Here is a 71,821-nt window from a genome sequence, read left to right as displayed (position 1 = left end):
GATTTATTAGAAAGACTGCAACAAATAACCCGGATCAATATTTTTCAGGTCGGATTTTTCGCGGCTGTAAGAAAAATTAATATATTTCTTTATGTGTTATTGAAAAAAATAAAAATGCTTAGATTCCGAGTTATTGATCCCGGTTCAAAAGTCACTTCTATGTAATCTAGAAAATATTATGATATTTCTAGTACATTTAATTTATTAAGTTATATCTATTTTGAAAAAAAAACAAAAACTTTAATTTATTTAATGATTATTATTCAAAAATAATTCTCAAAATAGATAAAACTTTTAATAAATTAAATGTACTAGAAATATCATAATATTTTCTAGATTACATAGAAGTGACTTTTGAACCGGGATCAATAACTCGGAATCTAAGCATTTTTATTTTTTTCCAGTAACACATAAAGAAATATATTAATTTTTCTTACAGCCGCGAAAAATCCGACCTGAAAAATATTGATCCGGGTTATTTGTTGCAGTCTTTCTAATAAATCAAATTATATTCTATTCCATCTATTTTCAAAGAAATATATCCAATATTTCTAATATTTCAATACAAAAAATAAAAAATAAATACAAATTTCTGTTTTAAAAAAAAAAAAAAAAAAGTTGGGCCCGTGGAATTTTTCCACGGGTGGGAATTAAAATTCCAACCTGTGGAAAAATTCCACGGGTTGGGTATTTTTAAATTTTTTGATAAACCTTGGTTATTATTATTAAAATAATTTTCTAATTGGGTAAAAATAAAAATGTCGGGAAAATAACATAACAAGTTCAAAGTACATGACCATTTTATAGTATAATATACGAGTCTGGCTAGTATAATATCAGTGTCATTTCAGCTTATATAACACTAACTCCAAAACATATCGAATCAACTTCAAACAGTGAATCCAAACCGTTCAAACCGATATACTTCATTAGTTGTGCGTTTCATGCAAAATTTATAATTTTTCAAATTTATTTAGTATCAAGTCAAACAGTCAAATGTGTGAGTTTTTAAGTTAATTTTAATACATTTATTTTTCAACATTTTTACCACTTGATTTGAGACTAAACAAAAATATAAAAAAATTGTATGTAAACACATCACTCATAAAGTAAATTAGTTTGATCGGTTTGAATTAAAGTGCATTTGGATGGAGCAAGAATAGTACTAACTCACTATTCTTTGTTTGTCTTATATGGATTAACTCACTATTCTACTAACCCAGCTAAAAATTAGATTAGCTCTATTCTTGCTCTATTCCTTATTTCATTCAAATGTATCCTTAAAATCTATTCAATCAATTTTAAAAATTAGATTAGCTCTATTCTTGCTCTCCTGTCCTGGCACTGTTAGCAGGAATTCGCAACCTCTGAGATATCTCATATTTTGCGTGACTTTTTGGAAAATCTCAACCGTTCAAAGACGTTCTGCACGAATCTCAAAGCTCAAACAATACTGACCCCCGCGCTATTCCCGAATAGGCACCCGACACGTAGGTCACGCAAGATATGAGATATCTCAGGGGATGCGCACTTAACAGGGAGACCTCCAGTTATTCCCTCCTCATGTCCTTACGGACGGCTCTTCAAAAACCCTTTTATTGAAAACGATAAACCCTCCTCTTTCGCTGAGGGGAACAAAAATGACATTGTCGCGCCTCCTCTTCTCAGAGGCTGAGCTCCACTTAACAAAAGAAGGTACATCTTAATTTTCCACCTCTCTTTGGATTTTTAATTTTCGATCACTCTCCGTCTCTCTAAATGAATTTCAAAAAATGGGTTTAGGTTTCTCTGGATCGCGACGATGGCTCAGTGCATCTCTTCCTGCTCCTCCTCCTCCTCAAAAGAAGGCTTTGAAGAAAAGTGAGTCCACAAAAGAGAAGAGGACAGAGGATGTTTTATCGTTCGTTGAAAGGTATTGCCTTTCCCTCCGTTTGATTTTGTTGTGTTCTTTTTGTCTAGACCCTTGTAAGCGCTAGCATTTACTTGTAGATTATGCTTCAGAATTTGGTAATGTGAGGGGAAGGTTAACCTAGGGGTTGTAAGGTTGAATGAAGAGAAATGGTGTTCGTAAGTGTAAACTATTTTGCTTTCCCTTTTTTATGTCTGTAATAGAGAGGGGTTCGGATCTGATCCAGTGAGATACCGCACGTAGTAGAGTGAGATCTGAACCATCCATTTTAACTGGCATTAATCTTAAAGGGACCTGAGAATCTAACAAGTCTGTATAAAATTTTGATTGGCATTAATCTTAAATGGCCCCAGTGCAATACCGCAGGGTATATGCACTTGACAGAGCGTGTGCTGGAGGGGAGGGGTAGCTGAGTGTCTATCCTCTGGGGTAACTTGAATTTTAGAGTTTGTCCAATACCAGGCTTTTTTAACTCAATTCGGTCTGATTTAGAATTCACGGGGTAGATTAACAGGAACGGGCAGGCTTTAATATTCGCACTTTAAGAAACCAGATGGTCTGGATTTTTCCCGAGCAAACTCAAAATTTGAGTTACCTCAGTGGATGTCAATTCGGTGGGAAGAGGGTTGAGTTTCTGGTAGCATGAGTATTTTAGGAAGATTATTTTTTTATCCCTCTTACCTCTTTAGCGGAGGCTCCTGTGACCTAAGGGATGAACAAAAATCATATCAATCTCAATAGCATAATGGTCATCTAACCTAACATGATGCATAACAATTGCTTCCAAGACTATTCGAAAAGTATTTTCTTTCTGTAACTTCCTATCTTAGATCATGGCCATCTCTTATTTAAAGAGAGATGAAAATTGCAGTACTAGCCTTTGAAAAATTTAAATTGTCAACCCAGGTACAGGGAAGAGCATTCCGGGCTTTTCCCTAAGATTTCTGAGGACCACAAAGCAGTTGGAGGGTCTTACAAAATTTTTAGGGGCATTTTTCCCAAATTTCAAGAAAAATATATCCTCCATCCTCCGAGGTAACTCAAATTTTGAGTTTGCCCAACACTGGGCTTTATTAACTCAATTTGGACCGATTTAGAATTCAGGAGGGCAGATTAATAGGGAACGTGCAGGCTGTATGTTCGTGCTTTAAGAATCCGTATGGTATGGTTTTGTCATGAGCAAACTCAATATTTTAAGTTACCTCAGTGGATGTGAATTTGGGGGAGGGGGGGGGGGGGGGGTGTTAATTTTTTTTTTCTCTCTTACCACTTTAGAGGAGACTCCTCTGACCTGAGGGATGGAGAGCAAATTATATCCCTTCATTAGTTTAGAACATAATGGTCATCTAACCTAACACGATGCATAACAATTGCTTTCTTTCTATAACTTCCTGTCTTAGATATTAGCCATCTCTTATATAAAGACTAAAGAGAGATGAAAATTGCATTACTAGCAGAACTAGCCTTTGAAAATTTTAAATTGTCAATCCAGGTACAGGGAAGAGCATTCCGGGCTTTTCCCTAAGATTTCAGAGGTCTACAAAGCAGTTGGAGGGTCTTACAAAATTTTAAAGGGCATTTTTTCCGAATTTCAAGAAAAATATCTCCATTGTGACCCAACACCGCGAGGAGAAGAAACAGCATTTACAAAACCCTGTCCTAAGGAAAACTTGAATGAATCAATGAATGAGATGTCTTCTTCATCCGGACAAACCAAGCAGTGTGTTAAGGTGTTCAATGAAACTACTTCTAGTAGTACTACTAATATTAAGGTGTTAACTGAAAGTAGTTTAGTCCCTCCAGTTGATGAGAAACCTCCAATTCAGGATCAGGATTCTTTGAAAATTGAAGTTGTAATGGCTGATATGAAAAACATAGAATCTGAATTAAATACCAGAAAGATGGATTTTAAACAAAGGAAACATTTGAGTGGCTCCAAGACCAGGCACACCAATAATGTGGATATACAACAATGTGAAGATTCAAGGGTAAAAATGAGCCACAATACTAGTAGTCTACATAACCTTATTAAAGGGCTCCAAAATGGACCAAAGAGCACTGTGGAAACCACTTCAGTTGTTTCAAAACAGACATCTTTAGGCACTGGTAACAGTGAGGGGCTGGGTTCAGTGAAGGAGGAATTGTTAGAACGGAGAGATATGAGTGGTACAAAAGGGAGCTCTGTATTAGAAAAGGAGAATAACAGATCCCAATTGTTCGATGTATTGAACCAGATAAAAACCAAACCTGGAAATAGTGTGGATGATGTGACGAAAACCAATGATTCAAACATAAGTATGCACAACAACATGATAAGAGAGGAAAATGGAGCAAGAAATAGGGATCCTTATGCTGAACTCAGTAACATTTTTAGCCCAATTATCACCAAATCAGAAAAACGGCCTTGTCCAAATACTGGTTCATGGGCTGACACACTGCCTAACAAGAAGAACTCAAGTTTCAAAGCCTTAGATTTCCTAAGTGAGACGATCAAGGATGTTAGAGGTGTCGCAGATGTGTTAAGCAAAGGGGGCATAAATGAAAAGGTAATAGCAGATGAGGATAGTGATTCAGATACTGCGGCTTTTGAGTACCTTGATTCGAAATCTGCTGCTGTGGCCCCAATACCTATTTCCAAAGAGAAAAGCAAATATGGGCTGTTTGTGAGTTTCTTGGATAAAACAATAAGCGTGAGTGATGTTTGTCGTGCATTTGATGGATGTGGGACCCAACATGAGGTATCTTTTACTTCAAAGAAGCTTGCTCAGTTCAATTGTGCAAATGTCTTCTTTAAGGTAGGCCCTTAACCAGGTACCATTATGTACAGGTTCAGTGCAAGTATTTTTTATTCTTCTTTTGCATGCATACACATGCGAGTGAGCATGTGTAAATTGTGGTAGTTGTGCTGGCCAGAACTTAATGTTTAAGAAACAGAAAGGAAAAAAAAATTGAGAAGAACTCCAAAACAAGGGGAGACATGCTAACTAGATTTTAATTTGGATACAGGCAGAGCAGGGTTTGAAAAATGCTCTTAACAACACAGACCCAGTTATATGCAACACTGATGTAGTTGCACGACCGATGGCATCACTCCTATCAAAGAGGCTGATAGTACATGCTGACTTGGTGGTACAAGATCCTGACTTCCCTGCAAATTTATTAAAATACCCTTCTCGATCAGTTGCTATCAAGGGGTTGACGGAGAACCTCCCTTTTAACCATTTGAGATCTGCTCTTGGGTTGTGGGGCCCAATCTCTGGAGTCGCCATTGGCAAATCCAATTCAAGTCTTTATGTTGAGTTTGAGGTGATTGTTTTCTTTTTTATAAATCCAGGCATTCTTTGTTGACTAGAACTAGGGTGTTCCTAAGTTCACCAAGGCTCTTTGTGAACTCAACTCTAAAACCTATCGAATTGGCTTCAAACGACGAATCCAAATTGCTAAAATGTTTCTATTTTACGAGTGATGCGTCTACATGTGAAAATTTTAAACTTTCAAATTAATTTAGTATGAAGTCAAATTAATGCATTAATTTTTTGGACACCTTTTGACCACTTGACTCTATACAAAATTAATTTCAAATTTTAAAATTTTTGCTTGTAAACGCATCACTTGTAAGGGAGAAGGATTTCAACGGTTTGGATTCATCGTTTGAAGCAAAACCGATAGGTTTTAGAGTTGAGTTCACAAAGGAGTTTGGTGCTAGTTCTACTTTTCTTTGTTCACTGCAATTCAAATTGTTTTAATGTTACCAGTAGGCAGTACTTACTCTACAGTATTTTTTTGTAATTGCCTTCTCCTTTTGATGTTTGATGTTTCTGTCTCAATATGCACGAGTCTATTTCTATTGCTTGTTTTGTTCTAATTAGATTTGTGTTTTCAATTTGTATGTATGAGCTCATTTCCTTTCTTCCTAATATGAGCTTAGGTTGCAGGATTTCTGTGAACTAAAGTGCACATGGTCATTGATTCGAAAGCAGTCTAAATGAAAAATATGTCAATTAATCTTGTTCAATGTAACAAACAATTCTTGCACGTCAAAGATCTTAAAATTTGGTGAAAAACTTGTAGAGATGACTATGGGGCTGAAAAATCAACAGTTTCAATCATTGTAATAAATTTGTTGTGTTGATCATTGACCTCTTGATCTTTTCTCAAAATGAAAAGCAAAATTTTCACCTTTAGGCAGACATTCATAAATTGCTTTTAATGTATAAAAGATCAATGATCCGGATTTGTTGTTTGGAAGTTGAAGTTTGATTTTTTAACGCACGAATGGTGGATATCATTTTGATCAGGCCCTTGATATGATATTCCATCTTTTCATATTTTTCATTTCTTTGGTTCATTTGTCTGTTTCTGTAATTCATTAATCTATCCATTTATTTCTTGTAGACTGAGGAATCAAAAGAAAGAGTCCTTGAGGCAGCGAGTGTTACTGTACTTGGCAAGAAGCTACAAATTTACCGTGTACATGCACCCAAAACCACTGTGGTAAGGGTCTTCAAAGTCAACAGTCAAACTGATGAAAGAAAGATACAAGAAATTTCAAACAAGTTTTCTGATGGCAAAGTCAAAAGGGTAGTACAGCGAGGTACCGATATTTTTGATGTTCATTTCAAGCTTTCTGAGCTGCCTAAAATGCTCAAGATCCTCAACAGGTACATTTAATGAATAATAGATGCAACAAAAAAACTTTGTAAATTACTAATTTCTAATGTATAATGATATGATGCAAAGACTAGCGTCTCAGAGAGGCACCTGGGATAAGGCACGTGCCCAATATTTGTCCAGTCTGAATTTAATCAATTTTGCATCAATTGGCCCTCAATTTTGAATTACTGTTGTTCACTTCGTGGGGTCTGGTTGTTCTGGATTTAACCCAAACTTATTGTGGTTGAAATTGGCTGGTCTGGAACTAAAGTAACTTGTTCGATTTTGGCTTGTTAGGTTCGGTTTGCTGGATGTTATTATTTTCATTTTTTGGTTTCCATTAATATTTGATATTTGAAGGTCAAATAAATTGAATCTCCTAAATACTTGTACACATTGTTTTATATTTGCAACATTATGTTTAACATCATAAAAATTAGTAAAATTTGCTATGCATTCTGCTAGTCAGTGTATAAAAGTTATTTGGCCAAGTCAAATACATCAATGTGAAATGGTTTGTCAATCTGGTTTTGTTCACAGCTTTTGCAAACTGAAGAATGGTAGATTTGACAAATTCGGCTCAGTTTGAACCAAGCTTACCATGAACACCCTCATACAGCTTGACCTCTGTTTGTTAAGCCAAGAAAAGGGAAATTATAATGAAAATGTGATCGAACAATTGTTATTGTAGTTCCGACACAAGCAAATATCAATACTGAGTTACTCCATGCCTGTACCATCCCTCACTTACAGCGTTGTTGGTTTCTTTTTATTGGGAGATGAAATGAACAATAGAATCAGAGCTAAAGCTTTTCGTGTTTTCTTTTCTTTTGTTTGTTACAGCTTGAATGGTTTAGTTGTTGATCAAAGCCAATGGGTTGTGCAGCCAGCAACATTTTTTCCTGTGGGAATTATTCAATCCCTATGGGATGATCCACACGGACGCAAACAGGTGCAGGATATTTTTAATAATCTCTGCATGAAAGTAAACGGAGATAGCTCTAGAAACTCCTTTGGTTTATGGAGCACAGTGAAAACAGCAGTTGAATAGAGCAGTAAAGGTGGTGATGGCTCCTCTGATGTGCAGAGGTAATGTGAAGTTTGGTAATAGGTATTGAGCAAGTTTTGCTCTTTAGACTTACCTCAAAGCTGAATTTAAGCTCTTGGTATCAACTTTCTAAATTTTGAGAAAAGGTGCGGAAACAAGGTCACAGATATGTTTAGAAATTTAGGATTTAATCAAGTTTCTTATTGCTGCCTTCGCACAATAGAAAGAAAATACAACTATGTTGCTATAGTTGACATTAAAACTAATATCCCATTATCAATTATAACCTTTTAGCGGTCTGTTGTGCTACATGAATCACTTTGTCATTCCTTTTTTTTTTCCTGGAATTTTGAAAGCATGATTCGTATTTTGTCATATTCTTCATATCTTCAAGATGTTTATATTTTTCTGAGAAAAGAGGGATCAAAGTCCACCAATTTCATTAGAAATCATAAATGCTCACAGAGATTGGTACTGAAATAGTACCAAATCACCTGTAAGGAGTTTACAAAATCGTTTTTACAACTAGAAATACCAGGAAAACAAAATACCACAGTTTTAAGTTTTAACATCGCAGCCTACTACATGGATCACTCCAATTGCTTTTTAAAAAAAAGAAGCTTATCAACTAAACTGCATCTGGTTTCGACCAAGTGTAAAGAGAGGGGAAGGGTCCTCTTGCACCTCTTCCTCTGTACCAGTTTGCATTCATGTGCCAGAATCAAAGTAAGTTTGAAATAGGAGCTACCGCTATTTGATTTTTTTTTTTTTTTTTTTTTTTTTTTGACAAAGTTCGCTATTTGATTTACACCAAAGTTGGAGCTATCGCTATATATCTAACTGACTTTGCCACCTAATTTATTAAAGCATAAAGAATTCCTCTCAAACTATATGGACCACAACACAAGTACACAAGAGCCCTAATGAGACCTTCAAGATGTTTATACTTTTACTCGATCAATTTAGGAAAAATTTCTAGTGTACCCATGCAAACTTTCAAAATAGCCAATTTCTCCATGAAAACACTAATATCCAATATCCCCATACAAACTTAAAATTCTTTCATCTATTCCCATTAATTTATTTAACATTCTATTTAATTATCTTAGAAATGAAATTGACAAATATATCCTTCTCCCTTTCTCTCTCTTTCACTGTATACAAACTTTTTTACCCCTTGTATTTTTTAGAGCCCGGACCAAATACTAGATTTGGCCTTGCATTCTCTTCTGTAGTGCAAGATGAGAATTCACCGTACCTGGTTGCTCTTGAAGAGGGGATGCCCTCTCTGTTGCGATCATATTTAAATGCTTCTTGGGATCAATCAACACCTAATGAAGATGCAATATTTTGGAGAACTTGTTTAAAATGATTAATTGAATGTAAATAAACCAAGTTTAATTAATGTGGGAGTAGCATATTATTTTTTTTGAGCTGCTCTGTTATGAAAATAGTCTGACTGGTATCAAATTATTCGATCAAATTGACGTCTCATGGTCTTCAGAGAATTTCTTTATTTTTGTAATATAATTTTGTACTACAATAAATTACATCGATTATGCCTTGTCTACTAAAAGGAGCATTTCAATGCTAAAAGTGATAACTTGTTTGGGAAAAATTCAAAACGCAAAGCAAGGTATAATCTTTAAAAAATATGGTAAATTCATATGAGATTTATAATTGCTGTAAAAAAAGGAAAAAAAAAAAAAGAATGAGAAGACCGACTTGAGCCTTTAGAATCAAAGCAATGACTGAGATTAAGTATTTATAATTTGTACACAGTGAAGGAGAAGGAGAGAGAGAGAGGAGGAAGGAGGGTATATTTATCAATTTTATTTATACAATAATTAAATTAAAGATTAAATAAATTAAAGGGGATAGAAAAAAGAATTTTAAATTTTTATGGGGATATTGAATATTATGGTGTTTTATGGAGAAACTTGGCTATTTAGAAAATTTTCCCTTAACTTAGCACATAAAAATAATTGAATATAAATTAGATTCTAAACCATAACTTTAATTCTGTTTTGCACCTTGCGCAAAACTTGTCTCGGTGAGGAATTCAGTTGGCGTTTAGCGAATAGCGATTAGCACAGACTGAATTAGGGATAAAACACAATATCAACATGTCTCTTATACTAATTTTTCCATGTTTTTAACCCTATGAATTATTAATATACTATCAATACAATGAAAAATATTATATATCAATTATACTTCTGAATTCAAACAAGAACAACGTTAGGAAAGAAACTCTTAATAATTTGCTATTATTTAATATTATAAGATGAAATAAAAGATATATCTTTTCACTAGATAGAGCAATATCAATAAATACAAATTCATATACTTTAACTAAATGACAAGAGAAGATGATAGTTGTAATCCTAATACAACACTCAAATTGAATGTCTTTGTAACACACTAGTAGTAACCCCATATGGCAAGAAAAGAAGGAGGTTACAACCCTAATACAACACTTCAATTGAAGGTCTTTGCAGCACACTAGTAGTGTTTCTAGATAGCTAGAGAACAGTGTGGTTGCAACCCTAATGCAACACTCCAATTGAAAATATTTGCAACACTATAGTAGTGTCTCCATATGACAAGAGAAGATGGTAGTAGCAACCCTACTACAACACTCAAATTGAAAGTATTTGTAACACTCTAGTATTGTCTCCATATGACAAGAGAAGATGATAGTTGCAATCCAACACTCCAATTGAAGGTATTTGCAGCACTTTAGTAGTGTCTCCAGATGATAAGAGAAGAAAGTGGTTGAAACCGTAATACAACACTCCAATTGAAGGTCTTTGCAACTCACTAGTAGTGTTTTCTGATGACAAGAGAAGAGGATGGTTGCAACCCAAATACAACACTCAAATTAAAGGTCTTTGCAGTACACCAGTAGTCTTCAAATGGCAAGAGAAGTGGGTTATCTAATTTACGTGTTTCCTAATTAATTCTACGTCGAGCAATTTGTTATTTTATAGCTAGTCTAATCCTACGCATAATTTGTCATTTCGAATCCAAGTCAAATAAATATTTTTCGTTGCTAATTAATTGTCCTTTATTAATTAGCCATGAGTTTTAATACAAGTTCGAAAATGTTTTAAATTAAAAACTTATTATGAAACTTCTATTTTATTTTAAATGTGTTGGGGTGTTTTAGTTTGGGTTTGTTTCGGAATCATACAGGTGTCCAATCGGGTTATTTTAGTATCTGCTCAAATTATGTTATGAGCTATCATCGAGGCATCAAGACCCTGGACGGTATAATTATTTTCCTAATTAAATTTAAGTTTACATAAGCATTCGGTTTTATTCAGTTACATTATTAAAACCTAAATTTTTAAAAGCCATCATTTAATCCGTCAATTCCTTTATACCTTCCGGCCCATTTGACTTATCAATTATTTTTAATCTAACTCCATTTGATTTAAAGGCCCGTAATTCACATAAATACATACATATGGCCGGCCATATATATAAATTTTGCCAATTTACACTTTGCCCCCTTGACTTAAATTATTTACACCATCTAGGGATAATTTGCATAACAACCCCTAAACTTTTAATATTTCGCAAAATGGTCCCTGTCAATTCAAAGGCTGGTATACACACAAAATCAACACAATACCAGTAGTATACTGGGCTGGTACCGCTGGTACCAGCACTTCGCAAGTCAACACAACAGCAACACAGCTAAGCACAAGCAAGACCAGCAAAACAGAAAACAAGGCAACAGGTCAGAGGCAAAGCACACAGCCAGCAAAACAGCGCAAGGCACAGGTTAAGGCAAACAGAACCAGAACAGAGCAAGGAGCACAGCCAAAGCACAAGTCAGAGAGCACAGCAACACCATCACGTGCATTGGCTTGCCGGGAAAATCAACAACCCGAGCAAGCCGCAAAATTTCAATCTTTCACAGCACCATCACAGAAAAAGGCAGGTGCTATAGCTTACCCGATTAGAGCAAGCACAGAGGGAGGATAATAGAACGGCCGTCAGAAAATCAAGCACCCGAACGGCACCAAGCAAGCACCAAGACAGCACAAAGCCAGCACTAGAACGGCACCACGCAAGCACCAGGATAGTAAGCACACCTCAACCCTTAATTTCTAGGGTTTTCGAACTCTCAACTCAAAACAGAAAATCAAAGGCAATGAGAGAGAGAGAGGAGATTTTCTCAATAAATGAGCGGTGTAACAAGAACAAACCAGAGCCAAAAATGAGAGAGAGAGAGAGAGAGAGAGAAAGAGAGAGAGGTCTTATATACCCGGGGAGAGGAAAACCAAATGAGCACCTACCATACCGAGCAGGTGGCGAGGCCATCTCGCCTCACCCATTGTCTGACAACGGAAATGACAGCGACGACCAAGGAAAAAGGGGCGGGATCTCTCTCCGTCTCCTCTCCATTATCGCACGAATAGGGACCAAGTAGGGTCGAGGCGCAGGGACAAAGAGAGAGCAAGGCGAGCACGGGAGATAAATGGGAAACAGAGAGAAAGATGGGGAAGGGTTTTTAAAACAAAACCGCATCAAGATTCATGTAGATGGATTCCAATCAACAGTTCAATTAATTCGGTGATTTAAATAACTGGATCAGTGATTCTAATACTCGTTTATATTCTAAATTTGAATCGAATTCTCAGATCACTATAAAAATTGGACTACGGTCTTACTTGAATTTTACAAGTGTTTAATTTCCGAAAGACTCGATATCATCTAATATATATACGTATTTATATCTAATTAATTCGTTATACCTTTAATTAGATCTCAAAATTATTTATTTATTTACATGAATCGATTTAATTTCGTTTATTTTCTTTCTTAAGTTTCACGATTGTAACGAATTTTTGATTTACTAGTTTACTGAATAATTATAATTTTCTTTATAGTGTTATATTTTATTTTATTTTATTTTTAAATCTCTAAATTTTAAAGTACATAATTTCATAATTCATTTATATTTCAAAATTTTAGTTTCGTTTTAAATAATCAGATTAATCAGATCGATCATTAATTTAGTTAGAGATTTTTATTTAGTGCAAAGATCAATTTAGCAATTAATCGCGTTTTAAAATTTCAGAATATAACAAGAGTACTCCAAACAACTCCAATTGGAGTACTATATTAGGATTGTTAATGCCCAATTATTTTGTCATATGGATACACTAGTAGAGTGCTCCAAACAACTTCAATTGGAGTGTTGTATTAGGGTTGTAAACACCTTATTATATTTTCATATAGAAACACTACTAGAGAGCTCCAAACACCTTCAATTGGAGAGTTGTATTAGAGTTGTAAATGCTCTATTATCGTACCATATGGATACACTAGTAGAGTGCTCCAAACACCGTCGATTGGAGTGTTGTATTAGGGTTGTAAACGCCCTATTATCTTGCCATATAGGGAGACTACTACAGTGCTCCAAACACCTTCAATTAGAGTGTTGTATTATGTTTGTAAACGCCCTTTTATCTTGCCATATAGAATTACTACTAGAGTGCTCCAAACACCTTCAATTGGAGTGTTGTATTAGGGTTGTTAATGCACTATTATCTTGTCATATGAATACAATAGTAGAGTGCTCCAAACACCTTCAATTGGAGTGTTGTAATAGGGTTCTAAATACCCTATTATCTTACCATATAGAAACACTACTAGAGAGCTCCAAACACCTTCAATTAGAGGGTTGTATTAGAGTTGTAAATGCTATATTATCGTACCATATGGATACACTAGTAGAGTGCTCCAAACACCTTCAATTGGAGTGTTTGTATTAGGGTTGTAAACGCCCTATTATCTTGCCATACAGGGACACTACTAGAGTGCTCCAAACACATTCAATTGGAGTGTTGTATTTGGATTGTAAACGCCCTATTATCTTGCCTTATGGAAACACTACTATAGTGCTCCAAACACCATCAATTGGAGTTCTTTATTAGGGTTGAAAATATCCTATATTTTTGCCATTTGGAGACAGTACTAGAGTGCTCCAAACACCTTCAATTGGAGTGTTGTATTAAGGTTGTTCATGCCCTACTATCTTGTCATATGGATAAACTACTAGAGTGCTCCAACCACCTTCAATTGGAGTGTTCTATTAGATTTGTAAATGGCCTATTATCATGCCATATGGATACACTAGTAGAGTGCTCCAAACACCGTCGATTGGAGTGTTGTATTACGGTTGTAAACGCCCTATTATCTTGCCATATAGGGAGACTACTACAGTGCTCCAAACACCTTCAATTAGAGTGTTGTATTATGTTTGTAAACGCCCTTTTATCTTGCCATATAGAATCACTACTAGAGTGCTCCAAACACCTTCAATTGGAGTATTGTATTAGGGTTGTTAATGTACTATTATCTTGTCATATGGATACAATAGTAGAGTGCTCCAAACACCTTCAATTGGAGTGTTGTAATAGGATTCTAAACACCATATTATCTAACCATATAAAAACTCTACTAGAGTGCTCCAAACACCTTCAATTGGAGTGTTGTATTTGGGTTGTAAATGCCCTATTATGTTGCCATTTGGAAACACTAATAGAGTGCTCCAAACACCTTCAATTGGGGTGTTGTATTAGGGTTGTAAACACCCTATTATCTTGCCATATAGGAACCCTACTAGAGTGCTCCAAACACCTTCAAGTGGAGAGGTGTATAAGGGTTGTAAATGCCCTATTATCTTACCATATAGAGAAACAACTAGAGTGCTTCAAACACCTTTAATTGGAGTGTTGTATTAGGGTTGAAAATTCCCTATTATATTGCCATATGGAGACACAACAAGAGCGATCCAAACACCATCAATTGGAGTATTGTATTAGGGTTGTAAATGTCCTATTATATTTCCATATGGAGACACTACTAAAGTGCTCCAACCACCTTCAATGGGAGTGCTTTATTAGGGTTACAAATACCCTCCTCTCTTGCCATATAGGGACATTTCTAGAGTGCTCCAAACAACTTCAATTGGAGTGTTGTATTCGGGTTGTAATTGCCTTATTATCTTGCCATATTGCGACACTACTAGAGTGCTCCAAACACCTTCAATTGGTGTGTTATATTAGGATTGTAAACGCCCAATTATCTTGCCATATAGGGACACTACTAGATTGCTGAAAACACCTTCAATTGAAGGGTTGTAAATGCCCTTTTATTTTGTCATATAGAAACACTCCTAGACTCCTCCGAACACCTTCAATTGGAGTGTTGTATTTGGGTTATAAATGCTCAATTATCTTGGCATTTGGCGTCACTATTGGAGTATACCAAACAAATTCAATTGGAGTGTTGTATTTGGGATGTAAATGCCCTATTGTCTTGCTTTATAGAAAACATACTAGAGTGCTCCAAACACCTTCAGTTGGAGTGTTGTATTAAGGTTGTTAAGGCCCTATTATCTCATCATATGGATAAACTATTAGAGTGCTCCCAAACACCTTCAATTGGAGTGTTGTATTAGAGTTGTAAACGCCCTATTATCGTCCTATATAGATACACTAGTAGAGTGTTCCAAACACCTTTTATTGGAGTGTGTTCATAGGGTTGTAAACGCCCTATTATCTTGCCATATAGGGAGACTACTACAGTGCTCCAAACACATTCTATTGGAGTGTTGTATTAAGGTTGTAAATGCCCTACTACCTTGCCATTTGGAGACACTAATAGAGTGCTCCAATCTCCATCAATTGGAGTGTTGTAGTATGGTTGTTAATGCCATATTATCCTGTCAGATGGATACACTAGTATAGTACACAAAACACCTTCAATTGGAGTGTTGTATTATGGTTGTAAACGCCCTTTTATCTTGCCATATAGAATCACTACTAGAGTACTCCAAACACATTCAATTGGAGTGTTGTGTTAGGGTTGTTAATGCCCTATTATCTTGTCATATAGATACAATAGTAGACTGCTCCAAACACATTCAATTTGAGTGTTGTAATAGGGTTGTAAGGGCCCTATTATCTTACCATATAGAAACACTACTAGAGTGCTCCAAACACCTTCAATTGGAGTGTTGTATTTGGGTTGTAAATGCCCTATTATGTTGCCATTTGGAAGCACTACTAGAGTGCTCCAAACACCTTCAATTGGAGTGTTGTATTGGTAATGCCCAATTATCTTGTCATATGGATACACAACTAGAGTGCTCCAAACACCTTCAATTGGAGTGTTGTATTAGAGTTGTAAACGCTCTATTATCTCGCCATATAGGAACACTACTATAGTGCTCCAAACACCTTCAAGTGGAGTGTTGTATTAGGGATATAAATGTCCTATTATCTTGTCATAGTGAAAAGACAAGAGTGCTGCAAACACATTCAATTGGAGTGTTGTATTTGCGTAGTAAATGCCCTATTATCTTGCCTTATAGAAACACTACTAGAGTGCTCCAAACTTTTTCAATTGGACTGTCGTATTAGGGTTGTAAATGTCCTATAATATTCACATTTGGAGGCACTGCTAGAGTGTTCCAACCACCTTCAATTTGAGTGTTGTATTAGGGGTGTTAATGCCCTATTATCTTGTCATATGGATACTGTTAGAGTGCTCCCAAACACCTTCAATTGGAGTGTTGTATTAGAGCTGTAAACGCCCTATTATCGTGCCATATGGATAAACTAGTAGAGTGCTCCCAACACTTTTAATTGGAGTGTTTTATTAGAGTTGTAAACGCCCTATTATCTTGCCATATAGGGAGACTACGACAGTGCTCCAAACACATTCAATTGGAGTTTTGTATTAAGGTTGTAAATGCCCTATTATCTTGCCATTTGGAGACTACTAGAGTGCTCCAATCTCCTTCAATTGGAGTGTCGTAGTATGGTTGTTAATGCCATATTATCCTGTCAAATGGATACACTAGTAGAGTGCTCCAAACAAATTCAATTGGAGTGTTGTATTATGGTTGGAAACGTCCTTTTATCTTGCTATATAGAATCACTATTAGAGTGCTCCAATTATTTTCAATTGGAGTGTTGTATTTGGGTTGTAAATGCCCTATTATGTTGCCATTTTTTAAGCACTACTAGAGTGCTCCAAACACCTTCAATTGGAGTGTTGTATTAGAGTTGTAAACGCTCTATTATGTTGCCATTTTTTAAGCACTACTAGAGTGCTCCAAACACCTTCAATTGGAGTGTTGTATTAGAGTTGTAAACTGTCTATTATCTCCCCATATAGGAACACTACTATAGTGCTCCAAACACCTTCAAGTGGAGTGTTGTATTAGGGATATAAATGTCCTATTATCTTGCCATAGTGAAACGACAAGAGTGCTACAAACACATTCAATTGGAGTGTTGTATTTGGGTAGTAAATGCCCTATTATCTTGCCTTATAGAAACACTACTAGAGTGCTCCAAACTCCTTCAATTGGAGTGTCGTATTAGGGTTGTAAATGTCCTATAATATTCACATTTGGAGGCACTGCTAGAGTGCTCCAACCACCTTCAATTTGAGTGTTATATTGGGGGTGTTAATGCCCTATTGTCATATGGATACTGTTAGAGTGCTCCCAAACACCTTCAATTGGAGTGTTGTATTAGAGTTGTAAACGCCCTATTATCGTGCCATATGGATAAACTAGTAGAGTGCTCCCAACACTTTTAATTGGAGTGTTGTATTAGAGTTGTAAACGCCCTATTATCTTGCCATATAGGGAGACCACTACAGTGCTCCAAACACATTCAATTGGAGTGTTGTATTTAGGTTGTAAATGCTATATTATCTTGCAATTTGGAGACTACTAGAGTGCTCCAATCTCCTTCAATTGGAGTGTTGTAGTATGGTTGTTAATGCAATATTATCCTATCAAATGGATACACTAGTAGAGTGCTCCAAACACATTCAATTGGAGTGTTGTATTATGGTTGGAAACGTCCTTTTATCTTGCCATATAGAATCACTATTAGAGTGCTCCAAATACTTTCAATTGGAGTGTTGTATTAGGGTTGTAAACGACCTATTATCTTACCATATAGAAACACTACTAGAGTGCTCCAAACACCTTCAATTGGAGTGTTGTATTTGGGTTGTAAATGCCCTATTATATTGCCATTTTTTAAGCACTACTAGAGTGCTCCAAACACCTTCAATTGGAGTGTTGTATTTGGGTTGCTAATGCCCAATTATCTTGTCATATGGATACAATAGTAGACCGCTCCAAACACATTGAATCGGAGTGTTGTACTAGGGTTGTAAACGACCTATTATCTTACCATATAGAAACACTACTAGAGTGCTCCAAACACCTTCAATTGGAGTGTTGTATTTGGGTAGTATATGCCCTATTATGTTGCCATTTCGCACTACTAGAGTGCTCCAAAACACCTTCAATTGGAGTGTTGTATTATAGTTGTAAACGCCCTATTATCTTGTCATATAGGGAGACTACTACAGTGCTCCAAACACATTCAATTGGAGTGTTGTATTATGGTTGTAAACGCCTTATTATCTTGCCATATAGAATCACTACTAGAGTTCTCCAAACACTTTCAATTGGTGTTTTGTATTAGAGTTGTTAATGACCTATTATTTTGTCATATGGATACAATAGTAGAGTGCTCCAAACACATTCAATTAGAGTGTTGTAATAGGGTTGTAAACGCCCTATTATCTTACCATATAGAAACAATACTAGAGTGCTCCAAACACCTTCAATTGGAGTGTTGTATTTGGACTGTAAATGCCCCATTATCTTGTCATATGGATACACTATTAGAGTGCTCCAAGCACCTTCAATTAGAGTATTGTATTAGGGTTTTAAACGACATATTATCTAGCCATATAGGAACACTACTAGAGTGCTCCAAGCATCATCAAGTGGAGAGCTGTATTTGGGTTGTAAATACTCTATTATGTTGCCATTTGAATACAATAGTAGACTGCTCCAAACACATTCAATTGGAGTGTTGTACTAGGGTTGTAAAGGACCTATTATCTTACCATATAGAAACACTACTAGAGTGCTCCAAACACCTTCAGTTGGAGTGTTGTATTTGGGTTGTATATGCCCTATTATGTTGCCATTTGGAAGCACTACTAGAGTGCTACAAACACCTTCAAGTGGAGTGTTGTATTAGGGTTGTAAATGTCCTATTATCTTGCCATATAGTGAAACGACTAGATAGCTACAAACACATTCAATTGGAGTGTTGTATTTGGGTTGTAAATGTCCTATAATATTCCCATTTGGAGGCACTGCTAGAGTGCTCCAACCACCTTCAATTTGAGTGTTGTATTGGGGGTGTTAATGCCCTATTATCTTGTCATATGGATACTGTTAGAGTGCTCCCAAACACCTTCAACTGGAGTGTTGTATTAGAGTTGTAAATGCCCTATTATCGTGCCATATGGATAAACTAGTAGAGTGCTCCCAACACCTTTAATTGTAGTGTTGTATTAGAGTTGTAAACGCCCTATTATCTTCCCATATAGGGAGATTACTACAGTGCTCCAAACACATTCAACTGGAGTGTTGTATTAAGGTTGTAAATGCCCTATTATCTTGCCATTTGGAGACTACTAGAGTGCTCCAATCTCCTTCAATTGGAGTGTTGTAGTATGGTTGTTAATGCCATATTATCCTGTCAAATGGATACATTAGTAGAGTGCTCCAAACACATTCAATTGGAGTGTTGTATTATGGTTGGAAACGTCCTTTTATCTTGCCATATAGAATCACTATTAGAGTGCTCCAATTACTTTCAATTGGAGTGTTGTATTTGGGTTGTAAATGCCCTATTATGTTGCCATTTTTTAAGCACTACTAGAGTGCTCCAAACACCTTCAATTGGAGTGTTGTATTAGGGTTGCTGATGCCCAATTATCTTGTCATATGGGTACAATAGTAGACCGCTCCAAACACATTTAATCAGAGTGTTGTACTAGTGTTGTAAAAGACCTATTATCTTACCATATAGAAACACTACTAGCGTGCTCCAAACACCTTCAGTTGGAGTGTTGTATTTGGGTTGTATATGCCCTATTATGTTGCCATTTGGAAGCACTACTAGAGTGCTCCAAACACCTTCAAGTGGAGTGTTGTATTACGGTTGTAAATGTCCTATTATCTTGCCATATAGTGAAATGACTGGAGTGCTGCAAACACATTCAATTGGAGTGTTGTATTTGGGTTGTAAATGTCCTATAATATTCCCATTGGGAGGCACTGCTAGAGTGATCCAACCACCTTCAATTTGAGTGTTGTATTAGGGGTGTTAATGCCCTATTATCTTGTCATATGCATACTGTTAGAGTGCTCCCAAACACCTTCAACTGGAGTGTTGTATTAGAGTTGTAAATGCCCTATTATCGTGCCATATGGATAAACTAGTAGAGTGCTCCCAACACCTTTAATTGTAGTGTTGTATTAGAGTTGTAAACGCCCTATTATCTTCCCATATAGGGAGATTACTACAGTGCTCCAAACACATTCAACTGGAGTGTTGTATTAAGGTTGTAAATGCCCTATTATCTTGCCATTTGGAGACTACTAGAGTGCTCCAATCTCCTTCAATTGGAGTGTTGTAGTATGGTTGTTAATGCCATATTATCCTGTCAAATGGATACACTAGTAGAGTGCTCCAAACACATTCAATTGGAGTGTTGTATTATGGTTGGAAACGTCCTTTTATCTTGCCATATAGAATCACTATTAGAGTGCTCCAATTACTTTCAATTGGAGTGTTGTATTTGGGTTGTAAATGCCCTATTATGTTGCCATTTTTTAAGCACTACTATAGTGCTCCAAACACCTTCAATTGGAGTGTTGTATTAGGGTTGCTGATGCCCAATTATCTTGTCATATGGATACAATAGTAGACCGCTCCAAACACATTGAATCAGAGTGTTGTACTAGTGTTGTAAAAGACCTATTATCTTACCATATAGAAACACTACTAGAGTACTCCAAACACCTTCAGTTGGAGTGTTGTATTTGGGTTGTATATGCCCTATTATGTTGCCATTTGGAAGCACTACTAGAGTGCTCCAAACACCTTCAAGTGGAGTGTTGTATTACGGTTGTAAATGTCCTATTATCTTGCCATATAGTGAAATGACTGGAGTGCTGCAAACACATTCAATTGGAGTGTTGTATTTGCGTTGTAAATGCCCTATTATCTTGCCTTATAGAAACACTACTAGAGTGCTCCAAACGTCTACAATTGGAGTGTTGTATTAAGGTTGTAAATGTCCTATTATATTCCCATTTGGAGACACTGCTAGAGTGCTCCAAACACCTTCAATTTGAGTGTTGTATTAGGGGTGTTAATGCCCTATTATCTTGTCATATGGATACACTATTAGAGTACTCCCAAACACCTTCAGTTGGAGTGTTGTATTAGAGTTGTAAACGCCTTATTATCGTGCCATATGAATACAATAGTAGAGTGCTCCAAGCACCTTTAATTGGAGTGTTGTATTAGAGTTGTAAACGCCCTATTATGTTGCCATATAGGCTACTACAGTGCTCCAAACACATTCAATTGGAGTGTTGTATTAAGGTTGTAAATGCCATATAATCTTGCCATTTGGAGACACTACTAGAGTGCTCCAATCTCCTTCAATTGGAGTGTTGTAGTATGGTTGTTAATGCCATATTATCCTGTCAGATGGATACACTAGTAGAGTGCTCCAAACACATTCAATTGGAGTGTTGTATTGTTGTTGTAAACGCCCTTTTATCTTGCCATATAGAATCACTACTAGAGTGCTCCAAACTCTTTCAATGGGAGTGTTGTATTAGGGTTGTTAATGGCCTATTATCTTGTCAAATGGATACACTTGTAGATTGCTCCAAACACCTTCAATTGGAGTGTTGTATTAGGGTTGTAATTGCTTTATTATCTTGCCAAATTGGGACACTACTAGAGTGCTGCAAACACTCGCCATTGGTGTGTTGTATTGAGGTTGTAAACACCCTATTATCTTGCCAGACAGGGACACTACTAGAGTGTTCCAAACACCTTCAATTTGAGGGTTGTTTTAGGATTGTAAACGCCCTTTTTTTGTCATATAGAAACACTCTTAGACTGCTCCAGACACCTTCAATTGGAGGGTTGTACTAGGGTTGTAAACGCCCTATTATGTTGCCATATAGGGAGACTACTACAGTGCTCCAAACACATTCAATTGGAGTGTTGTATTAAGGTTGTAAATGTCCGATTATCTTGCCATTTGGAGACACTACTACAGTGCTCCTAACACCTTGAATTGGAGTGTTATAGTATGGTTATTAATGCCATATTATCCTGTCAGATGGATACACTAGTAGGGTACACCAAACACCTTCAATTGGAGTGTTGTATTATGGTTGTAAACGCTCTTTTATCTTGCCATATAGAATCACTACTAGAGTGCTCCAAATACTTTCAATTGGAGTGTTGTTTTTGAGTTGTTAATGCCCTATTATTTTATCATATGGATACAATAGTAGATTGCTCCAAACACATTCAATTGGAGTGTTGTAATAGGGTTGCAAACGCCCTATTATCTTACCATATAGAAACACTACTAGAGTGCTCCAAATATCTTCAATTGGAGTGTTGTATTAGGGTTCTAAACGGCCTATTATCTTGCCATATAGGAACACTACTAGAGTGCTGTAAACACCATCAAGTGGAGAGCTGTATTTGGGTTGTAAATGCCCTATTATCTTGCCATTTGGAAACACTATTAGAATGCTCCAAACACCTTCAATTGGAGTGTTGTATTAGGATTGTTAATGCCCAATTATCTTGTCATATGGATACACTAGTAGAGTGATCCAAACACCTTCAATTGGAGTGTTGTATTAGGGTTGTAAATGGCATATTATCTTGCCATATAGGAACACTACTAGAGTGCTCCAAACACCTTCAAGTGGAGAGTTGTATTAGGGTTGTAAATGCCCTATTATCTTACCATATAGAGAAACGACTGGAGTGCTCAAACACCTTCAATTGAAGTGTTGTATTAGGGTTGTAAATGACCTATTATATTGCCGTATGGAGATACAACAAGAGTGCTCCAAACACCATCAATTGGAGTATTGTATTAGGGTTGTAAATGCCCTATTATCTTGTCATATTAATACAATTGTAGACTGCTGCAATCACATTCAATTGGAGTGTTGTAATAGAGTTGTAAACGCCATATTATCTTACCATATAGAAACACTACTAGAGTGCTCCAAAGACCTTCAATTGAAGTGTTCTATTTGGGTTGTAAATGCGCTATTATGTTGCCATTTGGAAGCACTACTAGAGTGCTCCAAACACCTTCAATTGTAGTGTTGTATTTGGGTTGTTAATGCCCTATTATCTTGTCAAATGGATACACCATTAGAGTACTCCAAACACCTTCAATTATAGTGTTGTATTAGGGTTGTAAACGGCCTATTATCTTGCCATATAGGAACACTACTAGAGTGCTCCAAACACCATCAAGTGGAGAGCTGTATTAGGGTTGTAAATGCCCCATTATCATACCATGTTGAGAAACGACTAAAGTGCTCCAAACACCTTTAATTACAGTGTTGTATTAGGGTTGTAAATGACCTATTATATTGCCATATGAAGACACAACAAGAGTGCTCCAAACACCATCAATTGGAGTATTGTATTAGGGTTGTAAATGCCCTATTATATTTTCATCTGGAGACACTACTAAAGTGCTTCAAACACCTTCAATGAGAGTGCTTTATTAGGCTTAAAAATAGCCTCTTCTCTTGCCATATAGGGACACTTCTAGAGTGCTCGAAATACCTTCAATTGGAGTGTTGTATTAGGGTTGCAAACACCCTATTATCTTGCCATATAGGGACACTCTAGTGCTCCAAACACCTTCAATTGGAGTGTTGTATTAAGGTTTTTAAGGCCCTATTATCTTGTCATATGGATACACTTTTAGAGTGCTCCCAAACACCTTCAATTGGAGTGTTGTATTAGAGTTGTAAATGTTAGTTTGTAATAATCTAGAAGTCAATAATACGATAATTTATCATAAAGCTTTGTTCATGAATTGAATGTTTATTTATATATCATTTCGTTGCCTTGAGTATTATTGAATTTATGGATCATTTCGAGTTCATGACTGAAATTGTGAAACTCCATAATATAGATGATATATACTCTTAAAAGGTCACTGACCAAGGTAATTAGTAGGAACACTAATTACCGTGATAAGGTTAGTATGTGGATTAAAAGATGGTTAAGTTTTACAAACCACCTGACACGAGATGTCATTTTAATCACATAGATACATGTTCTAGGAACATGGTATTTGACAGACCCCGAATGAAACATTAAATAGAATTGTGTTCGTGTCATTTATGTTTTCATTCATTGTCAGGTTCTACAGTATGAGGTATTTATCGTTCCCATTGAGAAATATGTATGTGTGATTGTTATCTAACGCTGTCCGTAAAAAGCAGTCATAACGGTAGCTTTTCCATATGTATAGCTTAGCTGTGGAAGTGATAGTTTACCAAGAATACTATTTGTCCCTCGTATTTTATACGAGCTATAGCATCACTGGGCCCCTTGATAGAGTAAGATTATCTGCTAGCGGTATAATTACAAGAGTAATTATATTTGATAATCTGCTCAAGATCAAGAAAAGATTCAGTTAGCAAGGATGACACACATCTACCTTGAAACTAATCTGATAGCTATGAGACAGAAGAACAGACACAAGTAAATAGTTTACTGGATCGTGATATTGTACAGTACAGCATCATCTGTGTAATTGGATGGTCATGATGTATACTGCCAGATACCGCTCGTGATTATAGAAGTTAAAATATTTTTAACTCTATTTATCAACATAACACAGATCCTATTGGGTCACACCATATAGGAGTTAATCGGAGAATCTTATTGTGATTGATTATAAATTGGTTATGATCAATAGTAAGATGGTTATAATTAATTATACGTGTTATAATTAAATTATAAATGTTATGTAAAAATAACAAGCAAAAACATTGGTTAATTTATAAACGTGTGTGACATGTTGTATAAAAGTTAACCGGTTAATTTATAAATGTGCAGGACACGTTGTATAAATTACCGAAACAACAACCGCAAGAAATATAATTGTTCAGAATAATTATACGAATATTATTTGTATTCTGGCCGAGGGCATTCGGGTCTTTTCAGATTCGTCCTTATCCGCATGACACGTCATCGATCTTATCCAGATGACACGTCATCAATCCTAACCACATGACACCTCACCCCCTAGGTGGCATGCCTTCTCATAGGGGTATTTTGGTCTTTTCACATCATTTTAGAGGCTATAAATAGAGGGGTGCATGTAGAGAGAAAAACCACTAATTCACTCGTATCATTTCGTGTCAAAATGAATCGGTATTTTCTCTCTTTCTCAGTTTCTCTCCCAAATAGTGTTTCGGTTGAGAAAAGAAAGTTATACGTAGTTGACGTATAATCTTGCGGGTTGTTGTGAAGTATATTTACGGGATCGGTGAATAGTGTTTTCTCGAATTTCGCGGTAGGTCAGTTTTGCTTATTTATGAAACTGAGTAACCGAAAATTCGTGTTTACGGGTTTTTGTCTTTTTCTCTGTGAATAGTGTTTTTGCATAATTCCGCGATTTATAGTATTTCTGGCAAAAGAAATAAACCGCTCTCCGGTTAGTCCTGGTGGATAACCGATAGAGGCATCAGACGTCTGATGCTCCGAGGAGAATCATTCCCGTGATGTAGCTCTACTCGCTCGGTTTGCATTCCAACTGTGATTTGGAAACAAGGTATAAATATGTTATATTAATCTATTTAATTGGTAAGTAGATTAAAGTTTTAGAAATCAATCATGGAGTAGATCTGTAAAAAAGATTAAACTGGGTTTTGATGCCAAAGGAATACTGAACGTGGACCGCGTTGAAAAGTTTCCTGACATACCCCGTTTAATCCTGAGCTTAAGTTGGCCGTTGAAATTTTTGTTCTACGGTCATTCCGCAGCTTATGCCTGAACAGGTTTTGGTTACCCCGAAACCCAACAGTAAACGCCCTATTATCGTGCCATACAGATACACTAGTAGACTGCTCCAAACATCTTTAATTGGAGTGTGGTATTAGAGTTGTACACGCCCTATTATCTTGCCATATAGGGAGACTACTACAGTGCTCCAAACACATTCAATTGAAGTGTTGTATTAAGGTTGTAAATGCCCTATTATCTTGCCATTTGGAGACACTACTAGAGTGCTCCTAACATCTTCAATTGGAGTGTTGTAGTATGGTTGTTAATGCCAGATTATCCTGTCTGATGGATACACTAGTAGAGTACACCAAACACTTTCAATTGAAGTGTTGTATTATGGTTGTAAACGCTCTTTTATCTTGCCATATAGAATCACTACTAGAGTGCTCCAAATACTTTCAATTGGAGTATTGTATTAGAGTTGTTAATGCCCTATTATCTTGTCATATGGATACAATTGTAGAGTGCTCCAGACACATTCAATTGGAGTGTTGTAATAGGGTTGTAAACACCCTATTATCTTACTATATAGAAACACAACTAGAGTACACCAAACACCTTCAAGTGGAGAGCTGTATTAGGGTTGTAAATGCCCTATTATGTTGCCATTTGGAAGCACTACTAGAATGCTCCAAACACCTTCAATTGGAGTGTTGTATTAGGGTTGTTAATGCCCAATTATGTTGTCATATGGATACACTAGTAGAATGTTCAAAACACCTTTAATTGGAGTGTTGTATAAGGGTTGGAAACAACCTATTATCTTGTCATATAGGAACACTACTAGAGTGCACCAAACACCTTCAAGTGGAGAGCTGTATTAGGGTTGTAAATGCCCTATTATCTTACCATATAGAGAAACAACTAGGGTGCTCAAAACACCTTTAATTGGAGTGTTGTATTAGACTTGTAAATGGCCCATTATATTGCCATATGGAGACACAACAAGAGTGCTGCAAACACCATCAATTGGAGTATTATATTAGGGTTGTAAATGCCCTATTATATTTCCATCTGGAGACACTACTAAAGTGCTCCAAACACCTTCAATGGGACTGCTATATTAGGGTTAAAAATAGCCTCTTCCCTTGCCATATAGGGACACTTCTAGAGTGCTCGAAACACCTTCAATTGGAGTGTTGTATTAGGGTTGTAATTGCCTTCTTACCTTGCCATATTGGGACACTACTAGAGTGCTCCAAACACCTTCAATTGGTGTGTTATATTAGGGTTGTAAACGCCCTATTATCTTGCCATATAGGGACACTACTAGATTCCTTCAAACACCTTCAATTTAAGGGTTGTAAATGTCATTTTATTTTGTCATATAGAAACACTCCTAGACTGCTCCGAACATCATCAATTGGAGTTTTGTATTAGGGTTGTAAATACCCTATTATGTTGCCATTTGGAAGCACTACTAGAGTGCTCCAAACACCTTCAAGTGGAGTGTTGTATTAGAGTTGTAAACACCCTATTATGTTGCCATATAGGGAAACTACTACAGTGCTCCAAACACATTCAATTGGAGTGTTGTATTAGGGTTGTAAACGCTCTATTATCTTGCCATATAAGAATATTACTAGAGTGCTCCAAACACCTTCAAGTGGAGTGTTGTATTTGGGTTGTAAGTGTTATATTATATTGCCATATAGTGAAACGACTAGAGTGCTGCAAACACATTCAATTGGAGTGTTGTATTTGGGTTGTAAATGCCCTGTTATCTTGCCTTATAGAAACAATACTAGATTGGTCCAAACTCCTATTTGAGTGTTGTATTAGGGGTGTTAATGCCCTGTAATCTTGTCAAATGGATATACTAGTAGGGTGCTCCAAACACTTTCAATTGGAGTGTTGTATTAGGGTTGTAATTGCCTTATTATCTTGTCGTATTGGGCACTACTGGAGTGCTCCAAACACCTTCAATTGGTGTATTGTATTTGGGTTGTAAACGCTCTATTATCTTTCCATACAGGGACACTACTATAGTGTTCCAAACACCTTCAATTTGAGAGTTGTTTTAGGGTTGTAAATGCCCTTTTATTTGGTCATATAGAAACACTCTTAGACTGCTCGAGACACCTTCAATTGGAGGGTTGTATTAGGGTTGTAAACGCCCTATTATGTTGCCATATAGGGAAACTACTACAGTGCTCCAAACACATTCAATTGGAGTGTTGTAATAGGGTTGTAAGCGCCCTATTTTCTTACCATATAGAAACACAAAAAGAGTGTTCCAAACACCTTCAATTGGAGTGTTGTATTTAGGTTATAAATACCCTATTATGTTGCCATTTGGAAGCACTACTACACTGCTCCGAATACCTTCAATTGGAGTGTTGTATTTGGGTTGTAAATGCCCAATTATCTTAGCTTTTGGTGTCACTACTAGAGTATTCCAAACAAATTCAATTGATGGGTTGTATAAGGGTTGTAAACGCCCTATTTTGTTGCCTTATAGAGACACTACTAGAGTGTTCCCAACTCCTTCAATTGGAGTTTTGTATTAGGGTTGTAAATACCCTATGTTCTAGCCATTTGGAGACACTGCTAGAGTGCTCCAAACACCTTCAATTGGAGTGTTCTATTAAGGTTGCTAAGGCCCTATTATATTGCAATATGGATAAACAATTAGAGTGCTCCCAAACACCTTCAATTGTAATGTTGTATTAGAGTTGTAAACGCCCTATTATCATGTCATATGGATACACTAGTAGAGTGCTCCAAACACCTTTAATTGGAGTCTCATATTGGAGCTGTAAACGCCCTATTATCTTGCCATATATGGAGACTACTACAGTACTCCAAACACATTCAATTGGAGTGTTGTATTAAGGTTGTAAATGCCCTATTATCTTGCCATTTGGAGACACTACTAGAGTGCTCCTAACACCTTCAATTGGAGTGTTGTAGCATGGTTGTTAATGCCAGATTATCCTGTCTGATGGATACACTAGTAGAGTACACCAAACACCTTCAATTGGAGTGTTGTATTATGGTTGTAAACGCTCTTTTATCTTGCCATATAGAATCACTACTAGAGTGCTCCAAATACTTTCAATTGGAGTATTGTATTAGAGTTGTTAATGCCCTATTATCTTGTCATATGGATACAATTGTAGAGTGCTCCAAACACATTCAATTGGAGTGTTGTAATAGGGTTGTAAACACCCTATTATCTTACTATATAGAAACACAACTAGAGTACACCAAACACCTTCAAGTGGAGAGCTGTATTAGGGTTGTAAATGCCCTATTTTGTTGCCATTTGGAAGCACTACTAGAATGCTCCAAACACCTTGAATTGGAGTGTTGTATTAGGGTTCCTAATGCGTAATTATCTTTTCATATGGATATACTAGTTGAGTGCTCCAAACACCTTCAATTGGAGTGTTGTATTAGGGTTGTAAACGCTCTATTATCTTGCTATATAGGAACACTACTAGAGTACTCCAAACACCTTCAAGTGGAGTGTTGCATTAGGGTTGTAAATGTCCTATTATCTTGCCATATAGTGAAACGACTAGAGTGTTGCAAACACATTCAATTGGAGTGTTGTATTTGGGTTGTAAATGCCCTATTATCTTGCCTTATCGAAACACTACTAGAGTACTTCAAACTTCTTCAATTGGAGTGTCGTATTAGGTTTGTAAAAGTCCTATTATATTCCCATTTGGAGACACTGCTAGAGTGTGCTCCAAACACATTCAATTTGAGTGTTGTATTAAGGGTCTTAATGCCCTATTATCTTGTCAAATGGATAGACTAGTAGAGTGCTCCAAACACCTTCAATTGGAGTGTTGTATTATGGTTGTAATTGCCTTATTATCTTGCCAAATTGGGAGACTACTAGAGTGCTACTAACACCTTCAATTAGTGTGTTGTATTTGGGTTGTAATAGCCCAATTATCTTGGCATACAGGGACACTACTAGAGTGTTCCAAAACAACCTCAATTTGAGGGTTGTTTTAGGGTTGTAAACGACCTTTTATTTTGTCATATAGAAACACTCTTAGACTGCTCCAGACACCTTCATTTGGAGGTATTAGGGTTGTAAACGCCCTATTATGTTCTCATATAGGGAGACTACTACAGTGCTCCAAATATATTCAATTGGAGTGTTGTATTAAGGTTTTCAATTCCCTATTATCTTGCCATTTGGAGACACTACTAGGGTGCTCGAAACACCTTCAATTGGAGTGTTGTAGTATGGTTGTAAACACTCTTTTATCTTGCCATGTAGAATCACTACTAGAGTGCTCCAAATACTTTCAATTGGAGTGTTGTAATAGGGTTGTAAACACCCTATTATCTTACCATATAGAAACACTACTAGGGTGGTCCAACCACCTTCAATTGGAGTGTTGTATTTGGGTTGTAAATGACCTATTATCTTGCCATTTGCAAGCACTACTAGAATGCTCCAAAAACCTTCAATTGGAGTGTTGTATTAGGGTTGTTAATGCCCAATTTGCTTGTCGTTTGGGTACACTAGTAGAGTGCTCCAAACACCTTCAATTGGAGTGTTGTATTAGGGTTGTAAACGGCCTATTATCTTGCCATATAGGAACACTACTAGAGTGCTCTAAACACCTTCAAGTGGAGAGCTGTATTAGGGTTGTAAATGCCCTATTATCTTACCATATAGAAATGACTGGAGTGCTCAAACACCTTCAGTTGAAGTGTTGTATTAGGGTTGTAAATGACCTATTATATTGCCATATGGAGACACAACAAGAGTGCTCCAAACACCATTAATTGGAGTATTGTATTAGGGTTGTAAATGCCCTATTATATTTCTATCTAGAGAGACTACTAAAGTGCTGCAGACACCTTCAATAGGAGTGCTTTATTAGGGTTACAAATACCCTCTTCTCTTGCCATATAGGGACAGTTGTAGAGTGCTTCAAACACCTTCAATTGGAGTGTTGTATTAGGGTTGTAAACACCCTATTATCTTGCCATCGGGAGACATATTATCTTGTCATATTGGGACACCACTAGAGTGCTCCAGACACTTTCAATTTGAGGTTGTTTTAGGGTTGTAAACGCCCTATTATCTGGTCATATATGGAGACTACTACAGTGCTCCAAACACATTCAATTGGAGTGTTGTATTAAGGTTGTAAATGTCATATTATCTTTCCAGTTGGAGACACTAGTAGAGTGCTCCAAACACCCTCAATTGGAGTGTTATTGTAGGGTAGTTGATGCCATATTATCGTGTCAGATGGATACACTACTAGAGTACACCAAACACCTTCAATTGGAGTATTGTATTACGGTTGTAAACGCCCTTTTATCTTGTCATATGGATACAATAGTAGAATGCTCCAAGCACCTTCAATTGGAGAGTTGTAATAGGGTTGTAAATGTCCTATTATCTTACCATAGAGAAACACTACTAGAGTGCTCCAAACACCATCAATTTGAGGGTTGTTTTAGGGTTGTAAACGCCCTTTTATTTTGTCATATAGAAACACTCTTAGATTGCTCCAGACACCTTCAATTGGAGGGTTGTATTAGGGTTGTAAACGCCCTATTATCATGTCATATAGAAACACAACTAAAGTGCTCCAAACACCTTCAATTTGAGGGTTGTTTTAGGGTTGTAAATGCCCTTTTATTTTGTCATATAGAAACACTCTTAGACTGCTCCTAACACCTTCAATTGGAGGGTTGTATTAGGGTTGTAAACGCCTTATTATCTTGCCATATGGGGAGACTACTATTGTGCTCTAAACACATTCAATTGGAGTGTTGTATTAAGGTTGTAAATGTTAGTTTGTAATAATCTAGAAGTCAATAATACGATAAATTAATCATAAAGCTTTATTCATGAATTGAATGTTTATTTATATATCATTTTGTTGCCTTGAGTATTATTGCATTTGTGGATCATTTCGAGTTCATGACTGAAATTGTGAAACTCCATAATATAGATAATATATACTCTTAAAAGGTCACTGACCAAGGTAATTAGCAGGAATACTAATTACCGCTATAAGGTTAGTATGTGGATTAAAAGATGGTTAAGTTTTACAAACCACCTGACACGAGATGTCATTTTAATCACATAGATACATGTTCTAGGAACATGGTATTTGACAGACCCCGAATGAAACATTAAATAGAATTGTGTTCGTGTCATTTATGTTTTCATTCAGTGTCAAAGTTCTACAGTATGAGGTATTTATCGTTCCCACTAAGAAATATATATGAGTAAGTGTTATCTAACGCTGTCCGTAAAAAGCAGCCATAACGGTAGCATTTCCATATATATAACTTAGCTGAGGAAGTGATAGTCTGCCAAGAATACTATTTGTCCCTCGTATCTCTATACAAGCTATAGCATCACTGGGCCCCTTGATAGAGTTAGATTATCTGCATGCGGTATAATTACAAGAGTAATTATATTTGATAATCTACTCAAGATCAAGAAAAGATACAGTTAACAAGGATGACACATATCTACCTTAAAACTGATCTGATAGCTATGAGACAGAAGAACTGACACAAGTAAATTGTTTACTGGATCGTGATATTGTACAGTACAGCATCATCTGTGTAATTGGATGGTCATGATGTGTTGCCAGATGCCACCCATGACTAACAGAAGTTAAAACAGTTTTAACTCTGTTTACCAACATAACACAGATCCTATTGGGTCACACCATATAGGAGCTACTCGGAGAATCTTACTGATTAATTATAAATTGATTATAATTAATATTAAGATGGTTATAATTAATTATACGTGATATAATTAAATTATAAATGTCATTTAGAATGACAAGCAGAAACAACGGTTAATTTATAAACGTACACGTTACGTTGTATAAAAGTTACCGAACAACAACCGAAAAGAAATATAATTGTATATGACAATTATATATATTTGATTTGGATTTTAATTTGTTAATTATGGATTTGAATTATGGGTTTAAAAGCCCAAAATAATCAAAGCCTTAATTAAAATTAAAGGCCCAAAGTCAAAGCCCAAAATCAAAGCCTTTTACTATTCATGCCTTAATGGGCCAAGGGCAAAATGGTCATTTCACACCTATGCCACCTTGCATGACACCTTAGGGGTGTAGAAACATGGAGAAGAGTGTGGAAGGGTGTGGAAGGGGTATTTTGGTCTTTTCACATATTAAAGGATGAGGTGTCAAGGGCTTTTGGTAAATAGATTTGTTTTGAGAGGTATTTTGGTCTTTTGCGAACCTCCTCAAAACACTATAAATAGAGGGGTGAGGGTAGAGAGAAAATTTGCTAATTCACATGTTAATCTGATTACTTTGTTAATCGGTTTTTCTCTCTTCCTTGATTTCGGTTATTTCGAGATTAGGAAATAATATATTTTGTGTAATCCTGCGGTTTAGCTTTTAAGCAAAACCGAGTTACTTCGGGACACAAATATATTTATTTCATTATTTTCTCGGTGAATAGTGTTTCTGCAGAATTCCGCGGTTTACGGTATTTCTGGCAGAAGAAGTAAATCGCTCTCCGGTTAGTCCTGGTGGATAACCAATAGAGGTATCACACGTGTGATACTGCGAGTCGATTCCATCCCTGGTGAGGCTCTACTCGCTCGGTCTGCATTCCAACTGAGATTTGGAATCAAGGTATAAATTGTTATATTAATCTATTTAATTTGTAAATAGATGTAATGCTTTAGGAAATCAATTATGGAGTAGATCTGTAAATAGGATTAAACGAATCTTCTTGATTCATTTAATCCGTAGCTTAAGTTAGATGTAAAAATTTTTGTTTTACTCTTTCCGCAGCTTAAGCTAATTAAATGGGTTTGAACCGTTCACGAAAACCCAACAGTGGTATCAGAGCTCAAGGCTCTCCCGCTGATTGATTTTCTAAAGTTATAACTTATGCAAATAAGGTGCATATACCCCGTATCGGTTTAAATTCTTACATTTGCAGCACAAGTCCAAAACCGATTAGAAATGAGATTTTCTTGGTTCGGTTTACCGACTAAGAAAGTTAAATTAGATTTACGCTTTCTTTATGCTTTCTTTATGCTTTCTTTATGCTTTCTTTATGCTTTCTTATGAAATGTAAATGTTTACATTTCTTGGATCGGTTTTCCGACCGAGAAAGATAAAATAGGATTTTATGCTTTCTTTATGTTTTCGTTTTTCAAAACTTTTGATTGCGTTAAAGTTCATCGAAGAATGTGATGAAGCAATAAAGTACCTTAGTAAGAGCTGTCATTTCCACACCGTAAAAGAGATGGTTCTGTCTAGGAAAGATTGAGTCTAAGCGGTCCTTGTGACCCCGATCTTTCCTGGGAGCCCCTTTTACACGTCCTAATGGCTGGCCGAAAAGGAACTTTGTCACGTTACCAAATTGCTTTAACGCTTTTGAAATGGCAAAATTTAGTGTAAATCTTTCGCCTTTTTAAAAACCTTCGGAAAATAAAGTTCATCGAAGAATGTGATGAAGCAATAAAGTACCTTAGTAAGAACTGTCATTTCCATACCGTAAAAGAGATGGTTCTGTCTAGGAAAGATTGAGTCTAAGCGGTCCTCGTGACCCCAATCTTTCCTGGGAGCCCCTTTTACATGTCCTAATGGCTGGCCGAAAAGGAACTTTGTCACGTTACCAAATTGCTTTATGGACCGAAAAGAATATCTGTTTTAAAACATGTAAACTGTTTATATGCTTTAAACGGTATAGAATAAAGAACTGAGCATAGCTGCAAAATAAAGAATTAGGAACTGATAAAAACATATACCTGACTTGGTCCCGTATATAAGTAAATTAGATTTACTGCTTTGATATGAATTGAATAAATTAGATTTATTGCTTTCAAAGGAACCGTGAAAGAACGTGATGTCAAAGAAAGATTTGTGAAGGAACTCACCGTTGTCTTTCTGGCAGACGACTTTCACGTGTCCGTAAGAATGTCCAAAGTCAGTTGCAAGAACTGACTGCTTAATAAAAGCTAAGCGTATCAAAGAGGTACTGATAAGAACAAAAACTAATGGAGATCACATTTCGTATTCAAGACTTCCTTTCCACGACTGCTTAATGAAGCATATGAAAGAGGTCGTTATAAAGATACGAATAAAATCACATTTAGTCATTCTTACATATGCTGAGAAAAGAAAGTAATGGGGATCGCATTCGATATTTTAGACTTCCTTTCCACGACTGCTTAATGAAGCATATGAAAGAGGTCGCTATAAAAATACGAATAGAATCACATTAGTCGTTCTTTCTGACATAAAGCTAAGAAAAGAAATGGAGATCACATTCGGTATTCAAGACTTCCTTTCTATAATTGCTTAATGAAGCATATGAAAGAAGTCGCTATAAAGATACGAATAAAATCACATTAGTCGTTCTTTTTCACATACCCCTTTGAAGATTGCTGGCACTGTTAAGCATAAACACCAACCCATTAAATATTAAGTAGTATGCCCTTCCTACTCTATCCTCCTCAAACCATTGTTCATTGGTTGATGATTAAACTACTCAGTAGACATCGCCTTTTACCTTTGGTGGTCGAGGGTTATGTCCGACATATCAAACCAAATAGAGTGAGGTTACTTACCAATGATTTCCAAAACAGTTTTGGGCTTGGGGCAAAGTTTTCGTTAAATACACGTGATGTTTTAACGAAACCAAGAATCGCAAAGAGATGTGATTAGCAAGTTTGCTTACCTAAGATAACTGATAGCCATGATATGCATACACTGCCTTGGTTATTGGTGAAAACATGGATCTTGGTCCTACTGCAAAACGGGAATAAAACAAATTTGCAGTGAGAGTTTTATCATTAGAATAAAACATTACATGAACAAAGCTAAAATCTTTACTTTTAACGTTGTAGTAATATGGCTAAAGAAACGTCCTTCTCTCTATGCTCCCTGCTCGAAAAACAAACACGTGAGAAAAGAGAATATATCCGAAATACACCGGTCCCTGCTAAAATAGTAGAGAGCAGCTCTGTCAGTACTCACACGCTTCGTATGACAAGCGATGATGAGAAACTGGAGAAGCTTAACTGTCCGTGGAGCCACGAGTTGGCCACGGAAGTTATCCTGAACTCATTTCCTCCCAGCTATTCGGAGTTCATTGTGAACTCCCATAAGCAAGAGTTGGATAAAAGTTTGCAGGAGCCCCAAGGGATGCTGAGGATCACTGATAAAGACATTGAGAATAGCTCTCATGTCCTCATGATCCAAGAAGGTGGGAGGAAGATAAAGAAAGCCCCAAAGAAGGTGGCTCCAAAGTACAAAGGCAAAGGGAAGTTGGTTCTAGGAACGAACTCTCCCAAGATAAAAGTTTCTGCTAACTTTGACTGCTATTTCAGCAATAGCAAAGGTCACTGGAAGAGAAACTGCCCGAAGTATCTTGACGATATGAAGTTTGAGAATGTCTCAAAAGTCTCAGTCTCAAGTATCAATGTTATTGAAGTTAACGTTGCTACCTCTATTAATGATTGGGTATTAGATACTGGATCATGTGCTCATATTTGTTCAAATATGCTCTATTAGCTTGCCTTATAGAAACACTACTAGAGTGCTCCAAACACCTTCAATTGGAGTGTTGTATTAGAGTTGTGAACGCTCTATTATCGTTCCATATGGATACACTAGTAGAGTGCTCCAAACACCTTCTATTGGAGTGTTGTATTAAGGTTGTTAATGCGCTATTATCTTGTCATACGAATACACTATTAGAGTTCTCCAAACACCATCAATTGGAGAGTTGTATTAGAGTCGTAAACGCTCTATTATTGTGCCATATGGATACACTAGTAGAGTGCTCCAAACACCTTCAATTGGAGTGTTGTATTAGGGTTGTAATTGCCTTATTATCTTGCCATATTGGGACACTACTAGAGTGCTCCTAACACCTTCAATTGGTGTGTTGCATTTGGGTTGTAATTGTTCTATTAGCTTGCCATTTGGAGACACTACTAGAGTGCACCAAACACGTTCCATTGGAGAATTGTATTAGGGTTGTAAATGTCATATTATCTTATCATCTGGAGGCACTATTAGATTGTTCCAAACACCTTCAATTGGAGTGTTGTATTAGAGTTGTAAACGTCCTATTATCTTACCAAATAGAGACACGTCTAAAGTGCTCCAAACACCTTCCATTGGAGTGTTCTGTTAGGGTTGTAAATGCCCTATTATCTTGCCATCGGGAGACACCACTAGAGTGCTCCAAACATCTTCAATTGGAGTGTTGTATTAGGGTTGTAAATGCCCTTTTATCTTGCTATCTGGAGGTATTAATCCGGTGCTCCAAACACCTTCAATTGGAGTGTTGTATTAGGGTTGTAAGTGCCCTATTATCTTGCCATCTGGAGACACAACTAGAGTGCTCCAAATACCTTCAATTGGAGTGTTGTATTAGGGTTGTAAATGCCCTATTATCTTGCTATCTAGAGACACTACTCTAGTTTTCCAAACACCTTCAATTGGAGTGTTGTATTAGGGTTGTAAATGCCCTATTATCTTGTCATCTGGAAACACTACTAGAGTGCTTCAATCACCTTCAATTGGAGTGTTGTATTAGGGTTGTAACTTCTCTTCTCTTTCCATCTGGAGACACTACTGCAGTGCTCCAAATAACTTCAATTGAAGTGTTGTATTTGGGTTGTAAATGCCTATTATCTTTTAATCTGGAGACACAACTGGAGTGCTCGAAATATCTTCAATTGATGTGTTGTATTTGGGTTGTAAATGTCCTATTATCTTTACATCTGGAGACACTACTAGAGTGCTTCAAACACCTTGGGTTCGGTTCTATTCGTATTTGAAAGGGTTCTCCAACTATATGGTCGGCTTATGGGGGGCAATTCATATTATCACATGATATAATATAATTAAATCACTAACACTAACCCAATTAATTTTATTCCCCTATTACTCGCTAAGTAATAAGCCTAAACCCTATTCATTACAAATAATAAATAGATTCCTAATTAATCCTCGATATGATATCTAATCTATATCCTGCCAAGGGAACTCACCGGGTTCTCACCCTAGTCTTTGAACCGTTGCCAAGCCTCGTTAGCCGAAGTGTTTATAATACTTACTTGTATCCCCTCTCACACCGAGGTACAATGACTTAACACCTATATGTATGTGGAAGACATTGGCATATAGTAGACAGAACTATGTATAGAAGGACATATTTTAATAACGTTCAAATAATAACGAAATCTCAAATAGACATAAAATAAAAATAAATATTATAGTAAAGAGATAAATTAGAATTCATTACATCCAAACCCCTAGAGAGGAGGAGCTTAGCTACTCAAAGCCATGACAAAATAAAAGAAGTAATAAAAGAAAGACATAACCTAAAACCTAGAACACCTCTTCCTTGGATGACTCCTTCTTCTTCCGCCTTGGATTTCAATCGCATCTTCTTCTCCAACTATAGAAATTACATGCAATATTATATTCTAAACTATGGACTTACACACTAATTCCTATTACATGAGGGGTTTATATAGTCTTCCTAAAAGTGTGGAGTCATGGAGAACATGGGTGCCAAATATAGCTTTTCATGCTATAGACGGAGCTCTAAAAATAGACTTCAATGCGTAGCAAGGCCTGCCACATTTGGAGATTCGTCATTCTAGAAGGTTGCTGTCCAACGGTCGAGATTTCATCCAAACTAGACAGTCCACAGATTCAATCTGTGTGCCCGTGCGGCACTGGCTTTATACTGCATGCGGTATAGCTTATTCTGTACGGTACTATACTTAGCCGAATTTCAGTGAATTTCACCATGTTGCATGTTGTGCACTTCGTGTGAGATGTTTGCATACTCCATTTGATGCCCTATTTTGACGCTTCCTTCATAATCGACCTAAATATGACATTTTTGCTCTGTTTTCGGCCTAAATTCGCAACTTTCTCCAAAACCTGCCAAAATAGCATAAAATCACGTTTGCGGTGAATAATTCGGAAAATAAGTACTTTGCATACTCTTTTTTGCTATTTTTCATACAAAAAAGTAATGATTTTCGCTATATAAATAGGCATTATCTAGGGGTGAGTAAATTGCTCATAACTCGTGAGCCGCTCATAACTCGCTCATTAAATGCTCACTTAAACTCACTTATTTATCAACTCGCTTAAAGTCGCTCATTTATTAAATGAGCGAGCATGAGCATGCCCCAACTCGCTCATTTAGGATTTGCCACATCTAATCCCTGCCACATTCAATCCCAAATAAATTTCTGCCACATCAGCCTTGCCTCATTAAATCCTGTGTAATATTCATAATTTCTGCCATGATAGTTGTTGGATTTTTATTAGTGCTGTTGTTAGTTTCTGTTGGATTATTCTATTTTTGTAATATGTTGATTGTTGTCTATTGATACAACTGTGAAAGTATTACACTTTGTTGGATGATACTATTGATTTTTGTTATATTTTATTATTGTTTGTAGGACGATAGCTGTGAAAGTATCACTGTTGAAGTATTGATGGTACTGTTGATTTTTGTAATATGATTATAATTTTGTTGGATTTTTATTATATTTTATTTCAATGAATTATGATAATTTATTAAACTTTAGTACTCATAACTCGCGAGCCGCTCATAACTCGCTCATTTCCAACTCGCTCATTTATCAACTCGCTTAAACTCGCTCATTTACTAGATGAGCGAGCATGAGCATACCCTAACTCGCTCATGCTCGCTCATTAATCACCCCTAACGTTATCACAAGAGAAGTGGGTGGTTGTAACCCTAATACAACATTCCAATTGAAGGTCTTTGCAATACTTACGTAATGTCTACATATGGTAAGAGAATAGGACAATTGCAATCATAACACATATTAGTTGAAGGTCTTTGCAGCACTCAAGTAATGTCTGCATATAGGAAGAGAATAGAGAGGTTGCAACCCAATTGAGAGTTTGAGATCTTCAATTGGAGTGTTGTATTAGGGTTGCAACATCCCTCTTCTCTTGTAATGTGGAGACACTGTTAGAGTGCTACAAAGACCTTCAATTAGAGTGTTATATTATAATTGCAATTACCCTGTTTTCTAGCTATTTGAAGACAGTACTAGTGTGTTACAAAGACTTTCAATTTGAGTGTTGTATTATGGTTGCAATTACAATTTTATGTTGTCATCTAGAGACACTACTATAGTGTTGCAATTATACTCTTATATAGCCAAGTAATTTTGAATTATATATTGGATCCCAAGTGTATATTGTTCTTTAGGGCCATGTTTAGTTGTGGAGTAAGAGGTGAAGTAAACCCCTTGCTCCACACTTTAAGTAACCAAACAAGAAGTGAAAGAAGAGGAGTAAGGTGAAGTAAGAAGTGAATTAATTCGGATTAAATTACTCCCCCCCTTCATGTGGATTAACTTACTTCACACTTACTCCACTTGTAGAGTCCACTGTCATAAACGGAGGCTCATTTTCCAATACTTCACTCTTTTAGATGGATTATTTTAAGCCATAGATTAAATTACCAAACGAGACGTAAAATATGTGAAGTAATATCCAAATATCCACTCTGTTTAGTTGCTTGGGAAATCCATATCCGTATATGGAGCTTTTTATCTATATTTCAAAATTATCCGTACCAAAACCGATTAATATCCAAATCCGAATTATCTAAGATCAGATTAGAAATGGATAATTCGTATCTGTTAAAACCCTGATGACACTAGTACACTACATTAGAGTTCTCAGGTAAAAGAAACAATTATGTAGGATAGATTCCGCAAGGACACTAACAGCTATAGCTTTTTGTTGGTACGGATCAGGAACCAGTATATTCCATCATGTAAACATCATTGCACTAACAACAGCTAATTGGCATGGTTAATTGATTTCACAAAACAGGAGAACAAACCAATTGCTGTAACAAAAAAAACTATGTTTAGCTAGCTTCCAAGTCTTGCATGCAACATGATGATGGGGTTGCAAGCTCATTAACATATCACATTGATTGCAAAACATAAGAGAATAACCAACTGGAACAAAAAAGTATGTAAAGCTAGAAACCAAGTTCTGCATAACAACATGCCTGAAAAGCATACTGTTACCAGGCAAGTGAAAAAATCTCTCAGACAAGAACAAACTCAAAATTGATGGAATACAAAGCAGGTATAAATAAGAAGAGAACAGAAAATAGGCTGACACGCACGAAAACAAAAAATTTCAACTTTGTGCTTTCTACGCCTAATAAATGTTCTAAGCAGCACTCTCCTTTTTAAGCTTTGCAAGTTCTTGCTTGATCACACCTCCCCTCTGTATACAGCAGAAGATTATGTCTTAGTAAAATATCATAATAATCCACAAATATTGAGCAAATAACTTATTTGGTAACTTCACCAAAAATGTATCTAAGATTAACATACTTCTCATAGCAGCACACTGTTATAGTACACATCTTTTGTAGTTCCTGGCTTGCATTTTTCTTCAAAAATATTGACAAAATATACTGACATGCAACAAAACTACAAGCTCACTGATTCTCTCAAAGATGAAAATATTTTTTTTTTCTTTCTAACAAATACTGACCAAAGGTACGGATGACATTTACAACAATTTTTCTTGATTGCTAATAATATTTGAGTATATCCAGGCACAAACACAAATGAATTTTAAAATATTACAAAAAATACCTTGATCTTAGCTAACATGACTTTGAAGCGATCAAAGTCATTGAGAGAAGCTCTCCTTTGCTGCACAATAAGTTTTCTTCCCCATGAACTCTTCTCCCACTTGTTCTTCACATCTTCAATTCAACACCAAACCAAAATAAAATTTCATTACACACACAGCTTCTATTCAAACTTAGTTTGTACATCATCCATTTTGTAGTATGGCAACAGATTGGAATCCAAATGGTCAAGTTAAAGAAGGGGCAAATGAAACTAGACCTGACCTGACCCATTAACCCATTCAGTCAATCTAAGAAATCATGTTGGATTGTCACATTTGCTCAAGGTAAGAAATTGACACTTAATTCATGGCTTTGAGGAAATAGAAAAATGAAATTGAAATACCAGCTTCTTCCATGGCAGCAATCAAGGTCTTCTTTTTGGGGCTGCGAGGGATATCAATTTTTATGTCAGTAAGACTTAGCCTCTTGAAGTTTATCTGGGACCTAATCATGTCAGGTGCATCGACCAAAGCCTGCACATATAGTCATGAATTAATGCTCATACTAAAAGCATATTCTCACGGAACACAATTCTGTTATCATCATGTGTGCTTACAAATGAGACAGATTTTTAAAATGGTGATTTCAGCTGATAATTCCAACATGAAAACATAGATATGTTTCTGATAATTTACTATCACCATTAAAAAGTATATTCAGCTCTGACAACAAAAAGGGAAAATACCTACAAAAGTACAAACTAACAGAAAGCCTTAGCAAAATCTATATCTGAGTGATATTTCAATTTTGAAAGCAGTATAAAAATCTTTCCTCTAAATGACTTGTAGTGGCAATTATACTGAACAAAGAACAAAATTTGAAAAAGCTAATCGATCTCTAGTTGTAATACTAAAACCTATGCATCATACCCTGTTCTGATCAACGATATCTACGATCACTACAAGCTGACCATATTCCTTTCCGTAGTTCACCAGCGCCACACGCCCAATCTCAACAAAACGCTTGAACGTCTTCACCGTTAACAAACAAAAAAATACACAAACTAGTTAGCAGAGGATGAGAGAGAATCAAAGACTAAGAGCTTCAATGCATCTTTCTCTCCCCCATTTTTCTTTTGTTCTTTTCTCACCATTTTTTCTTTCCTGGGAAGAGAAGCTGAGCTGCGGCGCGCCAAGAGAGGAGAACGGGAGATAAGAGCTGAAGTTAGGGTTTTTAAGTCCTTATAAGACAATATCTCTATATCTGTTGTTAGGCTATTTTGGGCTTTAAATTAAGGCCCAAGAACAAGGCCCAAACACTTGGCGAGAATGCGAAAGATATGGAAATAGCAAAAGAATGGTAAAAATATATTATTTTTTCAAACTCACGTGAGTAATCAATTTATTGATTTCAAGACCCGCATCACTGCATAGAGTTACTGAATCAATGATTCAATTTTTTCTGCAACATCAAAAAAAATATTATTTATTTCCTTGCCGACAAAATATTTATTATATTTTTTTAAAATAAAATTCTTGCACAGATGCAACATTTCAAACGAGCTCTAAACTATAATTCATATCCTCTCAAGCAGGCATAGAGTTTATGCCTGGAATAATCGTACTGTGATGTAACTTTTGGTCATATTGTGATGAATTCAATTTTTCACGTATTGTGTTGTAACTAAAATATCGAACGGTAGTCACAGTCTGTAAATAATCACGTTACGTGAGTCCCATCATGACCAAGTCATGATGTGACTAAATGTGTCATGACCAAATATGCTATAACTGATCGTTTGATCAGGAGCGGAACTAGAATTTAACTATAGAGAATGCTAACATCATACTAAAGAAAATATTAATTTAAAATAAAATTTATTTAATACAAAATAATAAACTCTTTCACTATTTAATTTCATAAATATATACAATAGAAATGTAAAGGCAACAAGTTTGACATTTTTCCAAAAACAAACAAGTTTTCCTTTCTATAATCCACAAGCAAAAAGTTTGACATCTTTCACTATTTATTTTCTATTAATTTAATTCTTATTGTTTTCTAAAGATAGTTTAATTTGTTGCTTTTGTTTTTGTTTGATAAACTGGAGATGTTGCTCGGAATTTGAAGATTTTCTTTCTTCATTGGACAGTTCTTTTTTTATTTATTTTCTTCTATACATTTAACATTTTTCTAAAAGCAAAAAGTTTTTCTTCTCTTAATGGAAATGATACACATACCGAAGGGTTCATATGGAAATAAAAAAAAGATGTCAGAAATTTGCTTTTCAAATTTTTATCATTCAAGACCTTAAAAATTTGTGATATTGAATAGGAGACCGGGGCTATTGTGTATGAAAAATAAAATTCAATTGAACTTCTATATACTTAGTAAGATAATTTAGAAATGATAGGGGTGGCTTAGCACCTCTTAACTTACATTATGTTCTGCCCCTGCATTTGATTAGATTTAACTATTTTTATCATAATTTAAATTTTGATACGGGCTATGTGAGGTAGCAGGCCGTATGCTAAAATTGGGTTCAACTGGGCTCGTCCTGCTATAGGTCACAGGCCGAGAGATGATCAACTCAGAGAGATCAAGGGATTTTCTCGGATTTCGAACTCCGGAGGTCAATAGATTACCTCGGAGATAAGGGAATGGACCCCGGAGATATCGTACTCTGTCCTATCTGATATCTCGGAGTATGAATATAAGAGAGCAAGTGTGTAAGAGAGTAGGGGTGTCAGAGAGTAATGGTGTATCTCTGCGTTCGCCTTTTTCCTGTGAAAGGGATGGCCTTATATAGCATTCTCTACGTACCGCCTTCCCCCTGCCAGGGTGATATCTCCATATTATATCTAAATTACAGCCCTAATTTACACTAAAACCTGTGTTTTAAAGCCTATAAAAGTGGACTTTGTACTTGTATTTCGGTGAAATGTGGTACTGCTATGCTTTGTTTGGTATTTTGCAGGAAAAATGGCGAAAAACTGGATCTGACTACTTTTCATACGGCCCGTATGACATTCCCTACGACCCGTACAAGATCTGCCCAACCACAGAAGATTTCCACAACAGAGGCACAAAGTCTCCAAGACAAAGCACAGCCCTACGGGCCGTACGGAGTCCCCTACGGCCCGTACGACGCTAATTCGGAAAATCCAGCTGGAATCTGAAATGAGCATAATTTAAGGAGGCCGAAAAGGAAGCCTCTGGGGGCGTAATCTGAGGTATTAAATGAGATATTCCACACCATAAAAAGGGGATTTCGTGGTTGAACCTGGACAAGCTTCCCTAGGGGGGCATGAGAGAGATATCATTCCTCATCATGGGGGGATCAACCTAGGGATTGGGAGCGACGACTCGGCTTGGAGAGCAAGTAGAGAGGAGGAAAACGAGAGTTTTACGACGGATCCTCTTCGTTCCTCGAGCTTTGCCATGAGCTTCCTTATCATTATCTTTACTTGTTTTATTTGTTTTCTTTTCTTTTAGTTTCTAGGGCTAAGATGTAGTTTCTAGTTTGGTTTTGTTTGCATGCTACTTGGATTTTGTGTTGAATGCTTTGTTTTTACCTTGTTGTGTAGTATTTTGATTGCTTTATTTGTGGTTGCTTGAATCAATTAGTCATCCCGTTAGATGAATGCGCACATCTAAGTGTTAGGAGCCAAGTCTATGACATTTAATCCAACCGAATAAAGTATATGAAGTAGGGTGAAACCAAGGAGTACCCGAAAGGTGAAACTTTCCTCGAGGCGAAAGTCCTTGGATACTTTTAGTAAACCGACAAGTGACTTAGATAAATTAGGCCAAAATGCGAAAGTTGAGGTTTAACGCATCTAAGAGGGAAGTATTTGAGTCCGGTAATCGGGTACTAGGCCAAAATGCGAAAGTTGAGGTTAGGTATCTAGATCTGGTCGATAGAAACCCTAAACATTAGCACCAACGCAGAAAACAGTAGCTGCAGCATTAACTCGGGGTCCCCTATGGGCCGTATGCCTCGGGGCTGAACAGAAATGAAATCTGAACCCTGGAAACACCTTTTTATTCTTATTAAACAAAACCCCAAAAATATTTATTGTTTTGAATATCATTATTTATCTTTTTAAAAACACCAAAATCACATTTGCAACTTCTAGAGTTTATTTAATTTAAGTAAAGTCCAGTTAAGTTTCAACCGTCCCTGTGGATCGATACCCGACAATATACTACTCGATAGGACTGTGCACTTGCAGTCTGAACCGAAGGTGTATTCAAGGTTAAAAGGTACAGCTTGCTGTACTGAAACTTTGTGCATACTTTTGTGTGAACAAGTTTTTGGCGCCGTTGCCGGGGATGGCATCGAAATTTTCTGAATTTTGCTTATTTTGATAAATTCTAGATTTTAATTTGTATCTTTTCTTTTCTTTTCTTTTTCTCTCACCACAGGAACAAGCTGGAATTCGCTCCTCCTCCCACGGGCGATTACCATCTGAGGAGCAGAGGACCATCGTCCGATACGGCCCGTACAGATCTTTACGCGGACCGTACAGCTCATCGATTCTCCAGAACCAGCTATTCCTGCTCAACCGCCTCTTCACACAGTCCGTGCACCCTACACACGGCCCGTACACTCCATATTTGGTTAGTTTCCATATTTTCTTTTATTTACTCTCTCTTGTGTGAATTTAAGCATTGAGGACAATGTTTCATTCAAACTTGGGGGTGAAATAGAAGAAAGTTGTATCTGCATTTAGGTCATGTTTATTTTTCAAACTTTTTAGGATTTATAACCTTGATTTTTACTTGACCTTGAATAGAATTTGTGATTTTGAACTTAATTGCTTGAGATTGCAAATTTGTCAAGATGTTTTACGAGGTTATGAAAAATAAAGTCTTGCATAATTGGACTTCATTGTCTGAAAATGCATAAAGTATAAACCTCATGTTTATTTTTCAAAAATTTGTGTGATTGTTAAAATTAAGTACTTGTTTGAAAAATTTTGGTAGTGATTTGGATGACTTTGAAAGATTAGAAATAACCTCATGTTTGATCAAAGAATTGCATAGGATGGGATGTTTAGAAACTTTGAAAAAATGAAAACTTGAATTGTATTGAAAAAACATTTTGAAACTGAACCGTGCCTTAAAATAGGGAATTGGGGATTTTAAATAGTAGAAAGATTGGGATATCCATTGGTATGAAAGAATACCTTGGATGTGTGTATTCATGATATATGCAAATGAAATAAATGAAAAGATGGAGAAAATAAGAGTACTGGCAATAAGTCCTATTGGGCGCCTTTGAGCTCGTCTCCCAAAGAAAAAAAGAGTACGGGCACAATCCGACGGGATGCCTTTGAGCTCGAAAAGTTTCAAAAATATTTGCAGTTATCAACACATGAAATCCGCGACTTTCTAACCTAAGCTTGTTTCAAGCTTGGGGGGGGCGAAAAAGGAAAAATCACCACAAACAAGGGCATAATTTCAATGTAAGAATGAAGATTGATCAATTCAAGTAATTAGTTTTTGCAAATATTAAAGCATCTCAAAATATGAAGTTTGATTAGTCAATTTGTGGAGTGAATCAAAATTTATCAAGGAAGTCCAAGTTGTTATCCAAAAGGATTCTCTAGGTTCTTAACAATAGCAAGCTCATGTAAATTTTTCACATTTAGGAATTTATCTGCATTTAGGTAGTCCAAAGTCCAACCCGATACCTAAGTTGGGATTTTTGCTTGAGGACAAGCAAAGTTCAAGCTTGGGGGAATTTGATATCTCCATATTATATCTAAATTACAGCCCTAATTTACATTAAAACCTGTGTTTTAAAGCCTATAAAAGTGGACTTTGTACTTGTATTTCGGTGAAATGTGGTACTGCTATGCTTTGTTTGGTATTTTGCAGGAAAAATGGCGAAAAACTGGATCTGACTACTTTTCATACGGCCCGTATGACATTCCCTACGACCCGTACAAGATCTGCCCAACCACAGAAGATTTCCACAACAGAGGCACAAAGTCTCCAAGACAAAGCACAGCCCTACGGGCCGTACGGAGTCCCCTACGGCCCGTACGACGCTAATTCGGAAAATCCAGCTGGAATCTGAAATGAGCATAATTTAAGGAGGCCGAAAAGGAAGCCTCTGGGGGCGTAATCTGAGGTATTAAATGAGATATTCCACACCATAAAAAGGGGATTTCGTGGTTGAACCTGGACAAGCTTCCCTAGGGGGGCATGAGAGAGATATCATTCCTCATCATGGGGGGATCAACCTAGGGATTGGGAGCGACGACTCGGCTTGGAGAGCAAGTAGAGAGGAGGAAAACGAGAGTTTTGCGACGGATCCTCTTCGTTCCTCGAGCTTTGCCATGAGCTTCCTTATCATTATCTTTACTTGTTTTATTTGTTTTCTTTTCTTTTAGTTTCTAGGGCTAAGATGTAGTTTCTAGTTTGGTTTTGTTTGCATGCTACTTGGATTTTGTGTTGAATGCTTTGTTTTTACCTTGTTGTGTAGTATTTTGATTGCTTTATTTGTGGTTGCTTGAATCGATTAGTCATCCCGTTAGATGAATGCGCACATCTAAGTGTTAGGAGCCAAGTCTATGACATTTAATCCAACCGAATAAAGTATATGAAGTAGGGTGAAACCAAGGAGTACCCGAAAGGTGAAACTTTCCTCGAGGCTAAAGTCCTTGGATACTTTTAGTAAACCGACAAGTGACTTAGATAAATTAGGCCAAAATGCGAAAGTTGAGGTTTAACGCATCTAAGAGGGAAGTATTTGAGTCCGGTAATCGGGTACTAGGCCAAAATGCGAAAGTTGAGGTTAGATATCTAGATCTGGTCGATAGAAACCCTAAACATTAGCACCAACGCAGAAAACAGTAGCTGCAGCATTAACTCGGGGTCCCCTACGGGCCGTATGGGAATCCATACGGGCCGTATGCCTCGGGGCTGAACAGAAATGAAATCTGAACCCTGGAAACACCTTTTTATTCTTATTAAACAAAACCCCAAAAATATTTATTGTTTTGAATATCATTATTTATCTTTTTAAAAACACCAAAATCACATTTGCAACTTCTAGAGTTTATTTAATTTAAGTAAAGTCCAGTTAAGTTTCAACCGTCCCTGTGGATCGATACCCGACAATATACTACTCGATAGGACTGTGCACTTGCAGTCTGAACCGAAGGTGTATTCAAGGTTAAAAGGTACAGCTTGCTGTACTGAAACTTTGTGCATACTTTTGTGTGAACACAGGGTAAGGCAGAACGTGAATCAGTTATGCGGTTATGTGAGCGTGGCCACTTATGATCGTGTGATCGTGGCCGTTAGGAGGACGAGGTCAGTAACCGGCGTGGCTACCAGTTATAAGTGGTTATTTGACTCAAGGAAGCTTTTGGGGCTTTTATCCCCCGAAGCGTAGGCTGTCTAAGCCGTTTATTGGGCCGGTTTATTATGGGCCTCAATCGTGGACTTTGCATTGTATCCCGGGTTGGCCTCGCAGAACGAGGTCCTAATCCCGGCCTTGTTCATGGCCCAGATTAATGCTATATGGGCCACGGAACATGGCCCTATCAAATTTGTTTTTTGAAATAATTACAAAATAATTCAAAAAAATGTGGAACGTTTTTTTTGAAAAATTAATGTTAGAAAAAAGCATGTTGTGTCATAATTAAGGCTCTTTTTGTGTCATGTGGTGTATTTTTTAGACAACAACTACTCACAATATGTAGCCAATATGTATGTCGTGTCGTTTCATATCATACTGTTTTATGACGAAGTTAGCTCTGACGTGCTATTTTTTCCACTCTAAGTGGGCATAATACTTCTACCGGAGTCAAAATGAATTCAAAATCTATTTTAGATTATAGCGGCTTGTTTTAAAATTCGTGTTAGATTGAAACAGACGAGTCAGATATCATTTTACACGGTCAGGTATTGCACGGGATCTGAATATGTTAAAGTGGAGTGAATGACATAGACCTGTGTTATTCAGATACTTTAGATTAGACACGTATTAGATACCGGTACGCAGTCGATACGACACCGATAAGTTTCCGATACGCCAGCTTGCGTATCGGCTTATGTGATGTATTCTTAATCAATGAATACGGTCTAGGATACGCGTTAAACCTCACGGATATGTTTGTCTTAGACGGAATACGTGCAGGATACGTCTATTATAGGTTTTGTGTTTTCATTTCCTCTCTCCGCTCCAAAGTAAAAATGTCTCAGCTCCACTAACAGACAAAAAAAAGTCTTCACCTTTCTCTCTCTCTGACTTGATTCGGCGCTCGGCCTCTCTCCGTTCGACCTTCCCCTTTCACAAATAGTACGTCAGAGTTGACTTCGTCACAAAACAGTTCGGTATGAAAATTGCCAGTGTGCTGTTGACAAGAAAAATGCAGCGTGTGGGCCACTTTCAAAAATAGTTGTAAAAAATCGCCAGTGTGCTATTGACAGCAAAAATGCTGCGTGTAGCACACTGGCGATTGCTGGATGATTTTCTTCTGTAGACTTTCTGATGCCTTCTCCTAACATTCCATTGTGTTTGCGTCCCATACTCGTTTTTGTTGAGAATTGGTGTAGCACACTGGCGATTGCTGGATGATTTTCTTCTGACGATAAATAGTTTTCCAACAAACATATGTATGCTTTAGGATATTAGAGAAAACTAATGGTCTATAAAAATTTAACAAAACAATATAAATTTATAAATTTTGCTCCTTTCTTTTCCACTATTTATTTGAAAAATAATGTTGAAATGCTTCTTATAACAAGCCGCTAGCATTATATATATTATATTTAGATTCATACTGAATTTTATAAAAAAAATTTAAAATTGGGTATGTAAATGCGGCCTAGATGATAGATTAATTAATAACAAAAAAAAATTGAACCGAGAATTAATTAATAACAAAAAGGTTGACAAAAAAATTATATAGCATCGCGCTCAGCTATTTCAGTTACCCAGTGTTGTAAAATGCGGCAGCATGAGCCACATATGCGATCACATATGCTTATGCAGTGGTCTTCCACATACAAAATCGCATGCAGTCAAGTTCATGCAGTTTTGAACATGCACATATACGTCCACATTGACTTGAAAAAAACCTAAAAACTATTTTGCTGTGGAGGAGATTAGAATCTATAACCTTTATAATATTGTAAAGAACACAAACTACTAGCCTAAACAAGTCTTTAGATATAAATTAGTTTTATTTAATTTATATTTCTTTAACAAACCATAGTAAAACTACATATGTACTTCCACATACAAATTTGCATGCATGCGTCCGCATGCCGCATATGCAGTATGCAGTGACCTTCCGTATGCATGAACAAAACCGCATTTTACAACACTGCAGCCACCCACTATTAGCTATAAACAAATAATATAATATTTAAAACATGAAAAGGTTATGGCTGATCTATAATAGTTATTTTTCGTTTAAATATATAGGATTCAATGTTTCACAATTGTCTCGTAAATTTGTTTTATAATTGTGAGAAATCAAAATAACCATGCTTAATTTGAACCAGCAAACAATACATGGTGCTGGCTTTTTTAATGGATTCCAATGAATTCTCCATGTAACAGTTGTCCGCCACCTCATCCATCAATTCCTTGCCATTTCTTCACACATGACAAATATTCTCTCTCTCTCATGTATTAATTATTTCCTTATTAATTGAATTTCTTTTACCTCTTTAAAACTTTATAACCCCCTACGAAAAGGTGCCTCCAGCATTACATTGGCCGCTGAATTAGACTCCACTTTGAAATTTTATATTAGAAAACTTGAGGCACATGGAAGGAGGAGAGAATAAGCAACAATCGGCAATGGAGAAGGAAGAGAAAAAGGAGGTTGATATCAGCCTCAAAGAGTTGTCAAGGAGGCTTCAGGATTTTGCCATGGAGCGGGATTGGGAGCAATATCATAGCCCGAGAAATCTCTTGCTTGCCATGGTTAGAAAAATATTTTTTATTAAATTTAAATTTGGATTTTAAATTCAATTTTCGTAAATTATTTGGATTACTTGCCATGCCCGAGAAATCTTTCAAAAATTCAATTTTCATAAAGAATTCTCATTTGGATTTTAAACCAACCACCTTTCTAGCATTTTGATTGTCACTAGATTAAAGACAGATTTTTAATTTCTCCAAGAGTTATTATAAATTTGTTTCTCAAATAGTTGTTCATCCAGGCGATCATCTACCCACACTCAAGCACAAGGAATTCTCTTTTGGTTATAGATATACATGTACTTTTTTCCTTTGGCCTATAGGTCAGTTCAAGTAAACTTTTAGTAGGTCAAAAAGTCTATTATATTATTCTGCACTTTCTCAGCTTTATTCTACTCTTTTGAGTTTTGAGCATGAATTGGCTATTATATCACATTCAGTTTTATTACTTGTACAGGATTTAGAAAGTTTAGAGTCACAAGAAAATTGGAATTAACCATAATTAATCTGCATAATATTTAGAAGAATTCATTTGTATTACAATATATTTTAAGCTTATCTGATTTTTGTACAGTCAAATGACATCAGTTATTTTTCATTGGATGACTATTGTTGAATTTTTGAATTTCTTATAATTAATCATGTTATCAAACTAATAATAACGGTGTTGAAGGGTAAATTAATCCACAGGAAAGGCCTTTTTTCTGATATATTTAAAATTAGATATTTTTCTGTAAAACCAAGCAAAGAAGAAGCTTCTTAACAATTTCTTAATTACATAGGGTTGTTTGGAATATATATTCATCCTTCTGAGATTAATAATTTAGTATATATTTTGTAAGTATTGCAAAGTGGGAGCTGCTTTGGCAATTCCTTAATTATGTAGATCCTTTTTGTGAATTACTTTTTTTTTTTTAAATATGTTATGTGGTTTTCTGCTCCTCATATCTTGTAGCTAGGAAGCAGCTGTGATTCTGTGAAGAATCATTTTTTGGATCTATGGTTTTCTTTTTTTAGCAACTTGCTCTAAGATACAATACCCAGAAAAATAATATTAGGAATGAGTGGCTAGTTTAATGTTGATATACTATATTTCTATGCCTTGCACACACAGTGTTCATGCTGATTCCTAAGGTTTGACCTTTCCTTTACATACCCACTTGAAATATTGTTAAAATTGAAATGAATTATTTAGTACAAAATGGAAATAGGCCTTTGTGTTTAAAGCATTTGGCAACTTTTCAGTTTGTGTCAATGTCCTATTGCTTTCAGGGGGTAATTATCAGAGAGGAAAGACAATTTCAAATTACAGATTCCATATTGATTTAGATTTAGAAAATCTTTAACCAGTAAGGTAAATCCTTAAAATAACAATCATAAGTAGCAAAAAGCACTTGATTCTATAAGGCAAAAGACTTATTCTGCTACTTAATCAAGAGCACAAAGCACAGAATAACATAAGAACTGCTCAAGTTTTAGCTTCATAAGAAACAGTTATTCTGATGACCAATTGCAGCAAAGAAATGCACCAATCGCAAATCTATAATTTCTTAATTGTGTTAATAACTACCTCTTTATCAAACTCATGAAAGTTATGTGTGATCGTACTTGAAAGGAGAGGAGTAATCTTGCTTTAAGTTTGACAATACCTCGTGCGTACGCACTAGACCAATTTTAATTTCATTCCTCTGTGCCTCATGGTAGATGATATATTTCCATGATATATATGTGCGATTAGCTTTTTGGACTGTGCAAAAAGGTCCCTTGTCTGGTTGTTATCAAGTCTAGTGTAGATAACCACTTTAAGTAGATGCCATTCTACTACAAGTCTTTCTCAGAAAAGGATGCCAATCATGATGTGTGTGGATATGCATTTAGATGATAGAGACATAATAATAAGCCCTTGTTCATTGTTGCTTACACTGTTGTTCAGTGTGTAATGGGTTATTAAGATCAAGTGAGAACTTGACATGGTTCGGTGTTAAATACAGTGTTGTTCTCTGTGTAAACGGTTATAAAGAATCAAAATTCTTAATGGATTATCAGTGCTTTAATGGCTTTAGGAATCTTTGTCTTATCTTGTTACTTGCTTTGTCTGATGTTAGAACTTGATGATGGCAAATTGACAATAGTGGGGGTACTTACAACAATAGATAATGGGTTGGATTAGATGTTTGGAGCCTTAACCTATCATGAAATCCCGGGTGGCGAGAAGGATTCATAACGAACCTAGCTTCCCAAAGGCATGATCAGGCCATTAACCTTGACTTACCACTAAGTTGCATTAAGTTTAGGGCTCAAGGACCTATCAATCCATAAATTAAAATTTCTTAAATTGATTTACGCAAAGGTCTAATTATTCGGTATTTGTCAGTTATATCTTTTCTAAAATACTCGTATTTGTCTGCTATGATGATGAAGAGACCGCTAACAATGAAAACGTTAAATTATGCAATTTGAGCAATTAAGACAGTATAGCGTTTATCAAATAGCTCTGGTTTTATGTAATGCTAGAATACCATATTTTGAATTATACATTATGCTTTGGTGCTCTCTTTTTCATATCATGGTCTTTAAACTCTGTCACTTAGGTTTGTGAAGTAGGAGAGCTATCAGAGATATTCATGTGGAGGGGAGAGGTACCGAAGGGATTGCCGAATTGGGAGGAGGCAGACAAGGAGCACCTCGGTGAAGAGCTGTCTGATGTATTGTTGTACCTTATCCAACTTTCTGATATGTGCGGTATTGATCTTGGCGATGCCGCCACCAAAAAGATTGTCAAAAATGCCGTCAAGTATCCGCCAAAGAAAAACTGAAAGTGGTACCTAGCTAGCTAGTCACTGTATGTTTGGTTCATTATTTGCAGTGAGTTCTTAGTGGGCATGTTGTTTGTTATGGAGAGGCATGTTATTGATGATGATTGAACTTATTTTTTAATATTTGGTGAGAACATATTTTTTGCAAGCCTACTGATGCATTTGTTTGCTAATGGTGTATCATGTTCTGTTTTGAGTTTCAGCCAGCATTTTTATTGATACATAAACAATGACTTCTTCTTCTTTTTTATAGGAATTTTGATCTTCTGCATGTGATTTGGTGACACTGATTTTGGAAGTATTTATCTGTTAAGGATGTCATAGCTAAAATTTTATCAATGTAGGCAAAAAATAAATTATTGAAAAATAGTTATTATTTTTTATTTAATTTTTTTTAGTAAAAATTTAAAATTGTCAATCCACCCTTTCTTAAAAATGATTTTTTTTTCTAAATAGTTTGATAAAAAAATCAGGTTAAAAATTAATTTCTTTTTCTATAGTTTGTGATTAAGATAATTTTTGTGATAGTTTTAAAAATAAATGGATTCACTATGTTAAAATCGTCAAATAGCAAGACACAATAGTCTAAAACTCTGAAATTGAATATTAAGGCTCAAATAATTTTTAGATGTTTTTGGTTCTCTGTAAACCAATAAATATTTATATTTTTATACATAATGGACCAATACATTAAGTTTATTTAGAAATAAGTATCCAATTATCTTTCTTCTCCAAAGAGCCGATCCATTCACTTTCTTTTCAAATCAACAAAACTTAGTCTTGTTAAATTCAAAATTGATACAAAAATGACCGAATCAAGCCACAGCTAAAAGAGAATCGTGACAGGGATAGGCAATGGACCGAAATAGGGGTAGGCAATGACATAATTTTATACGAATGTATAGGTAATTTTTAAAATTCAGGGATAGGCAATGGACCGAAATAGACGCTCAGCCTCTCTCCGTTCAACCTTCTCCTTTTACAAATAGTACGTCAGAGTTGACTTCGTCACAAAATGGTTCGGTATGAAAATTGCCAGTGTGCTGTTGACAAGAAAAATGCAGCGTGTGCCGTGTGGGCCACTTTCAAAAATAGTTGTAAAAAATCGCCAGTGTGCTATTGACAACAAAAATGCTGCGTGTGCCACGTGGACCACTTTCTAATGCCTTCTCCTAACATCCCATCATGTGTTTGCGTCCCATACTCGTTTTTGTTGAGAATTGGTGTAGCACACTGGCGATTGCTGGATGATTTTCTTCTGACGATAAATAGTTTTCTAACAAAAATTTATGCTTTAGGATATTTGAGAAAACTAATGGTCTATAAAAATTCAACAAAACAATATAAATTTATAAATTTTGCTCCTTTCTTTTCCACTACTCTTTATTTGAAAAATAATGTTGAAATGCTTCTTATAACAAGCCGCTAGCATTATATTATATTTAGATTCATACTGAATTTTATAATTTTTTTTTAAAATTGGGTATGTAAATGCGGCCTAGATGATAGATTAATTAATAACAAAAAAAAATTGAACCGAGAATTAATTAATAACAAAAAGGTTGACAAAAAAAATTATATAGCATCGCACTCAGCTATTACAGTTACCCAGTGTTGTAAAATGCGGCAGCATGAGCCACATATGCGATCGCATATGCTTATGCAGTGGTCTTCCACATACAAAATCACATGCAGTCAAGTTCATGCAGTTTTGAACATGCACATATACGGTCCACATTGACTTGAAAAAAGCTTAAAAACTATTTTGCGGTGGAGGAGATTAGAATCTATAACCTTTATAATATTGTAAAGAGCACAAACTACTAGACTAAACAAGTTTTTAGATATAAATTAGTTTTATTTAATTTATATTTCTTTAACAAACCATAGTAAAACTACATATGTACTTCCGCATACAAATTTGCATGCGTCCGCATGCCGCATATGCGGTATGCAGTGATCTTCTGCATGCATGAACAAAATCGCATTTTACAACACTGCAGCCACCCACTATTAGCTATAAACAAATAATATAATATTTAAAACATGAAAAGGTTATGGCTGATCTATAATAGTTATTTTTCTTTAAATATATAGGATTCAATGTTTCACAATTGTCTCGTAAATTTGTTTTATAATTGTGAGAAATCAAAATAACCATGCTTAATTTGAACCAGCAAACAATACATGGTGCTGGCTTTTTAATGGATTCCAATGAATTCTCCATGTAACAGTTGTCCACCACCTCATCCATCAATTCCTTGCCATTTCTTCACACATAACAAATATTCTCTCTCTCTCATGTATTAATTATTTCCTTATTAATTGAATTTCTTTTTCCTCTTTAAAACTTTATAACCCCCTACGAAAAGGTGCCTCCAGCATTACATTGGCCGCTGAATTAGACTCCACTTTGAAATTTTATATTAGAAAACTTGAGGCACATGGAAGGAGGAGAGAATAAGCAACAATCGGCAATGGAGAAGGAAGAGAAAAAGGAGGTCGATATCAGTCTCAAAGAGTTGTCAAGGAGGCTTCAGGATTTTGCCATGGAGCGGGATTGGGAGCAATATCATAGCCCGAGAAATCTCTTGCTTGCCATGGTTAGAAAAATATTTTTTTATTAAATTAATTTTTTTTTCGTCCCCTTATTCTCAGCCTCAATAATTTTTGTTGAAAACATGTCATACCTATTTCCTTTAAAATTAATACGTGTTGGTTTTGAATCAATTTTCATAAAGAATTCTCTTTGGATTTTAAACCAATCATCTTTCTAACATTGTCATCTGTCACTGGACTAAAGACAGATTTTTAATTTCTCCAAAGTTATTATCAATTTGTTTCTCAAATAGTTGTTCATCCAGGCTATCATAATTCTCTTTTGGTTATAGATATACATGTACTTTTTTTCTTTGGGCCTATAGGTCAGTTCAAGTAAACTTTTAGTAGGTCAAAAAGTCTATTAAATTATTCTGCACTTTCTCGGCTTTATTCTACTCTTTTGGGCTTTTGGCTATATATCACCTTCAGTTTTATTTACTTGTACAGGATTTAAAAATTGTAGAGTAACAAGAAAATTGTAATTAACCATAATTAATCTGCATAATATTTAGAAGAATTCATTTGCATTACAAGCGGTCATTTTTATTAATATCCCTGAAAAAAAAGAAAATTTTAAAAATAACCCTGTTCCTCATTTTTTTTTAAATATGCCCTGACCGCCTGGACCAGGGGCGGCCCAAAACACCAAGTGAGGCGCCCCAGGGCCCGGCGGCCCATACCCCAAGTGAGGCGCCACCCCCTGGGGCGCCCCATTAGTAATTTGGTTTTTTTTTTTTTTTGAGAAATCTTAGTATTTTGATTTGAATAATTTTGTTGAAAAAAGTGTTGGGTTTATGTATATGTGTATGTCAAAAAATAAAATATTATGTATATGTGTATGTGTATGCCAAAAAATATAATATTTGATATATTTACGAAGTGATGTCGTAAATTTTTATAACTTTAATTTTTATTTTTATTTCTTTGGTGAACTATATGTATAATATACACACATACACATACACACATGCACATACACATACACATACACATACACATATACACATACATATATACACATACACATACAAAAAAACTCACATACACATACACATACACATACACATACACATACACATACACATACACATACACATACATATACATACACACATACACATACACATACACATACACATACACATATACCAAATAAATCAATTCGCATAAGCAAAATAGCAAGTTTATCTGCCACCACGTCTGAATAAACCTAACAAACGACTAGTTCTTCTGGTACCAGTGGCAGGTGCGGCATTACTTGTAGAGGCTTGGCTACTAGATGATTGGCTTACAGGAGGAGGGGGTTGTGTTCTACCGGTTGCTTCAGCAACAACTCTGGCATTTTCTCTTTGGTTGTGTTCGTTTATTGCATCTAAATGTAACAATGCAATTCAGTTAGTAATATAATTAAAGCATAAATAAATTTTGTACAATTCTACGTACCTGCCCTGCGCCTGTCGGAAACAGAACGGCGAGCCCGATTTCCCGACGGTCGCCTACCACCCATCTCGTCCATGGTCATTACAATACGCTTGTGTCTCCTCCTTCCCTTTCTTATCCATCCTTCTGAAGGTAATATTCTATCTCCGACATATGCAGGCCACTCATGCTGATCAGGATAAGAATGGAAAGATCCACCCCAAGTGGAAGCAAGGTAATCGGTACGGTACATGTCAGCAACATAGTGATCCTCACAGTAGTTCCTCACTCGGCATACCGCCATCACGTGACTGCAGGGTATGTGACTTAGCTGGGGTCCTTGGCATGTACAGGTTACCGCCCTGGCATCTCTGAATTTAACCACGTACTTGCAAGCCCTCTTGACAAACGCCATAGTGCCGTCTGGTTTACGGGTGGTAGGAACGTACTCATTTGGATTTTGCACTTCGAATTCTGTTCCATCGTTACCCATCGGGATCACGGTCATGGTTGCACCTTTGTCTCTGTGTCGTCTTAGTTTCTCCTCCACCCTTGTTGAAAATGACTGGTTCATCCTTATTAATTCTGCGGCCTTAGCACGCCGTTCCTGAAACCAGGCATTTAACTTGTAGAATGTGTCCTCTACAACTGCAGCCACAGGCAACATCCGGCTCTGCTTGAATACTGCATTCAGCGACTCGGATCCGTTGGTGGTCATAATTCCCCAACGCCAACCTCCATCCCGGGATTGATATATTTTCTCGTATGCTGGATCTTCGTTGACATCTCGGGGATTATTTTTCCCCACCTTCATTAAGTAGAGATTTGCCTTTGGCATGTACTACATAGAAAATAAGGAAATAGAATAATGTAAGTAAACAATTGTAGTAAAAAAAAATTGTTTTCTTAAAGTACAATAATATATGTAAACAATTGAAATGCATGTACCCTTGCAAAACTGCTAGTCATCTCTACCACCCTTCTCGGCTTTTTCTTTCTGCAATTCCATCTAAATGTATCAGTAACCCACGTGTCGCCTCCGGTTGCCTTGGAAAGGTTCTCCGCAACGTGTTGCATACACAACCTGTGCACACACTGGCCAGTACGTGTTGACCAACCGTAATCTTCACGATCAAAAACATATTTTATTCCTTTGTGCTGGTCTGATATCACACAGAAAAACTTCCCTTCCCCAATCACCCGTCTTCTTAAAAACTGCATAAAGAATCCCCAGTTCTCGCCGTCCTCTTTACGAACAATTGCAAACGCCAAAGGCAACAGCTGGTTCTCAGCATCATATGCGCATGCTATGAGTAGTCTCCCCTCGTAACGGCCAGACATGAAGCATGCATCAATGCTGATAACAGGTCTGATGTATGGCACAGCCTGGATATAAGGACCAAAAGCCCATGCTATGCCCTTGAATTGTTTAGCTCCCTCTATTAGTACACCGTCTTTATCAAAAAAAGGGCCATGCCATCGCTCATATACGGTGCCGACATTTGTACTTGCCATGGCCTGGAGCAATGGTGCCAGATAGCCATATGAGTCCTTCCAACTACCAAATATCCTGCAAATCGCAAGTTCACGACCTCTCCACAGCCTGTTGTATTTTGGGATTACATATTTGTATTTGTGTCTGACGGTCATAGCCACCGCCTTGATGCTCATCGATGGATCCAACTTAATGTCCTCCTCAATTGCATCGGCAATTAGTGATGCTGTCAGATTTGAATGGTCTGTCCTTGTGGACGCAGACTTGCATGTATGAGGTGGTTCGCACTTCTTAATCATCCATGCTTCCCCTGAACCCGCAGGGGTTGCAAAAAGGCGGAACTCGCAGTGCGGGTGAGTTGAACAAAGCACAACTAACCTTGTTCGGTCCCTTTTGTGTATTATACATTCCCAGTTGCCGTGAACATGAGTCTCATATATTTTCTTTACAAGCTCGTCTACGCTGGTATAAACTTGCCCTGCGGCAAGTTCTTTGTTGTATACAACACGAGGACCAAAGAAACTAATGTCTGCCTCTTCGAAAGCTGTGGTGTCGTTGAATGTGGCAACCGGATGCTTATTCCCCCGACCTCTAATCGGGAATTTTTCTGCCCTGGACAACCCTGCTACATTTGCATCACCATCTGATAAGTCATCATCTTCCCAAACCCCTTGGTATTCATCCCCCGTTTCCATTTCTCTTTCTGGTACGGCATCAATAGCATCAACATCAACATCAACATCATTTCGATTAACGGGTACCGGTCCTGACTCTGGCATAGTTGGAAATCTAGGGATTATGGGTGTCTGTCTGGGTGGTAGTGGTAACTCTTCAGTATTTTCTGGGGAGTTGTGGTACCCCTGGTTGTCATTACCGGGGCTGTGATACTCCTGGTGGTACCCCTGGTTGTCATAAGGGGATTGCTGGTGGTACTCCTGGTGGTCATAAGGGGAGTGCTGATGGTACCCCTGGTTGTCATAACCTGAAGGTCCAGCCCCAGCCGAACTTGAAGGTCCAGCCCTCGTGCGGGGAACCCTCTTCGAATATATGTCCATTACCGGGACCCCACAAGCTACAAATTGAGTATACACAACTCTCCACAAATTGGCATCTGTTATTGGAAACTTAACAAAGTAAGGTCTACCCCCCCCCCACGTGAGTTGTCAATCCGTGTAGCCAACTCTATTTCATACCTGTTGGGGTTTACAGATGTCTTTTCGTATATTAGCTGCTTCAGTTCCTCAAATGTGGTATTTTCATTAATCTCGAAGCCAAATGCGACTTCTTTCGTGTAATGCACGCCATCTTCATCCCTTTCTAGCTTGCCGCCGACATACAGTGCAACTAACATCTCTTCTTTAACAAACTACATTTTAAAAAAAAAATTTACAAGTATTACATGACATAATAATGGGTACATTAATAAATGACTAATTGAAAAATAAATAAACAAAATTAAAAAAAATTACAATTTTTCTACAGTAGGTGTACAGCAATTGCTACAGTAATTGTACAGTACGCTGCAGTAAATACCAACAATAATGTACAGTACGATACAGTACAGGTCAACAGTAAATGTACAGTACGCTACAGTAAATGTCAACAGTAATGTACAGTACGCTACAGTAAGTGCAACAGTAAATTTGGAACAGTAATTACTAATTATTATAATTATAATTACTAATTATTATAATTAAAAAAACATACCTATTTTCCCCAGTTATCGCCTCCAGAGAAGGTCTGAGATCGGGAAGTGACAGAGGCAGAAAATGCGTTTAAATCACAGGACTAGTGGGGCGCCCCAGGGGGTGGCGCCTCACTTAAGGTATGGGCCGCCGGGCCCTGGGGCGCCTCACTAGCTGTTTTGGGCCGCCCCAGGCCCAGGCGGTCAGGGCATGTATGAAAAAAAATTAGAGAGAGGGGCATTTTTAAAATTTTCTATTTTTTTAAGAATATTAATAAAAATGGCCGCATTACAAGATATTTCAAGCTTATCTGCTTTTTGTACAGTTAAATGACATCAGTTATTTTTCATTAAATGACTCTTTTTTCATTTTTGAATTTCTTATAATTAATCATGTTATCAAACTAATAATAACGGTGTTGGGGTAAATTAATCCACAGGAAAGGCCTTTTTCTGATTCATTTAAAATTAGATCATTTTTTGTAAAACCAAGCAAAGCAGAAGCTTCTTAACAATTTCATAATTACATAGGGTTGTTTGGAATATATATTCATCCTTCTGAAATTAATAATTTAGGATATATTTTGTAAGTATTGCAAAGTGGAAGCTTCTTTGGCAATTCCTAGAACCTTTTTGTAAATTTTTTTAAAAAAATATTATGTGGTTTTCTGCCCCTCATATGTTGTAGCTAGGAAGCAGCTGTGATTCTGTGAAGAATAATTTTTATGAAAAATGTATGGATCTAATCTTTTTTTTATTTTATTTTAGCAACTTGCTCTAAGGTCCAATACCCAGAAAAAAAGTATCAGGAATGAGTGGCTAGTTTAATGTTGATAAACCATATTTCTATGCCTTGCACACATGTACAGTGTTGATGCTGATTCCTAAGGTTTGACCTTTCCTTTACAATACCCACTTGAAATATTGTTAAAAGTGAAATGAATTATTTAGTACAAAATGGAAATAGGCATCTGTGTTTAAAGCATTTGGTAACTTTTCAGTTTGCTAGACAAATTGACAGTCAATGTCCTATTGCTTTTAGGGGGTAATTATCAGAGAGAAAAGACAATTTCAAATTACAGATTCCATATTGATTTAGATTTAGAAATCATTAACCAGTAAGGTAAATGCTTAAAATAACAATCATAATCAGCAAAAAGCACTGTAATTCTATAAGGCAAAAGACTTGGTTGGTTGCTTAATCAAGAGCACAAAACACAGAATAACATAAGAACTGCTCAAGTTTTAGTTCATAATAAACAGTTATTCTGATGACCAATTGCAGCAAAGAAATGCACCAATCCCAAATCTATAATTTCTTAATTGTGCTAAAAAATTCCTCTTTATCGAACTTATGAAACTTATGTGTGATTGTACTTGAAAGGAGAGGACTAATCTTGCTTTAAGAGTTTGACAATACCTCGTGCGTGCACTAGACCAATTTTAATTTCATTCCGTTGTGACTCATGGTAGATTATATATTTCCATGATATATATGTGTGATTAGCTTTTTGGACTGTGCAAAAAAGGTACCTTGTCTAGTTGTTATCAAGTCCAGTGTAGATAACCACTTTAGATGCCATTCTACTTACATGTCCTTCTCAGAAAAGGATGCCCATGTATGGGACATGTGTGTGGATATGAATTTAGATGATAGAGACATAATAATAAGCCCTTGTTCACTGTTTCTTACAGTTTTGTTCAGTGTGTAATGGGTTATTAAGATCAAATGAGAACATGACATGCTTCGGTGTTGAATACAGTGTTGTTCTCTGATCTGTAAATGGTTATAACGAATCAAAATTCCTAACGGATTATCAGTGCTTTAATGGCTTTAGGAATCTTTGTCTTATCTTGTTACTTGTTTTGACTGATGTTAGAACTTGATGATGACAATAGTGGGGGTACTTACAACAATAGATAATGGGTTGGATTAGATCTTTGGAGCCTTAATCTGTCATGAAATCCCGGGTGGCGAGAAGGATTGTTCCCAAAGGCATGATTAGACGATTAACCTTGCTTACCAGTTACCACTAAGTTGCATTAGGTTTAGCGCTCAAGGACCTATCAATCTGTAGATAATTTTAAGTTAATTAAAATTTGTTAATTCGTCTTACGCAAAGGTCTAATTATACATTATGCTTCTGTGCTCTCTTTTTCATATCATGGTCAGTAATATCCCTTACTAAATATTGTTTCTATTGATTTATCTTTAAATTCTGTCACTTAGGTTTGTGAAGTAGGAGAGCTATCAGAGATATTCATGTGGAGGGGAGAGGTACCGAAGGGATTGCCGAATTGGGAGGAGGCAGACAAGGAGCACCTCGGTGAAGAGCTGTCTGATGTATTGTTGTACCTTATCCAACTTTCTGATATGTGCGGTATTGATCTTGGCGATGCCGCCACCAAAAAGATTGTCAAAAATGCCGTCAAGTATCCGGCAAAGAAAAACTGAAAGTGCTACCTAGCTAGCTAGTCACTGTATGTTTGGTTCATTATTTGCAGTGAGTTCTTAGTGGACATGTTGTTTGTTATGGAGAGGCATGTTATTGATGATGATTGAACTTATTTTTTAATATTTGGTGAGAACATATTTTTTGCAAGCCTACTGATGCATTTGTTTGCTAATGGTGTATCATGTTCTGTTTTGAGTTTCAGCCAGCATTTTTATTGATACATAAGCAATGACTTCTTCTTTTTTTATAGGAATTTTGATCTTCTGGATGTGATTTGGTGACACTGATTTTGGAAGTATTTCTCTGTTAAGGATGTCATAGTTTCTCTGTTAAGGATGTCATAGCTAAAATTTTATCAATGTAGGCAAAAAATAAATTATTAAAAAATAGTTATTATTTTTTATTTAATTTTTTTTAGTAAAAATTTAAAATTGTCAATCCACCCTTTCTTAAAAATGATTTTTTTTCTAAATAATTTGATAAAAAAAATCAGGTTAAATTTTTTTTTTGTATAGTTTGTGATTAAGATAATTTTTGTGATAGTTTTAAAAATAAATGGATTCACTATGTTAAAATCGTCAAATAGCAAGACACAATAGTCTAAAACTCTGAAATTGAATATTAAGGCTCAAATAATTTTTAGATGCTTCTGGTTCTCTGTAAACCAATAAATATTTCTATTTTTATACGTAATGGACCAGTATATTAAGTCGATTTAGAAATAAGTATCCAATTATCTTTCTTCTCCAAAGAGCCGATCCGTTCACTTTTTTTTCAAATCAACAAAACTTAGTTTTGTTAAATTCAAAATTGATACAAAAATGACCGAATCAAGCCACAGCTAAAAGAGAATCGTGACAGGGATAGGCAATGGACCGAAATAGGAGTAGGCAATGACATAATTTTATACGAATGTATAGGTAATTTTTAAAATTCAGGAGTAGATGGTTGCCTATCCCTGGTCCATACTAGCTCCGCCACTGTATGTGCTTCATTTCCACAATTCCACATCAGATTTGGAGTTTCTGTTAAGTAGTTAGAATTAAACGTAAATTTATTTTGAAATCTTATTTCTAGTATTGTTAATTTCTTTGAGTGTTTCATTAAGTTCTGTTCACAAATGAGGCAGCTGAGATGTAAAATAAATTCCAATCTCCAATTAATGAATAAAAGATATATAGGTAAATTAGCTATATTTAGAAAATTGATAAAATATCTCCCATTTTTGTGGAAGTCTTAAATCATAGATAACATTTTTTTAATATATTAGTGTTTCGTCTATTTTTAATTTTTTGAGATATTGTAACTAGAGGTGCTATTTATCGGTTCTGTTGGGTTAAAATTGAAATAAAGTAGTCAAATCAAAATTTTATTCAGTTTTCAAAAATATAATTGGATCGGCCGAAATAAAATTATCAACTGAATTAAATCGAATCAAACAAATCAAACTAAATTTCAGTTTATTGGGTTGAACCAAAATAAAAGATTAATAAAAAATAAACAATTTTTGTTATTTCTAATTTTTTATAGGCTCAAATGAATTTTTTATTTCAATACACATAATTATATTAGGTGTTATTTTCATATTCGAAGAGAAAAATAATCCATAAATAAATTATTTTTTTATAGGCTCAAAACAATTATACTATTTTTTCAATCAGTTCGGTCTAACAATTAAACCAATTTTACAAAATAAACCGAATCAATTCATCTAACTAGAAAAACTGAACTGTATAATTCAAACTCCTTTCATTTAAAACCAATTAAACTGGACCGATGAATAACTAGAGGTGTCAATTAATTTGACTACCCGTACCGTATTCGTTAAGGTGGGTATTGGTAGGGTAAACATATGGATATGGGTAAACACTATTTCGTTACTTATATGATAATTATATAAAATAATATTATTTGACAATGTTTGAGCAATAATTAGTGATGGTAAAATTTATTTTTGTGATATTTCATATAATAATATTTTTGCAATAATTAATAATGTACATTTGTTATTTAGTGTATGTTTTTACCTATAAGAAAAATATTAAACATATAATTTTTATTTGCATGTTTGTTATTTAGTTAAATAGTTGAATTTATCCAAATAGATATTTGTGTTTTCAAATTCTCTTATTTTATAAATAAACAATTTAGTTGAAATTGATTGTATATTTTTTTTTATTAGTAATATGATTACATATGTGTGAAATGATAATTTTAACAGGGATAGAAAGGGTATGATATATAAAAGTAGAGTATGTATAAAGATAATTTTTAATAGATATAAATATGAAAATACTTTCACCCTATCCGTATTGTATACATTGACATTCCTATGAACAACTCTAATTGTAACTCTATGTCGTCCATGATCAATGTAAAGTTGCAGTAAAGCTTTCTATGAGCCAAGCAGACAGAATTTTATTCATGGATGCTACATGGACTGGAACGTTAGATTTTTATAAATTCATAATCCAGCCCGAATGAAATGCACGGCCTTTTTAATATTTGTACGAATTATAATCGGACGGTCTAGATCTAATCACAAATATTCTGTTAACTAAGAGGCTCAGAGGATATGCGTTCAGATTTTTTAGGGTTATACATAAATTTATAAAATACCTATTTTATTCTTTTATTAAAAAGCATAAAATATCCATTTGACTTCAATTTGAATCTGAAGGTTCATTTACTGTCTGAATTGCTAGAAGATCAATGCGTACTAGATCAGCGCGAATATGGAAGCGAACACACATGAATATTGAAGTAATGTGCACATATTTTAATGTGATTTACGCGGATCAAAATTGTTTTGAGATCCGTGTAGATTAGATTAGCACGAATCTTGAAGCGAACACGCAATAATTTTATTGCGGTGTGCGCAGATCGGACGATAGAGGAATTCTTCAGATTCAAATTTGAGTTCGATTGAGCGTTTTATACTTTTAGGGTGTGTTTGGATGAAGACTTGGGTTAGTGAGAATAGTGAGCTAACTCAAATTTGAGATAGTGAGCTAACCCAACTTTTAGTTGAGTTAGTAAAATAGCATGCTAATCTACAAAAGAAAAATAAATAATAGTCCATTTTTGCTAACTCAAACACATACAAACGTAAAATAGTTTTTCGGAATAGGAGCTAACCCGGATTAACACTATTCTTTGCCTCATCCAAATACACTCTTTATGAAGGATAAAATAGATATTTTATAAATTTGGAATGAGTTTTAATATAAAAGACAATAAATAAAATGAATAAATATGTAAGTTTTTGTAGAGAGAAAAATACATAATTTTAAAATTTAGAGGGAGAAATACAAAATTTTGAAGTTTTTGAGGGATATACGTGAAATTCCCTCCAGAATTTTGAATTCGTATCCTCTGCCTTAACTAAAAAAAGAATCTTCTGAGTTAATACATCTAGACCGTCTGATCAGCTTTAAGATTCGTGCGAATTAAATTCGCACTAATATTGAAGTTCATGTTTTAGGCTGGAGTCGAATGGACTCCGTTTACAATCGGACGGACAATATGTATTAACTCAATACTCTGCAGACGATGCGGACTCCAAATTTTTAGTCGGTGCGACGGTGCCACTGTCCCCCGAATAACCTGAGGTATAATCTAAAAAGGCGGGCGGTCCAGATTAATCTTAACTGGACCAATTTCAATTCAATATCTATCGAGATTGTGGAGGTATGTTTTGAGATTCGTGCTAAGTAAAAAGAACGGTTGACATTTATCACTTGCACACCTCTGGTAGCTGGGTGATAGGGATTCGGATTTTATTGGGTTAGTTGTTAGATATCTTTTGATTCAGCTTTACTTCATTCTTTCACCATGGTCGCGTGCCTTTGTCGAAATTTAATTATTCATTATTCCTTCTCAATCGCACATGTCGCCTTAAATGCCCCTCATAGATCGGAACCTCTTCTTCATTTCATGTCCTATATTTTTATCTGAGAGTCAAGGTTGAGTCATTTCATTTCGATTTCCTACTTGAAGAACGCTAGCTGGTAATTTCATTTTTTTTTTTTTTTTTTTTTTGATTTGGATCTTGAATCAAACAACGTTTTATCCTTAATCGGCAATTCCTATTGTAACCTTAACACTTGATTTTCGCAATTTCATTGGTAAATCTGAGACCTATTGTAGCCTTGAACTGTTTTTGATTGCTTATTTTGAACGGATCCTGCGTGATCCATGGTTAAGTAGAAGCAATAAGCCTGTTTAACATTTGTAGGTGATAAGGAGATGGAGGGCACTGTGTTTACGCCTTCATTGGAAGGAATGAAGTGTGTGAAATCTGAGAATGGAATCATACTCACCAAGCCATTTCTTGATGTGTGCAAGCTCATCCTCCCTGTTTTAGGTAATAGTAATACAACATTTTCATTCATTTTTCACTTGTTAAATCTGATTGGCTATCAGGGGCGTAGCCTGGAATTGGTTTAGGTAGGCAAAAGTCCAGTGTAGTAAAAAATTAAAGACTTGAGCTGCGCAAAAAGAAGATCGGGCCACGCAAAATTGAATTTTGGGGTGGGCAAAAAATGAATTCTGGTGTAGGAAAAAACCCACACACACACGGGTTTCAAATTAATTTTCAATACTAGACTTGATTTTCAAAATCTTGGGTAGGCGACCACCTATCCCTTCCCCAAAGTGGTTGTGCCCTTGTTGGCTATTATGTGATAAATTTTGATATAATTTTTGCATTGAAGACCTGCATTCTTGATGTATATGCTGAATAGTCAGGATCAGTACAGGCTGTGTCAGAACTGTGCTGGTTGCTTGCTCCAGATCTCTTCTTCTATTTTTATTTTTGCTTTTTTGGGGATCAGAGAACACTTGATGAAACATCATGCATTTGAGCTTTCTGTTCTGAGAATATTATTTCCATGTAATTTATACCAGAATGGTGCAATCCTGATTGCTTTTGTACTGGTTTGTATTGTGTATTGTAGTAGGAATCTCAATGCTCTAAATCTAAAAAAAAAATAGAATCAAAAGATCTAGCTGCTTCTACAGATTTATTAGAAAAATTATGTCTACAGGTATTATATATCAGCACCACAGATTCTCATTTTCCACCCTTCCTCTAATTTATATTCTTGATGGCTTGTTGCCTTTTTACAGATAAATTTGGAGCTGCCATGTCACTTGTCAAGTCTGACATCGGGGGTAACATCACTGTAAGGATATTATTTACCACCTTTTGACTTGATTAAGTTTAGTTCTTCAAGGGTTTTTTTAATGCATTTTGTGAATAAATTGCAAGCCTATTCTCATTATCTATGTTTTAATTCTTGACTAATTCTTTTAATTTCAGAGGCTGGAGAACAAGTACTTATCTGATCCGTCAAAATATGAGCATTTGTACAGTATGGTGCAAGTTGAAGTTGAAAAAAAAACAGCAAAGGAGTCTTCAAGCTGTACAAATGGGCTTTTATGGCTGACAAGGTAATTTTTCAGTTTATTTATCCATCCTCATATTTGAAAGTAAACTATGTTTATATATTTCAATAAAAAAAGTATGTTTATGCATGCAGCTCATGATATGATTTAAGTGATGTCATATAAGAAATTCTGTTATTTGTTTTTCAAAACTTTCAGAGCAATGGATTTCTTGGTTGAACTGTTTAAGAACCTTCTAGAATATCCCGACTGGACCATGTCACAAGTCTGTACCAATTCTTATGAGAAAACTCTGAAGAAATGGCATGGATGGCTTGCCAGCTCTAGCTTTAAGGTACAGAGACTCGGTATTTGTCGTCTTTTTTGGTGTCAACAATTTTGAGTTAAATTTACAAAATACATCATGCACAGTTACATACACGTGTTGTACCAAAGAATATTAACAAGCTTTAGCCTTTATTTTAGGTCCACGAATGACTAAACCCTGAATAAGTAAAAAAAAAAACTTATTTATATGAAGAAAACAAGTATAGGAAAAGCAATTAGAAAGTCAAGTCAGAGAACTAATACAAAAGTTGAATTTTTTATAGCTTGCGATGAAGCTAGCACCTGATAGGAAGAAATTCATGGAGGTGATAGGCGGCACAGGTGATGTCAACACTGATATGGCAAGATTCTGTGCTGAGTTTTCGCCTTTTCTTGCAGAGAATCACAGCTTCCTTGTATGATCAATTCCCCCATATGTTTGTTTGCTTCATTTTTTGTGTCTTTGAATTAGGACAACATAGCATTTGTTCAAAATTCTTAAGAAGTTCATTTAAAAACAATAAAATCAAGGGCTGCTTAGCATAATTTGCCTTGCAGAAGGTGGTAAAAGATATTTTGCAGAAAAATAATTGTATACCCTTTTTGATAAGCAAAGATGCTACTACTACAAGAGATATTTATGCAAAATAATCTATAATTGTATGCTCTTTTTGATAATTGAGTACTTTTATTTTTTGCTATATGCAGGCTAGTGTGGGGCTTGATGACCTGAAGGCTTCTTAATCCAAGTGCCACCTGTTCAGATTTCAGAATATGTGTGCTTGATATTATGAAAAAAATAAAGAAAGAAAGAAAGAAAGGGGCAGGAAGCCCTTTTTTTCAAGGTCTGCCCTCTCTTATGTTATAAGGAGTTCCCATGTTTTTTCTTTACTGTAATATTTGACCTTCCTAGTTTGTTCTGGACTGAAGTTTTTCATTTCTTGGCTTATTCTGACAACAAATAATTTACTCTCTTTTAAGGGGTGATATCAGAAAATTGAGATTGGAGGCTGGATAAATAAGTATCATGTAGTTGTAGTTTACCAGGGGAGCTAATAGTATTAGTTATTATAAAATTAGAAATCTTAAAGGATAAAAAAATTAAAAAGTTTTAATTTATAGGAGGTGCTTGGCATCCTTGGATTCAAATCAGTTGAAATTCGAGATCATCAACGGTAACTCTGAAGTCCTTGGAATTCCGAATCCAACCGTTGAACGGTTTTGAGATGCATGGACAGAAAAATCAGATGTTTCGAGATGTGTGCACAGAAAAAGTTGGACGGCTGGATTCAGAATTTCAAAAATCTCAATGGTACTGTTTATGGATTTCGGATTTCAGTTGATTTGAATCCGCAATCCTTTGGTCGGTACCTCCATTTGCCCCTGAATTTACTCTCTTCCACGAGGAATGCATTTGCATAACATTTTTAAGTTTTTTTTTTTTAACACAAATTAAAAATTTTAAAATAACGGATAGAGTTTAATAGTAATAACTATATTTTAGCGTCTTCTATTCAGTTGGAGAAGAGGTTTATGTAACGAGTAATATAATTAGGGTAAATTTTATAATTTAACTGAATTTATTGAATATTATCCACGAACAACTGCAGCAAGAACTATTCTGAAGTGCAAAGTATTTTGGTAAAAAATATATTCCAACTATATATATATTCCAATTATTTAATAAAAAATACCTCAATCTCATTAATTATACTTAAACTCTCTCGGCAGCTCAAAGCTATAATGTCTATTGAATTGAATCCTTGTTTCCTCATCTTTATTAAAATAACAAGTAAAAATAATAATGTAAAATTATTTCTTCGGCTATTTAAAGGTCAAATATTCCAAAAGGAATATTTCATTACTTTTCATCACATTTTATGATTTATATACCATTTCATAATAGTATATTGGAGGGAGGGAGAAACGAAGAAAATACGTGCTGGAAAATATAACACTTGTCGGCACGTCATGCGAGGTCTTATGAGTACTTGACGACGCATTAGAAACAGTACGTTGTACCTGTACGTCAGTTGAAAAGGCACCGCAAAATTATTCAACTGTTGTTAAATAAATAAATATTAAACTAGATAACAATAAGGCCTATTAGCTCAGCTGGTTAGAGCGTCGTGCTAATAACGCGAAGGTCGCAGGTTCGAGACCTGCATGGGCCAATTTTTCATTTTTTGACGTTTATTTATGTCCGTATTTTGTAATCTACTGCAGAATTCAGATCCTCTGTGCACACAGTAGAAGACACATCGCTAACTTAATTAGCCTATAATAAATAATATATCATTGGTGTATTATTTTTTTTGTAATGCTAAATCTGCATGGGACTTATTTTTCTATGCCACATCAGCAAACTCATGGGAAAACAAATATTAACTCCAACTTAATTTTGTTTTCCGACTGGCTTGCGCGATTGAATT

General features: G+C 35.9%; 6 protein-coding genes and 1 non-coding gene across 8 annotated transcripts; 5 read left to right on the top strand and 2 right to left on the bottom strand.

Annotated features, from left to right (window-relative positions):
• The first annotated feature begins 1,611 nt into the window (after window positions 1-1,611).
• On the top strand, window positions 1,612-7,841 carry LOC144562411 (uncharacterized). Of its 2 annotated transcripts, XM_078311627.1 has the most exons (7): window positions 1,612-1,695; window positions 1,783-1,912; window positions 2,816-2,944; window positions 3,402-4,704; window positions 4,916-5,215; window positions 6,305-6,570; window positions 7,406-7,841. In XM_078311627.1, exons 1-7 carry the CDS (start codon window positions 1,641-1,643, stop codon window positions 7,611-7,613), a joined length of 2,391 nt encoding a protein of 796 aa, XP_078167753.1. In that variant the 5' UTR covers window positions 1,612-1,640; the 3' UTR covers window positions 7,614-7,841. The 2 variants fall into 2 exon arrangements, with proteins under 2 accessions (XP_078167753.1, XP_078167754.1); XM_078311628.1 differs by lacking the exon at window positions 2,816-2,944.
• Window positions 7,842-40,612: 32,771 nt separating this feature from the next.
• On the bottom strand, window positions 40,613-42,492 carry LOC144561826 (large ribosomal subunit protein eL14z-like). The gene is made up of 5 exons (XM_078310925.1): window positions 42,399-42,492; window positions 42,178-42,279; window positions 41,652-41,781; window positions 41,268-41,380; window positions 40,613-40,890 (listed from the first exon to the last, which is right to left on the bottom strand). Exons 1-5 carry the CDS (start codon window positions 42,399-42,401, stop codon window positions 40,834-40,836), a joined length of 405 nt encoding a protein of 134 aa, XP_078167051.1. The 5' UTR covers window positions 42,402-42,492; the 3' UTR covers window positions 40,613-40,833.
• Window positions 42,493-50,948: 8,456 nt separating this feature from the next.
• Window positions 50,949-54,170, top strand: LOC144562051 (uncharacterized). Its single transcript, XM_078311182.1, has 2 exons — window positions 50,949-51,206; window positions 53,795-54,170. The coding sequence occupies exons 1-2, from the start codon at window positions 51,048-51,050 to the stop codon at window positions 54,017-54,019; spliced, it is 384 nt and encodes a 127-aa protein (XP_078167308.1). The 5' UTR covers window positions 50,949-51,047; the 3' UTR covers window positions 54,020-54,170.
• Window positions 54,171-56,271: 2,101 nt separating this feature from the next.
• On the top strand, window positions 56,272-63,846 carry LOC144562124 (uncharacterized). The gene is made up of 2 exons (XM_078311284.1): window positions 56,272-56,622; window positions 63,449-63,846. The coding sequence occupies exons 1-2, from the start codon at window positions 56,464-56,466 to the stop codon at window positions 63,671-63,673; spliced, it is 384 nt and encodes a 127-aa protein (XP_078167410.1). The 5' UTR covers window positions 56,272-56,463; the 3' UTR covers window positions 63,674-63,846.
• On the bottom strand, window positions 57,167-61,066 carry LOC144561871 (uncharacterized). Its single transcript, XM_078310969.1, has 3 exons — window positions 58,988-61,066; window positions 58,398-58,880; window positions 57,167-57,175 (listed from the first exon to the last, which is right to left on the bottom strand). The coding sequence occupies exons 1-3, from the start codon at window positions 60,587-60,589 to the stop codon at window positions 57,167-57,169; spliced, it is 2,094 nt and encodes a 697-aa protein (XP_078167095.1). The 5' UTR covers window positions 60,590-61,066.
• Window positions 63,847-67,471: 3,625 nt separating the features above from the next.
• On the top strand, window positions 67,472-70,326 carry LOC144561909 (glycolipid transfer protein 1-like). Its single transcript, XM_078311013.1, has 7 exons — window positions 67,472-67,684; window positions 67,912-68,040; window positions 68,805-68,860; window positions 68,998-69,128; window positions 69,282-69,417; window positions 69,674-69,805; window positions 70,098-70,326. Exons 2-7 carry the CDS (start codon window positions 67,923-67,925, stop codon window positions 70,131-70,133), a joined length of 609 nt encoding a protein of 202 aa, XP_078167139.1. The 5' UTR covers window positions 67,472-67,684; window positions 67,912-67,922; the 3' UTR covers window positions 70,134-70,326.
• Window positions 70,327-71,489: 1,163 nt separating this feature from the next.
• TRNAI-AAU (transfer RNA isoleucine (anticodon AAU)) lies at window positions 71,490-71,563 on the top strand. Its single transcript has one exon. It is a non-coding gene; the product is annotated as a tRNA-Ile (tRNA).
• The last annotated feature ends 258 nt before the right edge of the window (window positions 71,564-71,821 follow it).

Source organism: Carex rostrata, chromosome 11 (assembly GCF_964058835.1).
Source record: "Carex rostrata chromosome 11, lpCarRost1.2, whole genome shotgun sequence".
NCBI lineage: Eukaryota > Viridiplantae > Streptophyta > Magnoliopsida > Poales > Cyperaceae > Carex > Carex rostrata.
This window is presented reverse-complemented; position numbering and strand designations above follow the sequence as displayed.

Excerpts from the sequence above, each read along its gene's own strand:
- LOC144562411 (XM_078311627.1), top strand. The coding sequence starts at position 1,641 with ATGACATTGTCGCGCCTCCTCTTCTCAGAGGCTGAGCTCCACTTAACA. Across the intron at positions 5,216-6,304 it reads GTCTTTATGTTGAGTTTGAG|ACTGAGGAATCAAAAGAAAG; the intron begins GTGATTGTTTTC and ends TATTTCTTGTAG. Across the intron at positions 6,571-7,405 it reads ATGCTCAAGATCCTCAACAG|CTTGAATGGTTTAGTTGTTG; the intron begins GTACATTTAATG and ends TGTTTGTTACAG.
- LOC144561826 (XM_078310925.1), bottom strand. Across the intron at positions 41,381-41,651 it reads TGCTGCCATGGAAGAAGCTG|ATGTGAAGAACAAGTGGGAG; the intron begins GTATTTCAATTT and ends GTTGAATTGAAG. Across the intron at positions 40,891-41,267 it reads TCATGTTAGCTAAGATCAAG|AGGGGAGGTGTGATCAAGCA; the intron begins GTATTTTTTGTA and ends TGCTGTATACAG.
- LOC144562051 (XM_078311182.1), top strand. The coding sequence starts at position 51,048 with ATGGAAGGAGGAGAGAATAAGCAACAATCGGCAATGGAGAAGGAAGAG. Across the intron at positions 51,207-53,794 it reads GAAATCTCTTGCTTGCCATG|GTTTGTGAAGTAGGAGAGCT; the intron begins GTTAGAAAAATA and ends TCTGTCACTTAG.
- LOC144562124 (XM_078311284.1), top strand. The coding sequence starts at position 56,464 with ATGGAAGGAGGAGAGAATAAGCAACAATCGGCAATGGAGAAGGAAGAG. Across the intron at positions 56,623-63,448 it reads GAAATCTCTTGCTTGCCATG|GTTTGTGAAGTAGGAGAGCT; the intron begins GTTAGAAAAATA and ends TCTGTCACTTAG.
- LOC144561871 (XM_078310969.1), bottom strand. The coding sequence starts at position 60,589 with ATGGACATATATTCGAAGAGGGTTCCCCGCACGAGGGCTGGACCTTCA. Across the intron at positions 58,881-58,987 it reads TGACTAGCAGTTTTGCAAGG|TACATGCCAAAGGCAAATCT; the intron begins GTACATGCATTT and ends TTTTCTATGTAG.
- LOC144561909 (XM_078311013.1), top strand. The coding sequence starts at position 67,923 with ATGGAGGGCACTGTGTTTACGCCTTCATTGGAAGGAATGAAGTGTGTG. Across the intron at positions 69,129-69,281 it reads GGGCTTTTATGGCTGACAAG|AGCAATGGATTTCTTGGTTG; the intron begins GTAATTTTTCAG and ends CAAAACTTTCAG. Across the intron at positions 69,418-69,673 it reads TTGCCAGCTCTAGCTTTAAG|CTTGCGATGAAGCTAGCACC; the intron begins GTACAGAGACTC and ends AATTTTTTATAG.